The 69,564-nt window shown below is 37.6% G+C and overlaps 4 protein-coding genes across 4 annotated transcripts in view; 1 reads left to right on the forward strand and 3 right to left on the reverse strand.

Moving 5' to 3' along the window:
- The window catches only part of slc52a3 (solute carrier family 52 member 3), a 10,861-nt gene extending 2,210 nt beyond the window's left edge, over window positions 1-8,651 (reverse strand). Inside the window, exons 1-2 of the mRNA XM_038309283.1 lie at window positions 8,499-8,651; window positions 3,694-4,738 (exon numbers count right to left, since the gene is read on the reverse strand). Coding sequence (XP_038165211.1) covers window positions 3,694-4,685 — 992 coding nt within the window. The 5' untranslated portion in view covers window positions 4,686-4,738; window positions 8,499-8,651. The remainder of the gene's footprint in view (window positions 1-3,693; window positions 4,739-8,498) is intronic.
- A 6,818-nt stretch (window positions 8,652-15,469) lies between these two features.
- On the reverse strand, window positions 15,470-28,844 carry ube2v1 (ubiquitin-conjugating enzyme E2 variant 1). The gene is made up of 4 exons (XM_038309286.1): window positions 28,751-28,844; window positions 24,573-24,721; window positions 23,066-23,191; window positions 15,470-16,381 (listed from the first exon to the last, which is right to left on the reverse strand). The coding sequence occupies exons 1-4, from the start codon at window positions 28,770-28,772 to the stop codon at window positions 16,235-16,237; spliced, it is 444 nt and encodes a 147-aa protein (XP_038165214.1). The 5' UTR covers window positions 28,773-28,844; the 3' UTR covers window positions 15,470-16,234.
- A 3,750-nt stretch (window positions 28,845-32,594) lies between these two features.
- Window positions 32,595-41,212, reverse strand: peds1 (plasmanylethanolamine desaturase 1). The gene is made up of 6 exons (XM_038309285.1): window positions 40,993-41,212; window positions 37,585-37,704; window positions 37,393-37,484; window positions 37,155-37,299; window positions 36,832-37,044; window positions 32,595-35,368 (listed from the first exon to the last, which is right to left on the reverse strand). The coding sequence occupies exons 1-6, from the start codon at window positions 41,126-41,128 to the stop codon at window positions 35,247-35,249; spliced, it is 828 nt and encodes a 275-aa protein (XP_038165213.1). The 5' UTR covers window positions 41,129-41,212; the 3' UTR covers window positions 32,595-35,246.
- An 8,112-nt stretch (window positions 41,213-49,324) lies between these two features.
- On the forward strand, window positions 49,325-50,789 carry cebpb (CCAAT enhancer binding protein beta). The gene has a single exon (XM_038309284.1). The coding sequence runs from the start codon at window positions 49,501-49,503 to the stop codon at window positions 50,362-50,364; it is 864 nt and encodes a 287-aa protein (XP_038165212.1). The 5' UTR covers window positions 49,325-49,500; the 3' UTR covers window positions 50,365-50,789.
- Window positions 50,790-69,564: the final 18,775 nt, after the last annotated feature.

Genomic DNA, 69,564 nt, shown 5'->3' on the forward strand with positions numbered 1-69,564 from the left:
ATAAAATTCCCCAAAGAAATATTGACACTTTTGGATCTAATCTCCTGAAAGACACCTAAAGAAGACTCTCCAAGTTTAATCATGAACAAATGGAATATTCATGTACTCATAGCTAATTCCTAAATTATTATTATAATAATAGGAAGAAACACAAAGATTGATATTTTGGAGTGGGCCAGGCAAAGCTTCTTCTTAAATCTAGACAGGGGCGGATTTGGCAAATGTGGGGCCCTAGGCAAAGACAGGCAGGGGGCCCTCTGAATTGAGAAGACATAAAACAGCTCCATTCTACAGATAGAGAAATGTTAATAGAATAGACATCCATTATCTGTTCTAGGTTTTGTCCCTCTCTTCTTGTACCTTTTATTCTTGTTTTCCTCTCTATGTTTTGTACTCAGCTGACTTTTCATGCTGTCTCTAAAGGATTGAAAGATTTTTTCCAAGCACTAAGATCACTTAGCTGATTGCTCCTTCCTGTGTTTCCAAAAAGGCAAAAGTAAATAACCCAGTCCTTCTTTTCACTGTAGAAAAGCCATGATATGCTTATCTGTTCTCCATTTTTCATTTGGATGAAATAATAGCTGCATGAATCATGACAGCAGACAAGATAGAGGAGAGCAGGAGGCGGGGTTACCAATCTACTTGCTCTGGAGAGCAGAGTTCGCTGCTTTTAGATGTTGTCTCCGAAGTCTCCAGTAGCAGAAAAAAAGTCGCTAGATTTGGGCGCTAGGCGCTTTTAGGAAATCAAAGTGCTAGAGGGGTCTGAAAAGTGGCTAAATATAGCAACTAAAGCGCTAAGTTAGCAACACTGCTCTTTGCATGGTTTGTTTTCAAATGGTTTGCTGCTGTCTGTTTGGACCTTTCTGAACATGTGCAGCAAATGGACTGATCCTATATGGTGGACACTGAAGGGGGGTGCTGAGACATACTTAATATTATCAGCGTGATTTTTTATCAAAAACATAATTAATGCGCACAAATAAGAAATAGTTGTATTAACCATACATAGAAACAGAGTTTTATGGGGCCCCCAGGAACTTGGGGCCCTAGGCAGCTGCCTAGTATTGCCTGATGGTAAATCCCCCCCTGAATCTAGAAGAGAAACTTTGTAGAGAGCTACAGATTAGGGTGATGGCAAGGAGGCTTTCCAACTTTAAAGAATTGAATCCTTATGCAGAAACTTTTCTGCAGTAATTAAGAATAGTTGGAATTCAGTAACGTCGAAACAAATATTTCCATAGATTGATCAGAAGGGTTTTTTTTTTTTTTTTTTATATAAAATTGATCCTGTTGTTATCTTTGTAGAGATGCCTCTCAGCTTTTCTATCAGGACATTACTGTTGGAGGAAAATAATTTACAATGTAAATCTGCCATGGGTGTGATTAATGTTTATTCTTGCTGTAAATACACTAAAGCATTTTTACTTTAATGAGACTTGTTGACAACAGAAAAAAAAATTGTGGGGACTTTTCTAAACTAAATGCTTATAATAAAATAGATTTATAAACCTCAGAGAGCTTCCCAGTTAGTAATGTGGAGGAGAAACATCTGTCTGAACCAAACCCATTCTACAGAGACCCAAACACACAACCCACAGAGCATGAGGAATGTATTACTAATGTCCTGGTGCAACATTCATGATTCAACATCATGAGAAAAAAATTAGATGCATCCTGTGAGTCAGTGGCTCATGACGCCACCATTAGCTGCACTGTGTTGAAATGTGTCTCACATTGTTTTGGAGAAATATTTGTTCTCTTTTTAGTTTAAGATTTTAAGGGTTTCTTTGTTTTGTTTTTAGGTGTATTTACCATTAATTTGAGTAGGAACATAAGATGATCTGCCATTGGAATTAGCGTTTTTACCCTTAAAATCAGAAAATTAGATATTATGCACTTGAAATAAGAGACTGCAGTTGTTTTGTCTTATTTCAAATGTAAATTGTCTTATCCCATTGGCAAAGTGTCTCACATACCTGCTCAATTCAAGAAAAATGCACTTATTTTAAGAAAAAAAAAAACGTCTTACTTAGATATACATTTTTTGCAGTGCACACCATTTTGATCTGGATGAAGTCTGGATTTTCAACAGGTAATTGCAACATGGTGATTCCTTTGAATTAATGTTTTCTTTCACTGGTTTGCTGATGTTCATGGACATGTTATTCTGTTAATAAACTAATATCATGAGAGGATATCTGATGGTCAGTGTCCTCAAATTTTGACTCGAAAATACTGATGTAAACAAAACTTGAAGCTCGACTTTTTACCCTCAATTTCATCTTTTCAATTATCGGTTTTGCTTCTGGTGATTAGCTGAAAGGTCTTCACAGAATGTGGTGATAAAGGCAAACCTTCAAAATGATTCCTCTAACGAAATTCTGGAGATCATCACAGACTTATGACAACCATTAGCTCTAATGGCTCAACTGGCCCTAGTCATACTCATATGAGTGAACAGCAGTGCAGTCAGTGGGTGTCAAAAGAGCAGAGTCACTTCATGATGGTCTGAGATATACGTTGGTCAGATGATCATGCATACAACAGCCCTGGTATTTGAAGAAGTGAACTAGTTTGAACAGCCTGTGAGATTGTGTGACTCTGAGCACTGCCTGATAGAAGGAACCCAACCGCCCCCAAAATATGACCTATAGGTTGAGAGTTAAAACTCAGGTATTCTCTGTATTATTGTCTAAGTTGGTCTCACCTCTCCAAATGACACTGAGCCAGACGTCTTGGCATTTCTTCAAGGGGCAATTGGCAAATTCCTGCATCCTTATTTGTTGTGGGGATACTTCTGCTAGCAACATTTCCAAGCCCCTGTTGATGTTATTTGTTTGTTGTTTCTTTTTTTGCTTTTTTTTTCACCAAATAAACTTTTATCATGTCAACTAGACATGATAAAATTTAAGTCCCTTCTTAAGACTCATCTTTTTTCCTTGGCTTTTGGCACAATTTGAGAGGTTTTACTTTGTTTTATTCTCTTTGCATACTCGTATGTATTTTACACTCGTTTTTTTCTATTTTATAATTTTATTGTATTTTATGATTGTGTACAGCACTTTAGTCCTGTCCGGTGCATAAAGTCCTTCATAAATAAAGTTGGTATGGTATGGTATGGTATGGTATGGTATGGTAACTAGGATCTTAGATGGAGTTTGTATGTCTTTTGTATTTCAAAGCATCCAACATGAGCCTAAGAATGAATGTTTTGGTACTTCCACTCTTGCAACATCTTTCATTCTGTAGAATGACAGAGCTCAGTTGTTTGAATGAGGCATTATAACATTAGAACATGTCCATGCTGGTTTCTTTCTGCCTTGGTATTGTGTTGCTACACATCTGTATGCCCCAGAACTGCTAACTGTCAAGATCATAATTTAATCAGCTGTATCTGGTCTATAATAACTCACGGCTTTGGCTCTAAAACCCAAAGTTAGCAACAAGGGTGAAGCAATGTTTTACAAATTTTGTTAACAGTTTTGTAACTCTATTCTTCCTACAGATGGATCTGATCTAATGGTCATCGGCTTGTAAATCCATGACTGCCATGACTGATATTATTAGTGAACGGAATGCACTAAATTAATCTGTTCAGAATTGAAAGCCTGTTTAAACGTTACTCTGGGAACCTGGTGTTTATTTCAAATAAGATGGAAACCTATTGCTGGCAGTATATTCACATGTTTTTACCTGTTTTGGAAGAACATTGCAATGGTGCAGGCCACTGGGTTGGCCACTGAGGCCAGGGCTGCAGAGAGGTGATAGGCGAGGTTCCCATACGGCATACAGGAATAAGTCTGGACTGAGGGCAGCAGTCCGTTGGTTGAAGCATTGACCCAAACCACAAGAAAGTAGATGTAGACCAGCTGGTACGTGGAGTGATGCCGTTCAGCCTTTTCTCCATCTTCCCTCTGAGGTTTCCTTTCCTCTCCATCAGTCTCTGCTACTGGGTTCTCCAAACCAGAGCTGACTGAACCAACTGTGTCGGGCACGAGGTTTTCTGTCGACAGGTCGAATGTCCGAGGAAGTCTGTTTAGTCCAAGAAAAGCCACCAAGCTGATGCACATCATTGCTGCCAGGAAGGAGAAAAACACCTCTGTGGAAAAGTTTGGAGGAAGATACTCTGTTTGCATGGACCACACTTCCTCATCTGTGTGGTTTCCTACTGTCTGAGAGGTGTTTACGCACTTTGCCATACCCACACCTTGGGCCAAAGCGATTACACCAGGTATAAAACCACTCAACCCTTCTCCAATAAAATAAGTAGTAATGTATTTAGGTGGAAGCTGCATCATAAAAGGGAGGAAGGTCACCGAGGATGTGCAGTCCACCAGAGAGAGGAAAAAGGTGATGATGAAGAAGGCGGTGCTGTGCGGCGCCCCTGCCACAACAGTTGTTTTGTCCCAAAAGAAGATGAGCAGGATGCAAGAGATGATTCCGATGGAGAGGATGGAGTAAATGACGGCACGCTCGTTAAGACGACCCGGGCACAGTTTGTGCATGATGGTGACCAGCAGAGGTCCCAGGTTGGCCAGCTGGATGATGACTGTGAGGAAGGAGGGGAGCTCCCAACCTTCAGGCAGAGCGTTGACGATGAGGGGAAGCTCCACCCACAGGCCGTTCACTGCCACCCAGGATCCCAGGCCAAAGGCACAGGCCAGAAGATGCAGGAAATTGGCCATAATGCCGGCAGATCAGTCTGAAGACGATGTACAACTGCTGCAATCCGTCATACCTACATGAACATAAAAACATTGCATAAGAAGATTTATTAAGCCGTTAGAGTTTAGGCTTTACTTTGTCAAAATGAGATGAACAATTGTTTAACATTCGAGCCACTCAGGTCTTCTAGTTCAAACCTTCTCTGTACACCCAGAACTAGAACCAAACATTGAGAAACATTATTTATGCTCCACTGATCAGTAACAAACTTTCTGAAGACTTTAAAAGTGCTGAAAGCCTAATTTCTTTTAAGTCAAAGTTAAAAGCCCATTTAATTAGAGTTGACTTTGACTGTTACTGAGCTATAATTAATTTAATTTGTTGGTCCAACAGTTTGATTTGTTTTACTCATGTTTTTATCTTTACTTTATTTTATTCTGCTTTTATTTTCCTTCTATTTTATAGTTTGATTTATGTAAAGCACTTTGAATTGTCTTTGTACTGAATTATGTTATACAAACAAACTTCCATTAACTTGAACAATATTAACTAAAACAAGGGTCTGAAACATGCGGCTGCAAGTGGCTATTTGGAGCCTCTACAGTGGCTCTTAATGGTTGCTAAACATGATAAAAGGACCAACCAATGATTTTTAATATAATGTATTGTTAAATACCATTCTTAGAAGCTTTTGTGTTTTTGTAAAGCTAAATTTGAGCAAAATTTTCTTAACAGAATGAATTTAATTGATTGTAATTAGATTGTAAACAGAGTGTTTATTGTTTAAATTATGTCCTATAAAAAATTTAAATGTTTCCTTTTAAAGACATGCTTATATTTTGTCTCTATTTTAACCATTCAAAATAAAAACCACCAATTTTGAATAATATAAATTAGTTATTATTTGTGTCATTTATGATACATTAAATATGGAAACTCAAATATGTTACTTTTAGTGTTAAAGGGTTCAAAACTAGGGGCTGCACGGTGTAGCAGTTTGCAGAACTGTTGCCTTGCAGCAAGAAGGTTCCATGTTCTCCCCGTGCATGCCAGGGTTCTCTCTGGGTACTCTGGCTTCTTCCCACAGTCTAAAAACATGACTCTTAGGTTAATTGGCTTCTCTACAACCTCCTTAGGTGTGATTGTGTGCATGAATGGTTGTTTGTCCTGTTTTTCTCTGTTTCGCCCTGCGATGGACTGGCGACCTGTACAGGTTGCAACCCACCTCTCACCCTTGGACTGCCGGAGATACCCACCGGCCCCACCACGACCCTGACAGGACTAACCAGGAAAAGATGGATGGATGGGTAAGAAACTTGAAAAAACACAAACTAATTGTTGCTAAATAAAATGGCAAAACATATTCTATAGCAGATATTCAACAAAAATAATTAGTTGTGTTTTATTTTATGATAATGTAATATTTTGGCTCGGTTTCATAACCCTGGTTCTCAGGGCGCATTATCAGCCATGCTTTAGATGTGTCTCTACTAATGCACACCTGAATCAAATGATTTCATTACCCCTTCAGCAGCCATCAAATGCTAAAATCTATTAATCACTTTTTCATTCAGGTCAGGAGTTTGGAGGCAGGGAAACACCTCAAACATGGAGGACAGTGGGTCCTGAGGTACAAGGTTAAGAAACCGTATTCTAAACCACTTTAATGTTGCTGGGATAAGGGTTAAAACACTCTATGGATTTAATAGGTTTCAGACCCCTGGACTTAACAGACAGACCTCTATGCTCTCATCAAAGCTTTAACTGATTTACACAAGTGCAAGGAAAAAAGAGCAAGGTACTTTTCAACAGTGAAGTTGAGTAAATGATGAACACAAGAAAAAAAAGTCTTCCTCCATCTGTAAATGGTGGTAATCTGAACAAAATGTAGCACCACAATTATTGTGTCCCACTTCTTCACAGGTTTTGATTTGGTTAAAACTGGTAAAACTGTACTGGCAGCAGTAGTAGAACTGGTAGACATATCAGAATCAGAAATACTTTAATAATCCCAGAGGGAAATTATATAACACTAAAGATAAAAATGTAACATTTAAAAATTTGTAAAAATTGTGCAAACTAAATGTGATCTGCAGCTCAAACACATGGTGCACTCAGCAGACGCCCTCTTTCTACAAGGGGACTGGATGCTGTAATTTGTTTTAATTTGCTCTTAGATTAGGTTGATGATATCAGGACCATAATAAATCTTTTAAACCCATACTTTGTGGGTTTGCAGGAGCCTACAGGATGTCCTTGTGTATTTTACTGCATCAATGCTTTTAATAAAGCTTATCAAACCTTCTAAGGCAACAAAAAATCTCATAAATATAAGGGCGTCCTAATGAGAAGTAACTGTGTCTAAGTTTTAATACTGGTTGCCAAAGAGCTCTGGGACTATTTACAATAATACAGCAAAATTCAAAGTAAGATAACTAATAACCAGCTAATAGTTAACTGATTTAGCAGTAGCCGTTAGCGGCACCATAATATGTGTGAGGACCAACTAGAGAGCGGGGCTCCTGGTGATCCACAGTCGGAACAACGTTATTCAGGATGGGGTTCCCTATCGTGCAAACTGTCATTAAATCCTTTAGCTTAATAAAAACATCATACAGTTACAAACTGAAAAAAAAAACAGGAGAGATTATTTCACATTGTCTTGTATAGTTTTATGCGAGTACCAGAAATGTTAAATCCTAATTTAATAAACAGGGACTCCTTTGTTTTGCAAATTGAAAGCAAATTCTGCTGTTTTGTTTTTGTCTCATGCTTTGGAAGCATCTGAACTTCCAACCACAGTCCGCTTGTGCTCTGAGAAGGTTGCAAGCACCCTCTTCGATCCCCACTGCCTCCACTCTGGGTCTCTGAGCAAGACCCTTAACCCCACACTGCTCCCCGAGCACCGCGCAATGGCAGCCCACTGCTCCCCAAGGGGATGGGTTAAATGCAGAGATACATTTTTCCAGTGTGAGATCAATAAAGTTCAATTATTATTATTATTATTATCAAGCAGCACCTCTAAAATAGATCTGTGTATACCTTTAAAAACCAAATAGATACGAGTTATTAAATACTCGTTATCTTTCTGAAAGAATGTGTTTAAACACTTTAGAAATTACACTTGTATAGGAAATCGGTTTGGGTTTATACATTATCAGAACTAAATATTTTCCAGGTGTATCTTTAACTACTGGCCCTGAAAGAACTGATAACATAGAATTAGATTGAATACTGTGAGTTAAAAATCCTCCTGCGTATATTGAGCAATACATCTCTCACTGTTTCTGAGATGCTGCTTTGGATAGTCGATCAATAAACCTGAAGGTTTTATGGGTGCAGCTATCTCTCATGGTCTAAATGATCATTTAAGTTTAATGTGGCATTACTAACTGTATGTAACAGATAATCGTTTCATCACATGCAATTTTTTGTTGCTTCGGTGAAGCTAGTCAAGGTCTGAGGAAAGAAGGCTTGAAAAACATTAAGCTTTTGTAATTTATCATATTTTATGATTTTTTTTGTATATTTTCTTGCAGATTTTTTGCTGAGTCCTACTGATAGAAAGAAATTCACACAATTTCAAAGATAATATTTGCAATAAACTTTTATAGGTCAGTACAATCAGATTAAAACATTAAAAAAAAGTTTAGTAATATAAGTACAGCAAATAATTAGGTTTCCAGAGACCATTAATAGTCAGTTACCCTTTATTCTAGAATACCAAATGCTTCAACAATAAACCTAAATGAGAAACTTTGTTTGCTATAAACTAAATTCTTAATTCAGAAAATATAAAACTACTGTACTGTTGGATGTTTAAATGTACTTACAAGTTTGTCCAGTTCCTCAAAGTGCTGCACTGGCCTCACTGTCATTGTATGTAGAGACTAGGGACAGACTGTCTCTGGCTGCTCTTTGCACAAACACCTTAGGACTTATAGCGCTGTTGCTGTGTGGGTCAGAGTCCACTGTAGCTTCAGCAATCAGCTCCAATACGTAACAGTGGGAAGTGTCTAATTCTGCACATCCGTTGTGCAGCACAAATTGGTCTGGGAAAATATTTGGTTGCATCTTGCTTATGGTGTAAATTTTATTTGTACAAAAGAAAAACGTACCTGATCTTATCTTTTGATAAATCTGGGATCTTCTTCTTTAGAAGAAAAAAAGCAAAGACAGAGGTCCAATATATATATGTCATTATTCCATTGACTTGGAGTGATTGCTTTTATCAGAGCTGTGTTTGTTGGGTTCTGTTTCCAGCTCTTAGTTCAGTCTTATTGGTCTCTCCCAACCCAACGCTTTGCTCCCCCTTAGCTGCCATTGATGCTGTGGATTGTTTCCCCCTGGTTTCCATGTCTCAGTACTTCCACAGTATTCAACCTCTCTGACTCATTGCTGGTTTCTACTGTTCCTCTCTCCTGTGTTTCTAACTGTAAGGTCTTTGTTTCATCATTAAAACTATTTATAATTATTAAGTTATCCATCATGCAACTTCCTCTGTCCTGTTACCATTTTGGTCCTCTATATTTTAAGCATTTTATCTTGACAAATAATATTTTTGTCAGTCACATCACAGAGACAGTTATTTTGCAAAAATAACCCAAAACTTGTTTGGTCCCTTTAGCAAACACAGCAGCTAAATGGTTATATATAACCTTAAACCGGTGACTAACATTTAGCCTTTTGATGCAACAACTTTGTTATTTTTAAAGGGCAGATGCTTAGGTGGTTTAACTATTATATTGATGGTTATACATTAAGCCTTTAACCTACACCACCCCCTACTGGCAGCAGAGTGAATCTACAACTTTTTCTTTGCTTCTGTAAGAATTTCAGCCGCATAGTTTTGTCCACAAAGGTCATTTTAGCTAAATAATTAAACAACCTTGACCCAAAATAACACCAGCTGGGCTTTTCCTATTACTGCCTCACAACATTGTTGTTTATGGTTCTTTTTCTCTGGGACAAAATTAAAGTTTCAAGTAAACAAAGTTTCAAGGACACAGGAAAGGCATAGACGTCACCAAATTAAAAAAAATAAATAGATTTTCATCTCCTGAATATAATTTTATTCACACCTGCACTGTTACTAATTAGTAGTGTTGCACTGATGCCATTTTTTGGCCCCAGTACCGATACCTGGCTGTGCAATATCGGGCCGATATCATACCGATACCATCTGTTTGAAATTGATGTGTGTGTATACTATATATATATATATATATATATATATATATATATATATATATATATATATATATATATATATATATATATATATATATATATATATATATATATATATATATATATATATATATATATATAACTGTATAACTGCATACTACTTGGATTTAATAATGAAATAATTGCCATCATGGATTTATCAAGCTGCTGCCTACCTTTATGAAGCAGGAAAAAGACTACCGGTAATACAAAGTGAATCCAGTAGAACTTTTTATTGCCTACCTGGAATGGGTGACAATAATTGAATAACCTTTTGGTTCTCAATATTTGTTGGTACTCACCGATACCGATACCACAATTTTAGTGCAGTAATTAGATTGTCATTGGGTCAAGAAAACGATGTATTTAGATCAGCGGATGGAATCCTGAAAAGGTCAGATTTTCTTTTGCTTTGTCCATTTGATTTCTCCAGAGTAAAACAATCCAATTATGCCCTGCGATGGACTGGCGACCTGTCCAGGGTGGACCCCGCCTCTCGCCCGTAGACAGCTGGAGATAGGCACCAGCACCCCTCGCAACCCCACTTGGGATTAAGCGTGTCAGAAGATGGATGGATGGATGGATGGATGGATGGATGGATGGATGGATGGATGGATGGATGGATGGATGGATGGATGGATGGATGGATGGATGGATGGATGGATGGATGGATGGATGGATGGATGGATGGATGGATGGATGGATGGATGGAAAACTGTCCAATTAGTTCAGTCATTTTAAAAATATATATATATATTTTAATAATTTTATTTATTATTTTATTAATTTTATCTAATTAAAATGTATTTAGTTATTTTATTAATTTTATTTATAAAAAAAATAATAATATATATATATATATTTTTTTTTTTTTTATGATGCACCTTTGAAAAATATGCTTCCTTGCATATGATAATCCTTCTTGTTCCCTTGGATTTAAAGCCAATACCTTTTTCTAGGCAACTTAAAGCATATTGTTAGTGTTTTTCACATGAAACTATTTAACTAGAACAAAGTTCAGACCAATATGTACCTAGTGTATTCCTTACAAAAACAATCAGGATCAATAATTTAGAGCTTAAAGAAAACCAGATATGGGAGCATTCACAAAAGGTTAAATCAGTGCATCTCAGGCCATAATGCCAGTCAGACTTTACCTAGCCATATGGATGGCAAAGACTACAGAATAAATTAAACATACAGCCCCAGATATATTTTTGAACAAACTACCAAACTTTCTTAGTGGATTGTTGGAAAAACCATAAAACTTTAGGGCCCTTAAAACTTGTATGGCAGGTATATTCTACCTCTGCTGAAGGTTGTTCCAAAATATGCACAAGGCTATAAAACTATTCTTTTTAAACCTACCTGATGTGAATTAAAGATTACAAGCAGCAAAATAGATTAAACATTTAAATAAAAATTGTAAGATTTGTGTGTCTATTTTTTAAAGCAAGTTAAAGCCTGGTGTTAATGCTTTAACCAGGCTGACATTCTTATTGATTTACGGGTTAAGATCAATGGGAAAAAAAACAACTTTGCTCAGTCTTAAGCGTCTGAAACAGGCTCCAAGGTCAGAAAAAGCCTATTGATTGTGAGCAATCAATAACTTCTTGAAGTCAGAACCACTGAGAAATGAGCTGACTCGAAGCAGAGTGGAGAGAGAGGCCTCTCTGCTCAGAATAGTCTGGAGACAAATCCTCATTGAAAACCCTTTTATCCAAAGTAGCCTACAGATAGGACCCCACCATTGTTCAAGCAATTCTTGGTGCTTTTTGGATATGATCTCACACAACTCAAGAAGCTCACTGGAAAAAATGGATATCTAGATAAGTAATAAGTGCATTTGTTCTTGAATTGAGGAGGTAAAATAGACATTTTGCCAATGGAACAAGATAATTTACATTTAAAATAAGAAAACACAATTGCATTATCTTATTTCAAGTGCATTTTATCTAATTATCTTATTTTAAGAGTAAAAATACTCATTCCATTGGCAAACTACCTCATTTACCTACGGTACTTAAAATAAGGATAAATGCACTTAATTTAAGAAACATTTACTTATTTCTAGATCGTTTTTGCAGCACTCAACAGAAAACAAAAGGCAAAATAATCAACTTCCCACTAAAAGCGCTGAATTGTTTGGATCACAACCAGAGGAGGGTAGGGTGTTCAAAAATGAACTTAACCCTTGCTAACACACCTGAAAAGTAAAAACGCACATCATTTTTTATTTATTTTATTGATGCAAATAATCCAGAAACAAGCAATGAGTCTGAATGCTGTATGTTAGATGGATATGCTCACAGTAGCCTGAAATCTATGGTTAAAAATACTTATGTATTTATGTAATTGTCTAATAGTGTAAATAAACCTGAATTCTGAGTTTTAAATGACTGTAAGCCAAAATAAAAACAAAAAATATAAATATAGTAAAGGAATCCATTGAATGAGTTTCACCTTTAAAGCTAACTTGCTGATTTAATTTCTGATTATATAATAACTAACCAAGATGCATCTGTAGATTCGAAGTATTAGGTTTAAAATGAGCAAATTACTCTTTAAGACCTTAGACAGCGACACTATATATGCTTAGACAAGCAGCATGGGATTTAATATATTGTTTGAAAGGTAAAGCCTTATTTTTCTATCAGGAAAAGGTGGTTTTAGTGGTGACCAGTGAGTGCAAACACTACCGGTAAAGAAAGGGAAAAAAATTTTTTTTCTTTTACATATTAATAGTCTATCATATACAGGCTCACCTAAAGAATCAGCATATCTGGTCAAAAAAACACACAAGCTCATGTTTCCCTCGTCCTCTTTATATATATTCTCTGCTGTACAAAATTATCTTAAATATATTAGTTTTCTTTTTAATCTCTTTTTCTTATAACTAAAGTCCAAAACTTCTCTATATTTCCTTTTTAATGTTTTTTTTTTATTCTATTGCTGTCTTGGGGAAGAAGAAGTTGGAAAACAAAGATAATGTTGGGTATTTTTACCTTTTTTTTTAATAATAAAATTTAGTTAAGTAAGTGGGACTTATACCCTTAATGTTGGTGTAAGAGCATACAAAGAAAAAGAAGAAAAAGAAAAAAAACGCTAAATTAAACCTCAACCAATCAGACGTTTTCAATTATCTTATCAGTGTCATTTGTTCTAATATACCAGCATGAGTTCAGCATATCTCATATTTGCAAACTGGCACATTTCACTTTTAGCACCTATATTTTGCCAACATCTGTAGATAAATATGATGGGTAAAATATTATTAGCTTATACACTGGGTGCTCTTCACCTCCATTTAATAAATGTCATAGACTAGAAGTACACTGTTCAATCAGCCTGCATTTCTTATTTTGATCTTTTTTCTCATTGGAGGGTATAAAAAAAAAGAATAAACTGATTTAGCTCTTTAAAACTCATAAGCTCAACTCATTAGGAAAATATAAGTGAAATCCTTTAAACATTTAACCACTGTTGATTTCTGTAATTTGAAGCTTAGGATCGATTTCTTTATATTATCTTTTCAGTATTTTTTTGCTGCTTGTTTTTAAATAATTACTTCCTACCTACTTTACTTAAATCAGTTAACAAGCCTTAAGGTGAGGATTAACATCTATGTTATGATGGACAAATAGATAATAAAGTGACACAGAACAAATGTCCTTTACACATTTCATCAGTTTTTGATATTTTTGCCAAAGATTTAAGATCGTCCATCTTCTCCAGCTTATGCCGTCAGGGTCGCGTTGGGGCCGATGCCTGAGGACAATTTAAAGAACCCAATAAAGGGAGTACCTGGAGAGAACCCGTGCATTCACAGAGAGAACGTGCATGTGCAAAAAACTTCCTAGGCCAGGAATCAGACGAAAACCTTCTTGCAACAGTGCTACAAACTGCAACACCATGCAGCTGATTTAAGATCAATAAAGAAATATTTTAAGTCAAACAAAGATCATAAATGCTGGGTTTGGGTGAGCCATATGAGATCTGTAATGTAACCTCCTTGATGATGCTTTGCTAAATTCTGCTATGTTGTCCACTCCTGAGAAGGTTCTCCATTTGTACACAGTTCCTTAATAGGACTTTGAAGAGTACATGCATATAAAGATGTAAAACACTGGGTTTCTTTCTGGGTTAATGACCAGAAATGTAAATGAGAGCAAATGTGGCCTTCAGCTGCTAACACGAGAAGTTTCAGCTTAGACACAATAGCAACCAAATGATAGACACTGCAATGGTCATGCTATACATCTGTGCCGTCTCCGCCCATCTTCGTTGTGTGCTGCATATAAAAGACGTTTTTTTTAATATTTAATACAGAATGTGCACATAATCAGCAGCAAAATGTATGTTTTCTTCAGTGACTTATTCTGTAAACTTAAATTTTATTAAATTAGGCTGTTTTTATTATTCCATTAGAGTATCAAACCATTTCCAACTGCAGTTATCTTTGCAATATCAATGTGTACAATGTTGTAATCTCAATGGACAGCTTGAATGCAGCGTTAGGGAGGTCATACTTAAGCTCCTCATGCAAAAGTGATATATATTTAACTTATTAGATCAATGCTGATTTTCCCAAATTTATGTGCATTTTCAGTGGCTTAGACACTAAGGTACGGTTGGGGCATTGTAACGTAAGAAGAGTTAAGAAAATGCAGGAACCTCATTTTTATTATTGGAAACTAAATATTCATCGCAGTTACATGTTCCTGCATTATGCAACCCTATTGTTTTAATTCGGAAATCATTCAGTTAGCTTTAATCTTTGCAAGAAAGTACATTTCTTTAAGATTTTTCAAATTTGTTCAAGTCAAGACTGACTTAAAATAGTACAATAGCTGTAACCTATTTGCAGAATATGATTTTACAGTCCAACACTTGTGAATTTCACCAAAACTCTCAAATGGCCTCTTTAAATTCTCATTATCATTGCTGCATGAACATTTTGTTTCTTTTAAACTTTTTCCATCCACTTAATTTTCCATTGACAAACAGCCGTCTGAACAGCTTGTTTACAGATCTACCCTGCGGGTAAGAGGGTTTCAGGGATTTTTGCTTGCAAGCTGAAAAGTCAGCAGTTTTTTTCCATCACAACATAAAATGTCTGCATTTAAATCTTCTTTATAAGTTGTGTAATGTTTTTTGTTTTGAAAAAAAATATAAAACATTGTCATAACCATGATTAGCAACACGTTAAATTGATACATTTTTAAGCCAAATATTTTAATTATGGCACTTTCAGATTTTTACTTATCGAGATTGATCTAGTCTAGCCTCTCTTCTATTTTTCAAGTTGTGCCTTTTTACGCTTCCATTTCTTTAAGTTTTGACTCGTTTCATGTGATGGTGGCAGTCCGTTTCAGAAGCCTACCAAAACATTTAGCATTTTAGGAGGTAAGAAATGGGAATTTAAATGCATTTCAATTTTTCATTAATTTTAAATCACTGAAATTATTACAAAAACCTGCATAATTTATGACATTTTCAGTTCCTGTTTAAACGATTGATTGTTGGAACATGTCTGGCATGCAGTTTAAAAGCAGAAAACAAAGATTCAACAGAAATGCATGAATAGATATTTATGCAAGAAATGGAGAAAGGAACACAGTATGCAAGGACGTGACATTGATTTGGGCCAAAAGAGGTAGCTGATGTCACTTTTCTTTTCAAGCACGATAGCAATGCAGGTCTATTTGCATACAATGCATCCCGAGGATATATTCTTATGTAAAAACACAATGTTTACAAACAGAAACATTGTGCATTTACAAAATCACCTGTACAAATACATGTTTGCAAACCCACAGCAAAACATCTAGAAGATTTATCTGAACACATAGACATTCTTATTGCCATGTGAAACGTTAAAAAAACAAAAAGAAAAAAACAAGAACTGGGGGTTCTTCTGTACATCAGAGGGTCGTCTCTGAGCCACATTTAGCCAAGAATGTTAATGCATGTCAAGTGGCTGTTTCCTATGATAAAAAAGGCAGCACACAAAGAGAAACACTTAATAAGTTTGTTATTATACAATCAGCATTTCAACATAACTGAAAAAATGAGTAGGGTGTACATTAATAAATGATCTCTGGGCTTTAATGATGGAACAGCGAAGGTCTAAAATAAATGAGGATTTAGGTGCTTTAATATTGGATTAAGTCTTAATGTGTCTGCTCTGGTGTTTATAATTCTGCAGCTGCATTTGTATGTTTGTAGGTGGAGGGTGGAATGTCTCATGGCAGAGGGAAGGATTAAAGGATTAAAAACTAAACTGACAGTGAAAGTCAGGGAAGAAGGAGAGAAATATGATGAAATAAGCAGCAGAAGCTCAGTTGGTGTAGATCTGGCCCTCGGGGGGCTGAGGAAGCTTCATGTTTTCTTTGCACATCATGAGCCGTCGCAGCTCCAGTAGCACCATGCGGATACTGTAGGAGTTCTGCCACTTTGCCAGCGGCGTCACGGCGTGCATGTCAACCTGCAGGAAAACAACATTTGTCTGTGAGGCTCAAGATCATTTCTCCTGACCACGGCTTGCTGCGAGCCTCTTCACAATAAAACCACAAAGAATGTCTTTTATTGGGATTTTATGCCATAGACCAACACAGAAAAGTACATGATTGTGAAGGAGGGACATGACACATTATGACCTCTGCAACGATGTTGTGTTTGTCTGTCTATGTACAGGATAACTTGACAAGTCAAGTCCAGATTGTAATGTTCTTTTTTTTTTTTTTTTTACCAAAGGTGCACCTCAGTCCAAGAAACACTCCATTACATTTTGTTGTCGATCCACATCATAGTCAAGTTTGGCGGAACAAGCAGTTCCCTCCTAAGCCAGAGGGTGGCAGCAGTGACTATTGACAGCTTCGGCATTGGACTCAAAAAAGTGAACTTTTGCTGCTGGACGCTGGATCCTAAACCAATCAGACAAGCTGATACAGGAGGTTTTTTGGGGGAGACAGACACTACCTGCAAGCTGTAATTGCTTCTGCAGACATTCTGCATATGAGAAATTTATAAATATAAAGGGTTTAAACTCCAAAGGTTAAAAAAAAATGTATATAAAAGAGAGCAAGCTCTGATCACTAAAACATTTTTTATGAACAATGGTGAAACAGTTTATAAATATCCAAATTAACTAGTAATGTTAAAACCTGCCAATGAAAAATGTTCAATGATATATTCTGGCAATTGCATGTTTTTAACACAAAACTTAAAAACCCTTTATATTCACTTCCAGCTGCTACTAACAGCAGCGGGAAATGCTCGACAGGCTGGCCTGCAGCATAGAGCTTTTAGCTGGGTTTGTCACTACCTGATCCGTCCCGGAAGCATGGACATATAGCATTTGCGCATGCACATCCAGGTATACATCCGGGTCGTCCTCGGTTTTATTTTGTTAAAAAGACCTAAATGACGTTTTTCCTGTCAAAAAATAGTAAACGTACTAAAATATAACGTGTTTAAGGTTAATAATATATTTCCTGAGAAAATAAATGTCTTAAAATTTGTTCTGCCCAATCTGGACCGGAAATGGAATCCTATGCTACTTCCGGTGGCTAACTTTTTCAGCTTTGGATTTAAACATAAATCTAGTCTATTTGAATTTAACGTTTCCTTTCGTGTTAACCTTATGTGATATAGTGCGTAATCTAAAGAAAGAAACAACTAAAATGCAGATAAACATGGTTCAATCAGATTTTGCCGGACTGCTCTGAGCATGCCTGATGATGACGTCAGAGAAGCAGTTTAACGAAGAAAATGTAAAAGGCATCAAATTTGTTTCACAAAAGTCATAAAACATTTTTTAAATATGTGTATTAGCATTGTTTAGTGAGTTAAGGATAGAAATAAGTAGTAGTAGTAGCAGCTTTAGGACCATAATTACATTACTTATGGACACCCAGATGTATATCTGTTTGCGCATGCGCAGGACGGATTGTGCTTCCAGGACAGATCGGGCAGTAACAGGGATTTCCAGCCCTGCTTCCTGGGGGTATGCTGGAGGTCTGGGTCTTAACAAGAACTTCATATTTTTGTGGCATAAAATCCTGATGTACCGACTGAACTGATTATGGTTGGAGGGGGACTTTCTCGCTTAAAAATGTGTTGAAACTACTTCTCCAACTCATTAAAACAGATAAAGCCAAGTTGCTCTCTAGCTTGTAGCTACAAAACAGAGCAAATAAAGAACGAGAACGCCAAGCATCTAGAGCAGGGGTCTGCAACCTTTCGTATTCAAAGAGCCGTTTTGACCAGAGTTCGACCAAGTAAAAGTTGTTTAGAGCCGCAAAATATAACATGACTTTTACTAGAAAACCTTTTTTTCTTTTAATCTTATATAGGAAATTAGTTGTTGCCATCTCAAACAATCAAAAATTCATTTATTTTTAATGTTAAAAAATATAATTTACAAGCTAATTAGGGATGCACGATATTGGGATTTTGGCCGATATCCGATATGCCGATATTTTAAAACTCATGTAGCCGATAACCGATATCGATACCGATGTTAAAGCTGGACAAAAATAAGTAGTCATTGAAAATAGCAGTTTTGTTATCCATTTCTGACACTTTGAAAAATAATAAACTCAAATATATTTTCATATGCTGATATCAAATTAATTTTTATTTATTTATTTATTTTATTTTATTTTTATTTCTTTTATTTATTATAAAAAAAATAATTAAATAAAAAAATTTAAAAAATAAAAATAAATAAAAAATATATATATAAAAAAATAAATAAATAAATAAAAATAAATAAATAAATAAAATTAATTTTTAAAAACGCGGTATCAATCTATTTTACTTCTAATTTATTTTACTCTCATGAAATTTCATCGTTCTGTTACAAACTCTCGTGATATTTTGCAAATTCTTGTGAGATTTTGTTAGTAAAATAGATCGATACCGCGTCAATATATCAACATATAAAAATATGGCAACATTTGGTGAATTTTCGGGGGATTTCGTAGCATAACGATGACATATAGCAATATTTCATTAGTAAAAGAGATTGATATGGTGTTTTTAAATGGCAATATATCAGCATATGAAGATATTGGGATATTTTAATGGATCAATATTTTTCCCTCGTCTTTACACTGGAAAAATGATCTCGAAATAAGTCAAACTTTCTTAAATTAAGTGTATTTACCCTTGATTTGAGTAGGTAAATGAGATAGTTTGCCAATGGAATGATTATTTTTACTCTTAAAATAAGGTAATTAGATAGTATTCACTTGAAATAAGAGAATGCAAATGTGTTTTCTTATTTTAAATCTAAATTGTCTTGTTCCATTGGCAAGATGTCTCTTTTATCTCCTCAATTCAAGAACAAATGCACTTATTTTAAGAAAAAAATGACTTATCAAGATTTAGTTTTTTGCAGTGTAGGAGTTATTAAGTCTGTAAAAAAGAAGTTTTTGAGGAAGAAGAAGAAGTAGCATTTTATTTTTTATTTTTTTAGACTTTAGAAACTCAGAAGCTGATCAAATATCGGGTTAAATATCGGTGGGGTGGCCGATGTCCGATATTCAGTTTTAAGGCCGATACCGATAGGGGGCCCATTATATCGTGCATCCCTACTTAAAACATACACTATATTGCCAAAAGTATTTGCTCACCCATCCAAATTATTGGAATCAGGTGTTCCAATCACTTCCATGGCCACAGGTGTATAAATTCAAGCACCTAGGCATGCAGACTGTTTTTACAAACATTTGTGAAAGAATGGGTCGCTCTCAGGAGCTCAGTGAATTCCAGCGTGGAACTGTGATAGGATGCCACCTGTGCAACAAATCCAGTCGTGAAATTTCCTCGCTCCTAAATATTCCACAGTCAACTGTCAGCTGTATTATAAGAAAATGGAAGTGTTTGGGAACGACAGCAACTCAGCCACGAAGTGGTAGGCCACGTAAACTGACGGAGCGGGGTCAGCGGATGCTGACGCGCATAGTGCGAAGAGGTCGCCAACTTTCTGCAGAGTCAATCACTACAGACCTCCAAACTTCATGTGGCCTTCAGATTAGCTCAAGAACAGTGCGCAGAGAGCTTCATGGAATGGGTTTCCATGGTCGAGCAGCTGCATCCAAGCCATACATCACCAAGTGCAATGCAAAGCGTCGGATGCGGTGGTGTAAAGCACGCCGCCACTGGACTCTAGAGCAGTGGAGACGCGTTCTCTGGAGTGACGAATCGCGCTTCTCCATCTGGCAATCTGATGGACGGGTCTGGGTTTGGCGGTTGCCAGGAGAACGGTACTTGTCTGACTGCATTGTGCCAAGTGTAAAGTTTGTTGGAGGGGGGATTATGGTGTGGGGTTGTTTTTCAGGAGCTGGGCTTGGCCCCTTAGTTCCAGTGAAAGGAACTCTGAATGCTTCAGCATCCCAAGACATTTTGGACAATTCCATGCTCCCAACTTTGTGGGAACAGTTTGGAGCTGGCCCCTTCCTCTTCCAACATGACTGTGCACCAGTGCACAAAGCAAGGTCCATAAAGACATGGATGACAGAGTCTGGTGTGGATGAACTTGACTGGCCTGCACAGAGTCCTGACCTCAACCCGATAGAACACCTTTGGGATGAATTAGAGCGGAGACTGAGAGCCAGGCCTTCTCGTCCAACATCAGTGTGCAACCTCACAAATGCGCTTCTGGAAGAATGGTCAAAAATTCCCATAAACACACTCCTAAACCTTGTGGACAGCCTTCCCAGAAGAGTTGAAGCTGTTCTAGCTGCAAAGGGTGGACCGACGTCATATTGAACCCTATGGATTAGGAACGGGATGTCACTTAAGCTCATATGTGAGTCAAGGCAGGTGAGCAAATACTTTTGGCAATATAGTGTATTTCTGGTTCTTTTAATCTCATTCTTTTCCATCTTATAAAAAACACTAAAGCTATTGATACCGGTATATATTAAAGTAAAATATTTAGCTCTTTATATACATTTTAGCCATTATAAGAGCCGCTGGAGAGGGTCCAAAGAGCCATATGTGGCTCTGGAGCCGCAGGTTGCAGACCCCTGATCTAGAGTGTCAAAGCATCTTTACCAGCGTAAGACCCAGTATCTGATCCAGTGATCAAATTTCTGCATTTAATAGTTTTTTAAGCCCAGAATGCGTTCAGTGCGAATGTACCTGAAGTCACAACATGGGACAAAACGTGCTGCCTGGCGAAGGTCTCGCTCTCCGAGGGCTTTTCTAGTTTTCCAAATTATTTGCTGAGTGATTGAATGCAGGGCCACTCTGAACATTAAATTGAACTGAATAATGCACGGTAGTGGCAGAATCATGATGTTACAGTTAGATATAAGGTGACATTTGGTATTAAAAAAAAATCACCCAGCAAGAAAACTTCTGGTTAGTAAACACCATAAATAAAAACAGTTACCAGGTTTGGACTGTTATTTCTTATTGAATCACTGCACAGGATGGATTCAGATATTTTTGTTTTCTCTAAATGCATAAGAAAACGAAGCCCATTAGCTTATGCTAAAGGTTAGGAAACTTATAGACAATTCTTGCAATGTTTGGGATAATATATTCATTAAAAAATCATGGTTTATTTCCATTAACACTAGTTGTGGCTGATATCATCAATATTTAAACATATTGCTATTGGACCCATAAGTATAGCTGAGCCAATATTAAATAGAACTTATTTCAATTTTGTTGCTGTTTGCTCACAACATCAACATGGAGGGGCACCACTACAGAAGGACAGCGACTTTTAATACTATATTCGTATGAATGGTTATCTGCTTTATAATTATATACTACCTTGTGCTGCTCTATTACATAAAATGCCAGTGGAGCAGGCTTCAGTTTTTTCTATTAAAGGAGAATTCCGGTTTTTAACACTTTTAGCCCATTTTCTGTAGTGTCCAGGATGAAATCGAATGATCGACACCAAAATTTTGACGATTGGTCCTGTCTCTGCTATTTGGCTCGTGCAGAATCCCCCCCTGGCTGCTTCAGAATGGCTTCCATAGTGCATGTCCGATAATGTCCTTAAAACAACCTTAAACATTCTTTTTTTTAAATATGCTACTCACCGGGTCGTCAGCGCTGTTCAATGACGTTCCAAAAAAAGTTTCGTAAAGAAAAAAGGTTCCTGTAGTGTTTTATTTAGCATTTTGTAAATCCCATTGAGTTCTGTTGGAATAGTCAATATCCCTCCGCCACCGGAAACGGAAATGGGGCCTGTTTACGCTTAGTTGTAGTCTTTTCGCAAGGCCCAAGTGTTTCTGCTTCACTCTGTGTACTCCGACGTCGAGGTGCTAACGTCTCTGTTAAACACTTTAAAAAACTCTGAAAATGGAATACGAAAGGTGGATTCTTGAGGAGGACATATTGGACTTTGAGTTTGACGGTAGAGGATACCGTCGCCAACTAGTGGTCTGGAGTGTGCAACGCTTCAGATTCGAACGGGAAGCGGAAGTTTATAAGCGGTCGTGATGTATCGGAAAAAATAGTTCTGGGATTTACAAAATGCTAAATAAAACAAGACAGGAACGGTTTTTCTTCAGGAAACTTTTTTTGGAACGTCATTGAACAGCGCTGACGACCCGGTGAATAGCATATTTTAAAAAAAGAACGTTTAAGGTTGTTTTAAGGACATTATCGGACATGCACTATGGAAGCCATTCTGAAGCAGCCAGGGGGGGATTCTGCATGAGCCAAAAAGCAGAGACAGGACCAATTGTCAGAATTTTGGTGTCGATCATTCGATTTCATCCCGGACACTACAGAAAATGGGCTAAAAGTGTTAAAAACCGGAATTATCCTTTAACACGGCAAAATGTCAAAAAGTTCAGAGGGTATAAATACTTTGACAAGAGTATGTATCAACTTCAAAAATGTTCATAAAAAACAGTTTGTTTTTTTGATTAGTTTAAAAATGCAACAAAAAAAGTGCTTAGAAATCAAAATATTTCCATCCAATTTTTAATACCAATATACCATAATAATAATAAAAGGAACCTGGTACCTAATCTGGCCAGACAACATGGAAAGAAAACCCTTTAAATGTACCATCATTTTGAAGCCATGAGTTATACTTCTGAAGCAAATATTATGCAAATAATATAAATACGGTTGATGATAACATTCATGAGGCTGTATTATAAGTAAGTAGCTTTGAGGATTTACATACCACGCCGTTGGAAGTGTGCACACCATTCAGGTTTATCTTGGTCACGAATCTGACGAACGGTGGTGACTCTGGGTAACCTGGCCCACATTCAACCTTCAGGTTATACATCCTGTTTTCATAACTCGTCTGTGGACGGAGAAGAGAGAGACATGGGACACTGAGCTTGAAAAAATGGAGATTATACAAACATTTCCAGACTCAGATTTTCAGATACCTTGTCAGTTTCAACCCATATTTATTTTGTAATTTGAATCATATTTATAACAGAATTAAAACCATGCTAACATGGAGACAAAACACACTAAGTTAATAAGTTAGTTACTGAAGGTAGCAAAGATTATCTAACATTGTTTGCAATTTGTGAAATACTGTATGTATTCAATGCCTGAAAGTAGAAAGGTAAATAAATTAATTCAGATAATGCATTTAATATAATCTAGGGTAGCTTTAATAAACCCAGAAACTGAAATTATTTTTCTATATATTTTGAAAAGTAAATTGTCTTTCCAAGGATTTCTGTCCAGTAGAGAATAATCCAGCACAGTCTCACCCAAGTCGGTGTCATTTTACTGGACTAAAGAAATCTACATTATATATTTTATTTTTGTTACAATATGTTCAATTAACTGTCTTCTATCCAAGGATCCTAGGAATGTGAGAATGCAGGCATGTTTTGCCTCAAGTTTGAAAAATAAATTCATAAAAAAACAGTACCTATACATTCTAACATTTTGTAAATCACTTTACTCAGCTGAAGATTTCTTTGAATCCTGACTAAGTTTTAATATCTTTATTATATGTTATTTGCTTCAATAAGCACCTACTGTACAGTCTCTTGTTCTAATATCATTTTCAATTTTAAAATAATACTATATTAACCAATAACCACACCGTCTTCTTTTACTAAGCTTTCAAATTTACTGGATAACTTTCAATATTCCTCTCTATGATTATGTACACTTTAACTAAACACTGCTTAGTTTACAAAAATAACATTTAAACGGTCTTTTCTAATAATCAAATTTCTGAATCAATGACTCTAATCCTTAAAATTAGTAGAAACAAATACCTACAGTGTCTCTTTATGTATAATAAAAATATAAATTTTACTTTTGACTGATATACTTAAACTTTTTGATTATGCTTTAACTTGAAATAAAAATAGCAAAACTTCTTTTTCTTCTTACTTGCAGAGGATTTAACTTCTGTTTCAAACTATCTTTTTAGTTTGGATGAGAAGTCAAATCTTTTAAAGATATAAGAGATTAAGTATAGTTACTCTCTGTGAATGTACACAATAAATAAACAATAATGTACAACAATAAATTTTGATTAAACCATAAAAAAAGACAGTCGTTTTAAAAACAAATACAGTGACAAGTGTCCTCCTGCCGTAAAGCCTGATTTGCTCACTGAGCCTGTCAAGTCATATAACAGTGCATTAACCTCTTGACTCGGCTGCTTAAAGGCTTACTAGGCTGTGAGGTGTTTAAATGGCAGCACTAACCCGCGGAGGCCCGAGGATCACTCCTCTCCACCGTGTTAAGGTCATGTCCTCATCATCCTCCAGACCCCAGCTCACAGTACCGTCTCCCACACCTTTCTGACCCTCTTCCAGCTCCTCCAAAAGTCGAAAATTGCGAGGAACTTTAATGCCTGTGCACAAAGAAAAACATTTCCAACATGACAGATGTAATCAAGTCCCTTTAAGCTGTTCGCTGGGGTGACATCACCTTCCTGAAATTAAACGTTTAGACAGGTCAGCTTTTAGACATTCCTTTAACGGTCCTTGTGATGAGACATTTAAAGGAATAGTACACCCAAAACATGATTAGCCTTCATTTTCTACTCACCCCCATGCTGAACAACACTCTGGAGTAGGGCTGGGCGATATAGAAAAAAAGCTTATCGATAAAAAAAAAATACATATTGATCGATATCGATAATTATTGAAAAGATTTGAAACCATATTTTATGTGCAGCTCTGCCTGGACTTTTTAGAATATTGCTAAATGATTTAATTTTAATAAAAAACACAAACACAGACTTCGAATTAAATCTTTATTTAACCAACTTTTTTAACCATAACAGAATTGTTTTAAAGAAAAATATCTTAAGAGACCTGAGTTATGATATTAAATACTGACAAAGAATAAACTAAAGTGACCAGAAAAGTGACCAAAATAAATATAACAAATAAATAAATGCCCTCCTTTGCGCACTTTCATCTGGTTTGGTCTGCCGGCTTCCGTAGCGTCGTGATCGCGCATGTGCGCGCTTTCAGGAAATCCTTTACACTACTGTTTATGCTCTAAAAACATTCTAAATGACTTCGTTTCGAGTAAATTATGGACGCTACCCACTCAGGACACTTGGAATACATTGGACGAGCAGTATGGAGGAATATTGACACGTTTTTTGTGGACTTTTATGGACCTTTCTGTCTCGGGCACAATAGACCTCCATTATTTGAATGTCAGCAGACAGCAAGAAGCCTCCCAGAACTCCAGATGCATTTGAGATATCAAAAAAGTACTCCAGAGTGTTGTTCAGCATGGGGGTGAGTAGAAAATGAAGGCTAATCATGTTTTGGGTGTACTATTCCTTTAAAAATGTTGCAAGCCAGGGAAACAAGGAATAATATATTCAAATGGTGCAATAAAAGTAAAAAATAAAAAAATCACACTCATAAATATTATGATCAACAAGAGTTCATTGCCATCATCAAGCTACAGAGAGCTTCTTCTACATCGATTCGGCAACAATGAAAACAATATCAGATAAGGGTCTGGCAAAAGTATTAATTTATCAATTTTCTTAAAGCCTTATTGTGTATTAGGTCAACAAAAAACTTTTTGCCATTATTGATCAAATAATAGAAAAAGAAGCAACAGATTAATCAAATTTCAAAATAGACATTAGTTACAGCCCTAAATTAAAGTTGGTGTGGCTTTTAGATGCATCTCTCCTAAAACACACCTGAATTGTTTGTTACCAGATCTCAGCAGAGCCAAATGACCTGCTGGTGAGGGACTTAGGGCACTTAAGGCATTCAATTCAGGTGTGTTTGAAAAGGGACGCATCTAAAAGCTGCATAATATTAGCTCCTAAAGACTAAACTTGGGAAACCCTGATCTAAACTTTTCCAGTTTAGCTGTGGATGTAAGCTTACAGCCATTGTCCTAAAGAGGGTTTAAATTTAAGGCATTTTACAGCTTCTAACATGTTTATATTCAATCTATGTTCTCTTAAGTTATGATCAGCTTTTCTGTTCTCATACATAAAAAGTATCCCCATAGCATGATGCTGCCACCACTACCGTACTTCACAATAAGGATGTTTTCTTTTATCATGTCAAGTTGGTTACTTGCACACATGTTGTTGTTACTAAGTAGGATTTTTATCTCATCTGACCAGAGCAATTTTAGCAATTACCAAGGGGTTACCATGACCTTTTTGGCCGCTTCAGCTAATACGTTTAGGTGGAGAGCCAAGTCTTTCTAAGTCTGTTGAGTGAATTGAATTGAACATTGCTTCAGGATTTTTCCACATGTTTGCATTAAACATGCCTCAAACATCGCATTCATTCATATCTGACCCATCTGCTGTGTTCCTTTATATTTAGGATGGAATCTGTTCTTTTATTTTCTCATTTTTAGATGATTGAGAGCATAAGTAAGCAGCCCCGTAACCAGCATTGAGAACGCCGAGGTCATGTTCCTCTGTATTTTCCCTTTTTTTTTTTTTTTTTTTTTTATTCAGAGAAATGTCAAACTATATGATGAAAATTGTTCTAACTTTGATTGGTTTAAAGATCAGCATGCATTCTCATTTGTTAAAAAAACAATATAATATTGCAAGTCATTTGATTCATTTAGTGGGACATGCACACACACAGTGATGATGGTGACAATAATAATAGTAGCAATAATAATTCAGTATTAAAGGGGAACACCGTTTTTTTAACATTGGGCCCTTGATTTTACGTCATGTTCTGTGTCGTTTGTGTCATTTTGTGTCATTTGGAGCTGTTCCGGTTAAGTTGTATCCAAGTAACGTCTTCCTAGTCTTTCTATGGGTAAGAACTTGAAGGCACAAACTAAACTGTTCATAATTTGTTCTTTATGGTACGCCAGCATTCATAACATGTAGGCGAATCACTGTCCCCCAGACATCCGCCGTTATATTTTTAATATTTCTATTTTTTTTAAATAAAGTGGAGTGTGTATGATGTCATCCGCCCGCCGGACAGCCAGTCCGGGCCACAGGCGGCTACGCTCTACCCATTCTATTCATTCTAGCTAATCTGAATCGTTCAATTCCATTTGGAGAGCGAGATCATCTGTGGTATTAGCACTAGACATCTTCCAGGCATGGGAGTAAAACTAGCAGCAGTTCAGCGGACAGGATGAATGAATGGTAACCGGCGCGCATGGATGACATCATACACGCACAGCTTTGTTTTTAAAAGATATAAATATAAAAAATATAACCGCGGATTCTGGGGGACAGTGATTCGCCTACATGTTATGGATGCTGGCGTACCATAAAGAACAAATTATGAACAGTTTAGTTTGTGCCTTCAACTCGTTGCCCATAGGAAGACATTACTTGGATATAACCTAATGGAATATCTTCAGAACAGCTCCAAATGACACAAAACTCATATAGGTGAGTAGAACATGATGAAATAAAGTAAAATCAAGGGCCCAATTTAAAAAAAAAAAAAAAAAAAAAACTGGCGTTCCCCTTTAATAACAACAACAACAGTAATATAGTATAATAAAGATGATGATAATAATATCACTCACTCACTGAAATACTCAGCTTTGGAATTGTTATAATAAACATGTTCATCTTCACCACCTTGATGGGCTTGTTATTTAACTCTCTTTATTCAGGTTTCCAAAATATATTTCAAAAAGTCACCAAATTAGGATTTTTCTTTGTAAAGTAAAATTTATTGCAATATTTGACCTCGGTATTTCAAAAATCCTGGTTACGGCCCTGTAGGTGAGGATGTAGATGTTCACAGCTGCTGGTATTTTAAACCGACATAACTGCAATGCATATATATGAACATAATGTTTAACACTAGGCTTATTGTTTTGGATTTATCGCCGCCGTGATGCTGCATCATCTGGCCTCTGCAGTGAGGAGGCAGAACTGCGCCCTTTCACAGACCAAACAAACACAGACACGCTTCCAGATGCTGCAGTATCTGATTCCCAGTTCAGGGGGTTCAAAGCAATCCCAGCTGATGTCTACCCAACCCAGGGCTCATGCACCACCAATCCGCTGATAACGCCGTGAAAACATCCGTTCAGTCTCAGTAAATAACGTTGCAAAAAGTAGGAAGAAATGTGGGTTAGCGGCAACGTTTGGTTTCGGAACCTTTCATGACGAAGCGTAATTACATTAACAGTTAAATAACTATTAACGGGACATGAATACTTTCAGCGTAAGTGCTACATCCGTTATTTAAACTTTAAATTTAGGCTAGCTTAGCTGCTGACATCGCTTCCTATTCATTTTCTGTGGCTTTTATTTTGTGTTTATCTTTTCAAAAACTATTTTCCAAACTGTGCTATAAAGCCAGCCTCGATAGAAAATCATCAAATGTACAATTTGGTGAATTGAAATGCGCCTCCTCTGTGTGATAAAATATATTTTTATGTCATTTACCTGATCCGGTGGCGACCGCCATCTTGTCGCTACGTAGCGGGAGCGCGCACGTGCTCAATGGTGCGCGTGCGTTGGAAGCATCTTCTTTTCTGTCTGTCCCTCTGCTAAAAGCAGATACTGCTTTTGTGCTGTTTTTAGGACTTAAAAGACAAGCACGAAAATAACCCTGTTATCTGCAAACTTCTAAAGCGAATAAATATTTCGAGATAAAACGAATGTTTTATTTTTAAATCAAAAGTTTTATATAAATAATCATCTTGAGAACTGGAACAGCAGCATAAGAACAGAGACAGATATGTGGTTACTATGGTAGTAAAGCTAGAAAAAGAGGAGAAAGAAAGAAAAGGCCTGGCTTTTCAACAGGTGCTACCTACCAGCTGCTTTTTAATTATTAAATAGGCCTATTATTCAACCTCTTGGATGTGAAGAGACAGCATTACAATCCCTGCTTTGTTTTTTATTTAAACCCACAATCTTGAATATAGCTCTTTATGGTTGATCCCAATTAGACAGACAGACAAACAACCAGCAAACCAAATTAACTGTACTTCAAGTTAATAAGTGAAACTCATACATTCACTACACCGTGATACAGTTCAAGCATTTCTTTAGTTATATTGATTTGATTGACTTTATTGATCTCACAGTGAAGAAATTTACTCGTTACATCGGCTCAAACAGTGAAAAAGAAGAAGGTGCCAAAGGAAGAATATATATATATATATGTATGACCCAGAGTGGCAGTCTGTGGCAGTGGGTTTCAAACCCAAAACCTCAGGATACCAAGCTCTATGTCCTAACCACTAGGCCACCACCCCCCCAAACATGGACAAAGTGTTAAAGGTAAAGGCTTTGAGACCAATGGCTCGATGTTCCTGTGACCACGGTTGCACATATTATTCAGAAATGTAAAAATCCATGGGACTAAAGCCGAACTTCCCTGTGGCAGCAGAAGGAAAATGGATGACACATCGTAACAAAAGAGCCCCGGAAAATTTCTATAGAGATTAAAGGTGAATGGCTGCTCAGTTGCGCAGTGGGTAGCACTGCTGCCTTGCAGCAAGAAGGTTTTGGGTTTGATTCCCGGCCCAGGGTCTTTCTGCATGGGGTTTGCATGTTCTCCCTGAGCATGTGTGGGTTCTCCCCGGGTACTCCGGCTTCCTCCAACAGTCCAAAAACATGACTGTTAGATTAATTGGCTTCTCTACACAACCCTTAGGTGTGTGTATGTGAATAGTTGTTTGTCATGTTTGTCTCTGTGTTGCCCTGGCGACCTGTCCAGTGTGTACCCTGCCTCTTGCCCATTGACTGCTGGAGATAGGCACCAGCACCCCTTGTGACCCCACTTGGGATACAGTAAGCGTGCTAGAAAAGGGATGGATGGATGGATTAAAGGTGAACTTCAAGCTCAAGGAACATCAGTGTCGGATTGCACCATCAGTTGTTCTTGTGCCAAAGTGAAATTCATTTGAAACGACCAAGGAGGAAAATACTGTTGAAAACAAATCAGAAAAAGCCAGACTGGAATTTGCCAAACTACATGTTGACAAGCCACAGAGCTTCTAGGAGAATGTCCTATGGACAGAGGAGACAAAAATTTAACTTTTTACTAAGTCACCTCAGCTATAAGTTCACAGACGAAAACAAGAAAAAAAGCTTATCAACAATAGAGCACTACTGTGAAACAAGGAGGAAGCTCAGTCATGCACTGGGGCTGTTTAGCTTCATGTGGCACTGGGTGTCTTGAATCTCTGAAGAGAATAATGAAATCTCAAGAATATCAAGGGAATCTAGAGAGACATGTATTGCCCAGTGTTAAGTCTCAGTCACAAGTTGGTCTACAACATGATATTGACCCAAGACACACAACTACAAACAGCCAAGAATAGCTAAGAGGAAATTATTAGATTATTCTGAAGTGGCTTTCTAGGAGCCCTGGTGTAAAACTATTGAGCATAATTTGAAGGAGCTGAAACACGCTGTTTGGAAAAGGTTGCCTTCAAACCTGAGGGAAATGGAGCAGTTTGTTCATGAGGAGTAGGCCAAAATACCTGCAGAGAGGAGCAGAAATCTAACAGACAGTTAAAGGTATTGTTTGATTGCAGTTAAAATGCTGTGCAACCAAATATTAGGTTAAGGGTACTATAAGTTTTGTTTAGGCCTGTATCATGAGTTTATTTTGAAAATTGTTCTGTTGAAGAGTGGTTGAAAAGCAATGTGTGATTTTCTTTGTACATTTTCCATATGTTTTTGTTTTATTTTGTCAGCATCAAGTTATTTAAGTCACTCCGGTTATTTTTTCTATATTTAAACAGGGGTATCAACAAATTTTGTCCGTATGTGTAATTCAGGACCTTAAAACAAGTCCGATCTGTGAGAATCAGAAGGCGTGCGCTGCCGCTACACTCATTGCTTTAATGGGCCCCACACACACAGAACTATCCAGGAAATCCTCTCAAGGCTGCGGTTACACCCGTGTTTGTGTGTATTGTCTCTTTAACTCAAATATTCACTATTATGCTTGGATTAAGCAAACTGAAAATAGGCAGCTTTTTCAGCTGTGATCTTTTTTTAATGTCTGGTGAAGGTTTTCGGCTGGAAAGTAAAGTCAGTGTTTTTTATGATTGTGTCAGATCATAATATTTCAATAATAAGAATCTTGTTTTTTAAATTAGTCTTAGAAATTACAAAAAAAATTTATTTAGACTGATTTTGGGGGTTTTCCAAAATCATTGAAATGAACAGAAATGTATGCTTATATAAATAAATCCAAGTTAATTCTTGTACTAAATTTACCAAAATAAACTTTTGATCTTTAAATACTTTTAAATCCACCAAAATATATAAAAGTACTTCTACTTCTTTAAAGGTAAATAACACACACACACACACAAAAAAAAGGTATTTGTTAGTTTTATTTATAAATACAGATTAATGTACACATTGTAGACCTCCCATATGGAAGACAACAAAAAAGGCATCAAGGCATTATTCTGATATCTAGAACCTCATGTTCAAGGGCATCCCTAACCAACATTGACATCCATGTGGGTCCGAACTCAAAGACAAACTGAGTCATTAGCTCAGGCTGTTTTCCCAACAAATGCTGGCAACATTTACTGTAAATCTTTAGGGGAATCATAAGGCAGTTAAATTTAAAATCTTCCTCCATAACAAAAAAAAGGCAAAGATGGTTTATTTATTTATTCATGGCCACAAAACAACCAGGAATGCCTCAGTCAACTGCCCACTTTGCCCAACAAGAACAAAAAAAAAAAAATCCATCCCAACTGAACAATTAATTTCAACATTTCAAATGATATCTTTAGCTCTGCAAATTTAGTGACAACCCCTCCCATAAAAAAAAAAAAATCCCAATGGAGCACTCAAATGGTTCTAACTACAATCCTGAGAGCATTTGGAGCGTAAATTTATGTGCAATAAATCTAATAATACCCACAACAACAGCACTTAAAACAAGCCTACAGCCAAGAGAAAGTAGTTTTGGTTTCCCGTTGAGCTCACTACAAATCTTTAAATTGTGAGACTCTTCATAGCCAATCAAAGTCTCTTCTAGCATTTCTTGAGCAGTAATTGTTACCCTACATCTTACAGGATTTACAAAAGCACAAAACATCCTTATAATTATCCTTATAAACCCAGAAAGTAATTCACGAAAGCTTCAACACAATCAGCAAAGCATATGCTGGAATCCCTATATTTAGAAAGTCCTGTCATAATTTAAATTTGCCTACTCATCATCCTAATACTGACCAAGAAGAGCTACATACACAACTAGAACCTCTGCAGGGCTCAAACATGAAGCCTTCCATTTAACCAGCTTAAAAACACTCTACACTTCTACAGTGTGTTCCTCCTGATGACCTTCGATGAATAATTGCACATAATCCAGTATGAAGGAATAAAAATCTGTAATATTATGTAGCTGAAAGCCTAACTTTGGGTGTAATGTTAACCGTTTATGTCAGGAAATGTCCAGATACACATCCAGCTAAGAAGGTTAGCTTCCACCATTTTAAACGGTTGCAATGACTTATCTGTGTGATTTGTGAAAGAATATAAATTTACCCCTATGTGATTTTGTACCACTGCAGTTTAGGTCATTTAAAGCTCTACTGTTTCCAGGTAGACGAAAGGATTAGTCAACCGTAGGACCTCAGATGTGAGCCGAGTATTAATTCCTACCAGCAGAAAGAGGAAAATATGCACCCGCTAGATAACCAAGGTGTAAGATTAACATCTATGTTGTACTTGAACTACTAGAAGGTTATATGGTTTCATGGCAAAATCCTTAACTGCAATGAAATAGAACATGAAACCCATGGCTGAGTCCATGAGTATGAAATGGATCGTTTACAGGAACCAAAGGATTGAATTAAAAGACTTTTAATTCCATCTAATTATATTTTGTATTGAAAGATAATCTATTTTTAGCCATATATTGCATGTTTTTTGGTAGTTCTCTTAAATTGTATATTTGATTTATTATGAAAATGATTAAACATAAAATGCTCAAATCATCTTGTTTAATTTATTTAAGTAGTTAGTTTCTAAACACATAAAACTATATTTATTTATTTGTTATGGTTCTGATTTGTGGTAATTATATTAGGTTTTACATATTGAGATAGAAATATAGTGTCTTTACCCAGAAACTATAACATTTCTACTCGAGGTATCATACCATTAGAATATTCTAAAGGAATTAGTACATAAAATCAGTTTTCAAAGCGGGTACAAATCCCTCCCGACGGTGTGTATGAATCATTGCATCGTCTACGTAAGGCTTTCTGTGATGGACACAAAGAAAAAGGTTGGAAAAAATAAAAAGCAAAACTGGATCAAATCGAGAAAAGAGCTCCTGAGTCGACATCGGCTTCGCACAAACGAGCTCTGATGGAGTGAGCATCTTACAAGCCGCCGTGCAGAGAGCATCCTTTAGCCTGCTGCGATTTACATCTTTAAAATGTGAAATTTACTTCAACATGCAGGCCGCTGCTTTTAACTCCAGGTTAACTCCTTCAAACTTAACAAACATGTAAACTATTAGAAAAAAGAAATATGTCAAACCTAAAGAGTTGATTTAAGACATTTACAGGCTTCCTATTACACTGCATAGATACTAGCTGTACCAAAAAAAAAAAAAAAGAAGAACAGAGCATCCGCAGAAGCACTACAACAACAGTAATTAAAGAATCCTTTCTGAGAGAGAAAGGTCATCCGATTTATCGCAAGCCCTTAAAATATGAATGAGAATGTTTGTAACAGTAACCAAAAGAGCACACAGCGGCAACATTTCCGAACAGGAATGTAATCCCTGGAAAGCGAGAAGCTGAAAACAAAAGACTAACAAGGACTGAAAACAACACACACACACACAGCTGGCACAATAACTTTGAGGCATTTGTGTTGGATTAATCGGACACAAAGCCCGCAGTGACACTCTTGCCACTAACGCCCCCGAAGTGCTGCAGAAGCAACGACACAAAGTACTGCATCTCTGACATGTAAGGCAGCTTGACCAATCAGCATGCGCCTCTTTTCCAGCAAATAATACAGATTTAAAAAATGAAGCCCTCCCACTTTAAAGAAAAGCACAGAATTGTCTCAAAAGCACAAGCAACGAAAAGAAACTTGCTTTAATCATCCAAGACTTTCTGACTTTGCGTATCATCGCTTGATTCCTTATAATTTAGATTATTTAGTAGATTTATGGTCACGCTGGTTCTCAAGCTAGAGCTGATCTATCCGTTACGGCTGTGTTTTAGAAAACACTTTGGGAATTTAAAACTCTTAAGGACCAAGAGAAAAAAAAACATTTTTAATACATTTTCTTTTAGTTTATCCTAACAAATGTCAAAAAAAATGTGCAGAGCTGAACCCAAATGTGCAAAAAGACAATAAAACTAAAAACCTCCTAATTTGATCACAAGCCATTATCATTTGGTAACCGTACAGATCCTATATAAACCCCGCCATACTGCTTCTATGACTCCCGCATCAGACTGTTTCCTTAGAGCTTAGAGGTCCAACTGAGAGTAAAGCAGTGAGGAGTAAAATGCAAACATAAGCTCTCCTACTTAAGTGAATGTTGGTTCTCCAAAGCGCTGGTTATTATGGGTCATTTTTTTTTAGGTGAGCAATAATCTGACCTCCTTTGTAGGTCAGATTATTGCTACTAGCAGAAACCCTACTACCAGAAACCCCCAAACAGTGTTGTTTGTGTAAATATTTGAAAAAGCATATATATTGCAGTTTGAAAAATGTGAAGAGCTGTGAAAGAAAATCCCAGAGACAGAGCCCTCGCATTGCGAAAAATGAAAATCAAAAAATGTGCAAGACTTAAAGCTATGGCATCAGAACTGTTTAGATGTTCATCCTGTGAACTGCAGTTTGTAAATCAGGCAAGAAAACGGGACGCGAAGCCTGGGCAGAGCCAGGGGTTTCTGAGGTAGGATGCAGTTAGCCTTCAGTGTTAATTGACTTTCTTAGCCCATTTTAAGTCGTCTGCCCTGGGTTTCTCTCCTGTCACACTCTGAATGAGGTCCTCCAAGGTTCTCCAGAAACCCAGCTTCTCCAGAGGGTAGTTCAGCCAACCTGCACAGCAGAGAGATAAACGCCATCAGCTCTAGTTTCATCAAACATTCAAATATACACGACTTTTCCAAAGGTTTAACTTCTTACAGGCCAGCTGGCGTGAAGCGCTTTAAATTAAGAAAAAGGATTCTAAATATTTCTGGGTATTTTTGTCTCATATTATAGGCATACTATGCAACATTTTTCAGTTAATTAATGTGTTCCATAACGTTTTGGATGATTAAATGAGTCATTTCAGGTTGAACAAAGGTTTTCTCGGCCGCCCTGGTGGTCTGTAGGGGAAATACCGTACTTGCAATTGCAGGAGCCCTCGGCCCGCACCCACAGGCTCAGAAGTCTCGTGCATCGCGAGAGTCGGTCTTGCTTTACGGCGAGAACTGCTACACACCCCCAGTTAAAGGCATGCTCGTTGCTAGCGCAGTGGCGATATTTGTGCAGTTATCATGGCGGAACCAGCGAGAAAACAGCGCCTGGCTTGACGGAGAAACCAGGAGAACAGCTGAGCATATTTACGGACAGTGCACTTTTACTTTCGCCCTCTGGGGGGAGCCTCGCTGGAAAATCAACACCGGTTGCATAGTATACCTTTAATGAGATATTACTCTAGACCGGAGGTCTTCAACAGGGGGTCCGTGACCCCTAGGGGGTCCATGTAGGTACTGCATGGGGGTCGCAAAACTTTTAGTTGATAAGACTTTTTTTCAATTTTTTCCACTAATTAAAATGTCTTTAAATCCACATTAACATGAATTCAACAGACTGTAGTAAACAGATAAATGGAGACAGAAGATGTCTTTTAGTCATCATTGCACACATGCAGCGACACACAGGAGCTCTTTCAAGCTGGGCACCGTTTCATTCACAACACCTGTCCCATCAATGAGGAATCAGAATCAGAAATACTTTAATAATCCCAGGATGAAATTACTTTAGTTACATTACTCCAGCTGTAATAGAGTGACTATAGGACCAGTTTGATAGAACACTATTTTATACAATATATATAAATAGGGGGTCCCCGCTCCATCTCGCCATCAGTTTGGGGGTCCTTGGCCTGGAAAACATTGAAGATCCCTGATCTAGGCTATTCATCATACCATTCATCATATCATTTTTGCATGCAAAATATTTAGTTTTTCTCATCCAGAAAATTCCAATTTATTAGCTAGGAGTTCATTTAAAATAATTTGCATATTGTGGAAAAATATATTAAACAGATTTATTACCTACTAGGGAATTAGATAAATTGAAATAAAAAATATAGGTCAATAGTACAAAGCAATGCAAAAGGGACAGAAATTAATTCATTTAGGTTTAAAAAAAATTGATAAGACTTTAGAGTAAAACAAAATTTATCCGAAAATATCCAGCTATGCCAAATTATATGGCCTTTAAATTAGACAAGGTTTCGCAAAAAGTAATAAAAACATCATCTTAGGACTTATGAGGGAGCAGGTACAAACCTGTGGTAATGCAGAAGTAGGTCTCATGGGGGGAGACGTGATGAACGCGGTGATGCTTGCGAGGAAGGATGATGTGACAGTCCTGCAGGAACACCACCCAGCGAGGAAGGCCGAAGTACGTGTGTGACCACTTGTGAATCTGGTTGGTGAGCGTCACGAAGATAGCCAGTGCATACAGGTAGCAATACCAGGGGTAGAAACGGTAGATCTCCGCTGCAGTTACAGAGGCAACGGGAGAATTCATGTTTATTATTGTTCCTTGCATTTTGTCTTCACTAAAACAAATTCAGACAAATGTCATCTTTGTTTGTAGAAACACTCACCGGGGGACAGAGTGAGGAAGTTGAAGGCCATGTTTGCGAGAGGGAATATGGTCAGCATGCAGTTGTCACCGTTGGTCTCGATGAAGTCGTGGCGGGTGATGGCTGTGGGGTCGATGTGGTGCTCTCTGAACGGCCGAATAAAAGCCTTTAGGAGGGAAAATATCTGGTTAGTAGGTGGAAACCTTCTGCACAGAATTAGGGCATGTTTTCATACTTTTAAAAGGTTTGGTGATCATACCTTTCCAAAGATGGGCAGGTCCACAGATCCCCACGTGTCAGCCCCCCAGTGCACCAGCCCTGACGCAAAGTCAGCGGTGAGGATTCCTGCCACTGAGGAAGAGGTCATGAAGTGGAACAAAAAACGGATCAAAACATCTATTGATAAATAAAAAAAATCTAAACCATGTGTCATTTTGGAGTCAGTGCTTACCAATCCCCAACTGTATATACCACACATGTCCCAGGTGGAAATTGGCAAGAAGGTGAATAAAGTTGAAGGCCATGAGAGAGAAGCAGAGGAGGACACTAATCCATTCTTGACATCTTTTGCCTGGCAGGAAATTTCATAAAAACAAAAAGAAAAGCCCCAAAATTAGAAATTATATGAAAAGGTAATGATGATGGCATTTAAAATAAGTTCCCAGTCTATGTTTAATCATCCAAATCGATGAGAGCAAACAAATACAATATTCAAATGCAATCAAACTTATTAGGTTCACCTTTAAAAAGCGAACTCTTTTTTTAGTGGGACAGATCTGAACAGATTCAAACATTTTACTCAGTTTTTCATTGCATAACAAGTCAAACTAAGGTAGATTAAACAATAAGCATCAGATTTATACAAAAAGTTTAAAGAAGCCATTATGATTGAACTAGTTTCTCCACTCTGGCCTTCAGACTCTTATTATCCTGCATGTTTTAGATCTCTCCAATTTTACCACAGATTGGAACGAAATTAATGTTTAACAGGCTTGTAAAGCATTGCATGCAGAGAGGGCATAACGCAATCATATTAACCAGGTGTGCAGGAGAAGAGACATCTAAAACAAAGGGCAAGAAATGGCAATCTAAACCTTTTCAGCATACAAAGCTCTGATTGTATGTTTAAGGTTGTCGCTGTGCTTGAAGTAGAACCTCAGGTTTCCTCAATCATTCAGGCATAAAGCTGAATCCATCTCCCTTATCTCTGCTAAAGAGAACAACCCCACTGCATTAGCTGCCTTCTTTCACCTGTTTGGCTTATGTTGCTCATGGTGAACTAAAAACAGGACTGTTTGGCTTTAGTCATCCTGCCCTGAGTAGCTCCTTCAAAGTCACTGTCTGCTCCTCCTATAATTACTCTCCTTGCCCAGCCTGTCAGTTTAGACGGTCTTGGCTGGTTTCCATTATAAGCGAGATGTTTTGGGTTTTTTTTAATCCGTCTTAACTATGTTTTAAATTGAAATAAAAGGCTGACTCTGGTTTAACCTCTCAAAACCAACCGGGTCGCCGTTTTAAAGCAAAAAATGGTAAATGGCATGTACTTATATAGCACCTTTATTCAAGTTAGGAGACTAATAATAACAAATAAAACAAATAATAACTCAGAATGCATGAAAATTACACTGGTTGGAAAGCTTAGATTCTCCACCAAAGCACAATTAACATACTGTAGATATAGCAGCATTTCAAAATGTACCATGACAACGCGGCCACAACAAGCAAGCATGTATTTATAACTGCTGTTCAAAAAATACCTATTATTTTCGAGAGTAAAAAAATAACTACTTTGAGTCTTGGTTGAACTGATGCAGCTTGGGTGTTTCACTCACCCGGTTTTCATGTATATATATTCAGAAATTAGGAGGTGTTAGCTTTCAAATAACGTATCACACATGTAATCTGGGCTTACAGTTAATTTCTTTTCCATTTGGATGTGCAAAATAGGTGAGAATTTCCCAAAATGAGGTGGATATTAAAGGAATAGTACACCCAAAACATGATTAGCCTTCATTTTCTACTCACCCCCATGCTGAACAACACTCTGGAGTACTTTTTTGATATCTCAAATGCATCTGGAGATCTGGGAGGCTTCTTGCTGTCTGCTGACATTCAAATAATGGAGGTCTATGGTGACCGAGACAGAAAGGTCCATAAAAGTCCACAAAAAAACGTGTCAATATTCCTCCATACTGCTCGTCCAATGTATTCCAAGTGTCCTGAGTGGGTAGCATCCAAAATTTACTCGAAACAAAGTCATTTAGAATGTTTTTAGAGCATAAACAGTAGTGTATAGGATTTCCTGAAAGCGCGCACATGCGCGTTCACGACGCTACGGAAGCCGGCAGACCAAACCAGCGCATTCAGCTCGGCAAAGAACTCATGCTCTTCCTCAACACTGAAGTCCTCAGACATTTTTCTTTCGTTGTTTCTTTCTTTGCACAGGTAAACAGCACATTTCTTCTTCTACGCTTGCATTATCGGCAGAGCATACGCTGAATGCGCCCTTTCATCTGGTTTGGTCTGCCGGCTTCCGTAGCGTCGTGATCGCGCATGTGCGCGCTTTCAGGAAATTCTTTACACTACTGTTTATGCTCTAAAAACATACTAAATGACTTAGTTTCGAGTAAATTCTGGATGCTACCCACTCAGGACACTTGGAATACATTGGACGAGCAGTATGGAGGAATATTGACACGTTTTTTGTGGACTTTTATGGACCTTTCTGCCTCGGGCACCATAGACCTCCATTATTTGAATGACAGCAGACAGCAAGAAGCCTCCCAGATCTCCAGATGCATTTGAGATATCAAAAAAGTACTCCAGAGTGTTGTTCAGCATGGGGGTGGGTAGAAAATGAAGGCTAATCATGTTTTGGGTGTACTATTCCTTTAAGAGTTTAATTTATGGGATTCAGAGTAAAGAGGCTGAAAACAAATAAAAGCTACATTATTAATTTCATTTATCACCTGATAACCTGAAAATAATTCTTTTAAAGTTGCTGGTATGAAGACAAAATTAACAAAAGATGCAAGGCAGAGAGTTGCGGCCTAGTGGTTAGGGCATAGAGGTTGTGGGTTTGAAACCCACTCCCACAGACTGCCATTCTGGGTCCCTGAGCAAGACCCTTAACCCCACACTGCTCCTGGGGCACCCACTGCCCCCCAAAAGGAAAGGGTTAAATGCAGAGAGTTCATTTCTTTGCATCACACTTGTGACAGCGTAATGACATTAAAATCTGGAGAAAAAAAAAATCTATTTATACTTTTGCAAGTCACCTTATCTGCTTGCAGCTGGAAGGAATCAAAATACCTTTGAAAAGCACACAGGAAGGAAGAAGGTCTGTTTACATCACAGCCAAATTAGTCATATGCTGCAGGCTGATAATGAGCAGCTTATTAAAAATCATAAAGTAGGTGTGGATGGTTTCCCTTTTGATCTAGTTCAGCCTGTATGAATATTACTGACATAGTTTAGAGGATTTTAGGTCGGGTCATAGTCTGCATCTCCACCGTGTTAGTTTAGTGAAAGGTCACAGTTAACTCCTATTAATGAGGGTTTTCATAACATCTGCCCAGTGCTGGAAAAGTCAACGCTGCACAAAAACTAATAAAAGACGAAGAAAAAAAATCAACCAGCCTCACATGATTTCTATTGTGTAACTAAAGCATTGTGGCTTTTAGCCGCTGACTGGTTATGTCACCGCTTCATTAGTCATTTCTAATATTTAGACCAAGGCGTTGTTTTTTTTTTTGTGATCATCTAAAGCAAAGCGTTATATCACACCCGTCTTCTTGAACATTTCAACCGGGAAGACCCAAACCCAGGAAGGACGCTGCTTCACAGAAGATCGGCTCACCTGGAGAGTACAGGCTGGCCAGCTCTCGGGCACCCGCGTGCTGTGGACCCCACCTGACCGCGCCCCGACCCGGTCCCTTCGGCTGTGCGGTCTCCTCTGCCCCTCCACACCCGTTGTCGGTGACCATACTCGCCATTTCTGTCCACTAAGGGCCCGTCCCCTTCGGTCCTTCTACTCGCAAGCACCGGGAACCAGCAGATTCGTCAACACCTCAGCCGACCTACATCGCAATGTTTTTGACCAATCAGAAACAAAACGGTGAGTGCAGCATCCAATGGCAGTGCGAGGAAATGTTTCCATATTTAGAAAGAGCCAATAGGGAGAAAGATTGCTAGTATTTCATTTCCTGACCCACCCGTGTTCCTTTCAGCTGTAGATGTTAGCGTCACCAGAAGATGGCGCCAGAGGAATGTGACAAGCTTCAGGTTTTGATATGTAGGCCTGTGTGTAAAAATATATATTGAATTATACACTACCGTTCAAAAGTTTGGGGTCACATTAAAATGTCCTTTTTTTTGAAGGAAAAGCACTGTACTTTTCAATGAAGATTACTTTAAACTAGTCTTTACTTTAAAGAAATACACTCTATATATTGCTAATGTGGTAAATTACTATTCTAGCTGCAAATGTCTGGTTTTTGGTGCAATATCTACATAGGTGTATAGAGGCCCATTTCCAGCAACTATCACTCCAGTGTTCTAATGGTCAGAGATGGCAAAAGTACTCACTTTCCGTACTTGAGTAAAAGTACAGATACTTGTGTTAAAAAATACTCTGTTAAAAGTGGAAGTACTGATTAAACTTCTTTACTCAAGTAAAAGTAACAAAGTACAGGCTTGTAAATTTACTTAAAGTATAAAAGTAAAAGTAGAAACCACTTTTTTCATGCCGTTTCCTACATTTTAAATGGATGTCTGCCAATAGGACTAGATCTCTGTTGTGTTCATTTTCAATCATCTCGTCGTCCATGCTACTATGCTAACGCCACCGCCACCAAGCTGCAATGATTTGCCGCGAATGAATACCGCTGAATCTGTCGATTCATCTTGTAGTGGTGCGTCAAATGCAACGTAGATTTCCATCCAATTAGATTGAATTTGGTATTGATGACGTGAAAAATAATAACGGTAACTCCATTGAAATGATTCAAAACTAAAGTAACGAGCCAATTTTTTAAAATGTAAGGAGTAGAAAGTACAGATATTTGTGTAAAAATGTAAGGAGTAGAAGTAAAAAGTCGCCATAAAAATAAGTAGTAAAGTAAAAATATCAGAAAAATCTACTTTAGTACGGTAACGAAGTATTTTTACTTCGTTACTTCCCATCTCTGCTAATGGTACAATGTGTTTGCTCATTGGCTCAGAAGGCTAATTGATCATTAGAAAACCCTGTGCAATCATGTTCACACATCTGAAAACAGTTTAGCTCGTTACAGAAGCTACAAAAACTGACCTTCCTTTGAGCAGAGTGAGTTTCTGGAGCATCACATTTGTGGGGTCAATGAAACGCTCAAAGTGGCCAGAAAAAGAGAACTTGCATCTGAAACTCGACAGTCTATTCTTGTTCTTAGAAATGAAGGCTATTCCATGCGAGAAATTGCTAAGAAATTGAAGATTTCCTACAACGGTGTGTACTACTCCCTTCAGAGGACAGCACAAACAGGCTCTAACCAGAGTAGAAAAAGAAGTGGGAGGCCGCGTTGCACAACTGAGCAGGAAGATACCTTTATTAGAGTCTCTAGATTGAGAAACAGACGCCTCACAGTTCCCCAACTGGCATCTTCATTAAATAGTACCCACAGTAGCCCTTTTGCATGGAGATTACATTTGTAAAGTACATGGCCACCAGTCAAGCTATCAACAGATAATTCCCCATGAACTGTATATCTCTGTCCAGAGTTAATATCCTTACTTGGTCATTGAGTTTAGGTGGGTAGCTGTAATTTGATTGTTTCAGATTTGTAATTTAAATGTTTTCACAAGCTTACCCCCATTTTTTTTAATAATTAAAATATAATAAATATGATAAAATACAATAAAATAACCCATTTTACATGTTGATTAACCTTCTCCAAGGATCATCTGAGGCGTTCACTGAACAGCTGGAATTATATTATAATTAAATTATACACCAGTGTACTCTTTTACTAATCAGATGGTTTCTTAGACACTTAGTTACATTAAAGGGGAAACTTACAAAAAAAAAATATGAAGATTATGTTACACTTTGTGTCGATTACTTAAAATCTCCATCAAAAACATTTAAGTTGTTGCTTTGAGTGTAACAATTTGAACTACATAAAGAAATTTAAAAAGTGTGAAGACTTTCTCAAGACATCTGCAGAACTATTAAAAGTTGCATGTACAGAAAGCCCTGTTGCACAGTGAATGTTAATCTGGACCTGTTTGAGCATGCAGATTCAACAATACAGCAACCATTCAAATATACCATAATATAATATGTAATGGTACGAGGCAGTACATTTAAACAAATAACAATTTAGATGCCCTGAATGTTTATTAATTCAATCTGAAGGCATCATTGACAGGTTTATAGTGTCAGGTTGGTAGGGGTTAATGCCCTTGCAGTGCTGTACAGTCACTGGATGCAATTACAGGATTAATTATAGACTTAAGAGGTAATTTATCAGCTCTCTTTGCAAACTCACACCCTTCTTATGCAGACACTTTCATAAGAACTATATAAGCAGAACCCTTTAACATAGACACAGGCTTAGTAACATGGTTTAAATGTTGCACCAGACCATTTATCTGGATTTTATAAGGATAACTTGTTGCTGTTTTACGACAGTTAGAAGCTGGGCTGTTACTCATATTTGCCTGCGTTTCCAGAAAAACCTCTAAGCAGAATCTTTCTAGGGGACGTCCCACAAAGAGCTTGGGTTTCATCTGCAGGAAGTTGACTTTTTTAAAAATATAGTTATTAATATTACCCAGGTTCAGCAAAAATAAATACAAATCACACTTTGTGTTCTAAAGGTTTGAGGACTGTGTGAATTAATGCACATGTTTGTTTGTTGTTTTGTTTTTTTAAATGAGGCATAACTGTAGTTCCGAACAGAAAGGAGATCTTGAAAAACAAATTTTTTAAATTAAGCACAAGGGGGCAGTAGTACCTAAAAATATAGTCATAAGACTCTGAATTCTGCATTTCTTTGTACTTTCACATATATTCTTTTAATGTATTTGTCACTAGAAATCAATGATCTGATAGAATAACTTTTTCAAACAAACACTTTCTGACACTGTTGTCAAAAATTGCAAATATGTATGAAATTAGACCCTGGTTCCAGATCTGAACCTGATTGTTTTCCTTATCTAAATAAGACCAATTAACAGCATGTAGCTCCTTTAAAAAAGTATTCATATTTTAACCACTGTCCATGCTACAGCTGTGGTCTAATATATTGAGGTTTAATGAGGACTAACACAAAATAGAAAATAATTGTAAAGTGAAATATAAATTAGTCATTGTTTTGTACTTCATTTTGCTAAATAAATCAGTTCTGCTCTAATTATACACATATTTATAGTCCATCCATGTGTAGTTTACCTGTAGTTCTAAATGTAGAGAAGTTTGAGTCATAAAACACTCTCTAAAGCTTTAAACATAGAGCTTGGTCAAATCCGTCAACTATGAAGGAAAAGAGGGCAGCAGAGCTATGAGATGTGGCCGTCCCCTCGCTATAGGCCAGGCAAAGATAGCCAGCATAACCACGGTGACTCTGAAGTAGCTGCAGACACCACAGGTGGAAGAATCTATTAACTCCACATTCTGGCCTTTCTGGAAAGGTGACAAAAAGGAATTTTTCCAAGAAGCCATAAAAAGTTCTATTTGAAGTAGGACTGAAACAACTCATCGGATCAATTGTGATTAATCAATAATAGAAATAATCGTCAACTATTTTAATAATCGATTAATCGTTCAATGTAGTATAGACTGTAAAATGTGCCTTTAGCTGACAGAGTGACCCACTTAACATTTTGCATTTGGGTATGCAAATCCAACATATTCGTCTTACAATAGTTCAACCAAAATCTCTGACCTGTCCAGTTGTCACCCCACTAAAATTGTAAGATAAGCTGCTGTAGATGATAGAAGTTTTGGAGACACATAAACATATGTAAGACAATGAAAAGTTTTGACTTTGTGTAAAAGATTATGTTTTTTAAAACTAGAGCTGCACATCTCTTTAGAACAATAATCCTTGCTTGGAAACATGACGGTGGAAAAGTGATGCTGGGAAGATTCTTTTTCTCTTTAGAGAAAGTAAATCTAGTCAGAATGCATGGCTGTCCACCCGCTATAGTTGGAAGAAAATCTGTTAGAGGTTAAAAAAAGACTTCAGATTGGAGGAGAGTTTTATCTTCAGGTAGGACAACAGATGTGAACGAAGTCAGAGCTGCAATGGAATCACTAAGGGATAAAAAGCACAATCAAAAATCAGTTCAGGAATCTATGGATCGATTATAATTGTAGATTTACAGACCCTCCTAACCCAGTCTGATTGAGCTTTAAACTATTTCCCAATTTCATAATTTGAGTCTCAAGATGTGCAAAAGTGTTTGAGACTCACCACAAAAGACTTCAGCTGTAATTACAACAATAAGTAGCTCTATAGCATATAAATTTAGGAAAGCTGACACATGCCGCACTTTTCAGATTTATGTTGGTAAAAGAAAGAAAAAAAAAATAAGAGCAAACAAAACAAAAATAACAATACATATCAACTGATTAGGTTACTTTTTTTTGGTGTATTCTGTTCTCGTCCTTTTAATTAATAGCTGTAGCATATATATATATATATATATATATATATATATATATATATATATATATATATATATATATATATATGTATATATTTATTTATTTATTTATTTATTTTTTTGGTAGTTTTTATTAGGGGCCCAATATTTAATACACATTTTATGGCAGTATATTCCTCCACATCCATTAGACAATTACAGAGACCTTATCTATGCACTGAGTTGTGACAGACATAAACCAGACAGGCTGAGTTGCTCCTCACGCCCACTCTGACCTTTATACAGATTTAGAGATTTATCCTCCAATGCAAGGTACCCCTGCTCAACACTATTTTTTTCCGTCCGCTACTGATGAAATAAAGAGGGTGGAAGTTGCGGTAAAGAAGCTGCCTTATGATGCTGTCACTGTTATGATCTCATTACGTGTGAACTTCATAGTGAAAAACATGTTTTCACTATGAGGTTTATTTTTTTTTTTCCATTATGGTAGACCTTTGAGGAGAGATTGAGCAGCAGGGGGCGTCGGTGGACAGAGGAGATGTTTATGGCCAGACTGAATGGGGTAGTTGCTGTTGCTTTTGTATTTTCGCTTTTATTTATTGCAGTTTCATTTTAGAATAAATTATTAAAATATTTTAATTCGTTTCTCTATTTCCTTGGATGTTGCAACTTTGACACTGAACCAAAATGAGGTTCAGTATCACAGCACATGCAGAAAGCCGACGGTTCTAGACCCTGTTCTTCAGATTTATTTTTTTTTTAAAACTCCATTACCAGTTTGGCATGAACCCTTTTCTTTGTGTTCCGTCTGGAACACAAAGAAACAACGGCAACCAGGGACCCTGTCAAGGGGGTCCAAGGTAGGCGATAGCCACCCAATCGATGTGATGGGGTAAACTGCATGCCCTCTGATCAGTTAGTCATAAATAACATTTATATAATCATGCATTTAGAAGAAAATAACAATATGCAATGATTGCAATATCTCTTTATTTGTTTATTTAAGTAAAAAATACATCCATCCATCCATTTCCCTTCACACTTATCATGGGGTCACGGTGTTGATCGTGCCTATCTCCAGCTGTCAATGGGCGAGAGGCGGGGTCCACCCTAAACAGGTCACCAGTCTAACGCAGCTCAACACAGAACAGCACAGGACAAACAACCTTTTACACAAACACACGCCTAAGGGGAATTTACCTAAGCCAATTAATCTAACAGCCACGTTTTTGTACTGTGGTAGGAAGCTGGAGTACCCAGAGAGAACCCACGCATGCACAGGGAGAAGATGCAAACTCCATGCAGAAAGACCCCGGGCCTGGTTAGGGTTAGGGTTAGCCCCATCATAATATAATTTTTCAAATATTTAAATAAACAATTAGGACAGTTACATTATTATTAAATTAAGGGAAAAAAACACTTATTTTCTAAAAAAAAAAAAAAATTAAGTTAAATATACAACCAATAACAACACATTTTAGCTTAGATCTGTGGAACTCTGGCCCACAACATCACAAGCAAGAGGACTGTTTGCAGAGTGCTATATATTATGGAAAGTTTAGTGGAGGAAAACAATGTGGAAGGAACACAAGTGATTGAAACATCCTTTGGGAAACTCTAAACCAAATGTAATTCAAGAGTTCAATAAAATGAGAGACACCAGACCAACAGATGAGCTGAAGTCATCAGGTGATCATATGCATGTCATGTGTTTATTGCTGAGGTATTCATACACATGGAACAGCAACCAAGATTTGTGCACATACTTTGTACATCGTTTTCATTATAATCTTCGGTTTCTGCAGTCAAAATCACGGCCTTGAGTAAACACCATTAAATAACGTCAACAGAAGACGCGGTTTTCTGAATCATCACTGCCTGAAGAGCCTTTATACTCCTTTAGTCTCTGGAATATCAATTTCAAAATGCTAATCTGCAGTCTAGTTTTATTTTGTTTGTTTTGTTTTTCTCAGCCCAGGAAAGATTAATGTGTTGCTTAACCGAAAGGATGCAACAGTTGTGGCCCATGTCCTGGATATTTCTGTGTATGCTGGCCTCTTAAGCACTCAGTTTAGCTGTCTGGACCTTGTAAATATCCACTAAACTCTTAAAAACGTTTTGTTTCATAATTCTCTTGGGGCTGCGATTGCAGCCATTTCTTGTAGACATTCTTCCAGCACAAACTGCTTCTTCCATTTTTTTATAGTGTGTTTAACGTGGCTGACTCCTTATCGGATGTTAATAAGTCTGCTGCTCATGTGCTCATAACTAAAGCGTATTTTTTTAAACTAACTTTTTTATTGATCTCCTGTAATTACAGATTATTTTTTTATACATTAGCTGTATACAAGGGTGTAGGTTTGATTTAAACTTATAGGGACACTATTGGTCTGATTTCATTGGTCCTGTGCAAAAAAGATGTATGCTCGTTTTTTTATGGTTGACGGGAAAATTAGGGTATATTTTGTTCAAAGAGAAAAGCAGTATTTCTTGCTACATTTATACAAATTTTAAAAGCACTACACACACTAGAAGCTTTTTATCAATGACTGAAGCTTAACTGGCTCTGATGAATGAGGAATTAGGACTTTTTTCCACTTTGAAAAAATTACCAGCAACTACGGTAAGACAGAAAGTAAATCTGTGCCTATTTAACAGAATATAGTCTAAATATGTCTGTTATATGTGGATTTATACTTTTTTTATATTTTGAAGATATAGAATTGTGCAGAGGTAAATAGAGGTAAAACCCACTCTTTTAAATGTTCTCTTTGTATCATGAAACAAAGCGAAATAATAGGTTCAAAGGACGCCAAATAAATGTTTTGTATTTACATGAACTCTGCAACTAGAAGAGGAACTGACACTTAGCATTTAATATATTAACCTCACTCTACAAGTTGTACATCTAGGATGTAAATACTCTGTTTACCCATTTCATGTATTTTATTTAGGTTTGAAACAATTCACTGGATTAATCAATTATTTAAATAATGTCAACAAATTTAGAAATCGATTAATCGTTAACTGGAGTATAGAGACTCTAAAACAGGTCTTTATCTCACAGAGAGAACCACTTAGAGCAGGAATTATACCAAAATTGTAAGATAAATAATTCACATTTTAGATCAAACATGTTTTCTTCTGTGAATATTATCCATCTAGAACCCCTCTACTGCTGCAACAAATCTGTATTATAAATTATAAACATGTTATTCACATTTAATTGTTGGTGGGGACAAGTAGGCTGTATAGTTCAAATGAATAGATATAAAGGCTTGGGAGGTTTGAATGTGTGCAATGCTTCTACTTGAGTTTCACTTTCTGAAGTAAAGAAATACTGAAACAAACTGACATTTCAATGATATTTTTATAAAGATCCAGATGAAAATGTTTGTTTTGAACGTCTTCCGGTGCAAAATCGACACATTTATAGCGGGAAATAACCTGTACAAGTAGTACAGGTTGTTCAGTTGATTCTTGCGTCACACACCTGCCCAATTTGGCCCCGCCCTCCCGCTCTGAATAAAACCCCCCCAAGAGACAGGAAGATCTGTCAAAGTGAAGCCTCCGCAAACTTATTACTGCGTGTTACCACAGGCAAGGGAGACAGAGGAGGATTTAAAACGCAGCGCATTCCCGACGCGTTTCACAACTGCTGTCAGGGCGCCTGAACTCAGCCCTGCGCGCGCCTGCAACCCGGCGGCTCTTTAGATCCATGGAAGTGGCCGGCTTGTACGAGGAGGGCGGCTTCGCGATCCACGGCAGAGACGGGGTCATCGCTCCCATCGGCGGCGGCTCGTACTGGAGGATCGGCGACTCAATGACGGAGCTGGGTGTGGAGGAGCGGGAGAGAGCCATAGACTTCAGCGCGTATCTGGACTCAGCCCTGCACTGCCCGCAGCAGCAGCCGCAGCAGCAGCAGGGCGCACAGCTCTCCGACTACCTCGGGGATAGTAAGATCAAAAGAGTCACGGCTCTCCACAACTATAAAAACTACTCTCTGCTGAACGAGCTGGAGGCGAGTCAGTGCGATAAGTTGCGGGAGCCCTACGGACTGGCTTATACGGAGCTGCAGGAGACCCGGGTGGACGGCGTGCTGAGCGCGGAGCTGGTGGGGAGCCGCTACCGACCCACCGCTCCAGCAGACAGGGAAGACAGCCAGGAAGACCCCAAAATGGAAAACGGCTCGTCTGGTTTCGACATGAGGTCCTACCTTCATTACCAATCCACCAGTGGGAGTCTTGGGAACATTTCCACCGCGTCCTCGACCTGTTCCAGCCCGCCCGGCACACCTGCGCCGTCAGGTAGCAGCAGGTCGCCGTCGCACGGCGGCAAATCGTCCGGAGGCAAATCAAAGAAACGCCTGGATAAGGACAGCGAGGAGTACCGGCTGAGGCGGGAGAGGAACAACCTCGCCGTGAGGAAGAGCAGGGACAAAGCCAAGATGCGCAACATGGAGACGCAACAGAAAGTGCTGGAGCTGGCTGTGGAGAACGACCGTTTACAGAAGCGCGTGGAGCAGCTGTCCAGAGAACTGGCCACCTTGCGCAACCTGCTCTCTGCAACCGGACAGTGTTAGACACCCTGCTGGACTTTACACATGTTGAAAACATGGGGTACTACTCACCCACCGGTTTACAAGGACACAGAAAGAGACTGAACAAAGTGGGTGCATGGGGTTGCGCAACAATCAACGACTCTTCCTTCACATGTCAGCTTAGCTTTATTCTCAGATGTCAAATTTTATATATGTGTGTGTGTGTGTGTGCAGTATTTCTGTGCAGGTTTCACATCCATTCCTTGTGAATTTCTTCATTTTGTGTACACTGTGTCTGCAGCAATGGCTGTCAGGGGAAGAGTTGTGCTGCAGTGAAATGATGCAACTCTTTGAAATAGTATTGCCAATGAATGAAATAAGTATAATTATTTAATATTGAAAGGTGAAATGCTTTAATTGTACTTGATATTTTATTGAATTAAACAGATTTATACTTTGGTTAAAGATTTTCGCTTGTTTTTTTCTTATTTTCTTTGTTTACGCCATGCTTTATAGGCTTGCCTAATATCCATGCTCATCATGGTCTGTGTAACAGCACGTTTAAAGTTACAACATATTGCAGTGACACAAGAAGCTTAGCTGCAGGAAAAATGTGCAATTTCCAACTTCAGTTAGATTTATTCAACATAGAGACAATTCACATCAACTGTATCGGATGAAACAAATCCAGCTATGTAGATTCACACTAATAAAAGGTTGTCTAATTCATATTATAACATAAACACCAAAAAACTGAACTTAATTTGCACCAATCTCCCATCCTGAGAAAACACACTACAAATGCATTTATTTTGGCAAGTAACTTCTTCAAATTCATACATTTACAAGAAAAAGTAAATGCATTCAACATGCCTTATGCAGTATGCGCAACTTATTTGCTTGAACCTCCTAAACCAGACTCCTTAGGCGCCTTAACTGGCAAGTTTCTGTTTGACTTAATGATTTGACACAAAGTGCACTGATCCTGAAATAAATCCAGCCAATTTATACTGAAATGATACTGCTGAGAGCAGCAAAAAGCAAACGAAAAAAGACTTGGTCACTTTTGCACACAGCACAGAAACGCTCGCTTTATCTTTAGCGCGAGGCTCTGTCAATAGCCTGCTGGGTCCACTGGCCCAGAGAGGGGTTCAAGGTCGCATGGAAATTAATCAGCAACTAACCTCACCGCACTACCTGCTGAGGTCACACCTGATCAGCCGACAGGACTGGCTGGTTGGTGGCAAAGGCGATATGTTAGAGAATTTAAGACAGGATAGGAGTCAGCAGGCACAGCTGATAAGCTGACCAATGGCTTCATGGTGGAATTTACCACCATGAAGCGCTCCGACTGCGTTTTACTGTGTGCGCTATGAATCGTATCTACATGCAAGCAAAAGCCCAGAGGAGAGCAGATAAAGACAAGGAGTGTGACGTGATTTAAGCAAGTCAGGGTGGGAAGTAAAACCTACTACACTTGCGGGGGGAAAATTGTGTTGCAGTTTAACATAGAAATGGAGCACAGAAAGGAGTGTTGCACTGTTTGTGCAGTGGGAGATCATACTTTGGATGTTTCAACACAGTCATTGATGATTTGGTTAGCTTTTATGGGTTGTGCAACATCCTCCCTTTTCCAACACATAGAAGAATGTTACACCCACATAAAAAAAAAACAAAAAAGCACATTGTTATCCTGCTTAACAATAGCTGTAAGGAGTTGTGGTTTTGGCTTCCGGCCCTCTGGTATGAAAAGAAGTGGAGCTAATGACATCTATCATATAAAAGCTCCCTTAGGAATCAGATTTCATTCCTCCAAATTCTCCCTGAAACAGTTTGAGGATTCTTTGAAACATCTTTTTCTTCGATGAACCCACCCCCCTACGGTCGATTTCCCAACGCCGCCACAAGCTATCCCACTTCAGCTTCTGGCCCCCCTCAAGCTAGAGGGGGAAATTCCCACACAGGATGACCTCCTCTCTACAGAGTTCAGTCCAGCCCTCTTTCCTCGTTTTACCGTCAATGGGCAGTGCCTGTCTGTAAAAAAAACTCCTTGTTGCATCACAACCCCTCCAAACTGGTCTGCTAAAAGCTCCTCTAATAAACCAATACAAACACACACACAAAAGCACACACCTGTCATCCCAGTGTCTTTGCCAGTGTTGCAATGAAGGACATTTTTTCTTCTATGAGTCATAAAGTAATGTAATAAATTGTTCCTCAAACCACTTTGCTTATATTGTTGTACTGATTTAGGAACATAGCGTCACAAAGATGATATATAACCCCAGTTATATTAATTATTGTTATCATTTAGTTAAAAACATCACATTTTTTACATCTTCAAGTCATAATTTTGGATAGCTGATATGTTCTCTTTTCCTCTTTTAAAACTGATTTGTAAAATACAAAAATAATAAAATATAAATCATCAAAGTAGACCGATATGTGAACTTTAACAGTCACATTACAGGGTGCCTTAACTTTTTTGGCCCTAAATCCCTTTAAAAGTTAGACATCGTGCTTAGATCCAAAGTAATTCAGCAGCAAAAGAGTAAAAAAAAAAAAAAAACAGATCTGTCTAGAAAGCCATTTCTATAGCTTCCAGCGAACCACAAGATACCCGTTATCTACAAATGACAAGAGAATGGAGCCGTGATCAACCTTTTCAGGAGTGGACGGCCAACCAATATTATTCCAACATAGCAATGACTCATGTAAGAGTTCAGAAAATACCTCACAATAACATCCAAGGAGGTGCAGGCAGGCTTCACTTACCTAAGCTAAAGTTAGCATTTATCCCTCAACCATAAAAAAGAGACAAAGATGGCTAAATGGCAGTACTCCAAGATCAAACCCACTGCTGAACAAAAAAAAAACAAAACATTAAGGCTTGTTTTATTTACTGTCTGGAAAGGATCTTGATGATCCACAAGACTTTTTAGGCAAACAATCTTTGGACAGACAACACAAATGTTGGATTTTTCAGAATGTGGGTGTCCCATTAATACCAACAGTAAAGTAGTGGTGAGGCTGTTTTTCTTGCTTTAATTAGACTTGCTTTAATTAATGGTAGGAAGTAGGGATGCACAATATAATCGGCCCCCTATCGGTATCGGCCTGTATCGGCCTTAAAACTGAATATCGGACATCGGCCACCCCACCGATATTTAACCCGATATTTGATCAGCTTCTGAGTTTCTAAAGTCTAAAAAAAAAAAATACTACTTCTTCTTCTTCCTCAAAAACTTCTTTTTTACAGACTTAAAAACTTCTAAAGACGAGGGAAAAATATTGATACATTAAAATATCACAATATGTTCATATGCTGATATATTGCCATTTAAAAACACCATATCAATCTCTTTTACTAATGAAATATTGCTATATGTCATCGTTATGCTACGAAATCCCCCGAAAATTCACGAAATTTTGCCATATTTTTATATGTTGATGTATTGATGCGGTATCGATCTATTTTACTAACAAAATCTCACAAGAATTTGCAAAATATCACAAAAGTTTGTAACGGAATGATGAAATTTCACGAGATTTTGAAAGTAAAATAGATCGATTACGCGTTTGATATCAGCATATGAAAATGTATTTTAGCATATTATTTTTCAAAGTGTCAGAAATGGATAACAAAACTGATATTTTTTAAATGACTACTTATTTTTGTCCAGCTTTAACATCAGTATCGATATCGGTTATCGGCTACATGAGTTTTAAAATATCGGCATATCGGATATCGGCCAAAATCCCAATATCGTGCATCCCTAGTAGGAAGTTCTGATCTGAATCCGGTTGAGATGCTGAGGCTCAACCTTAAAAGTTTGTTCATGTAGAAAACTCCTCTAATGGGGCTGAATTACATCAATTCTGCAAAGACGAGGGGACAAAAATATCCCTCCAAGTGATGAAAAAAAATCTAACTTTTTCACAACCCCTTGATTGCTGCTATGGGGCCAAACCAGTTCATAGGTGTAGGATCACTGATTCACACAGAGTCATGGAGTTTTGTTTTTTCTCTTCCTTCCTTGATAACAAAACTTCTTAACTAAAAGAATATAGTTTGTACTTAATAGTGTTGTATTTTACTAATGCATCTGATAGATATTCTTAAACACAAGCCAAAAACAAAAACATACTATGAGGCGACATTTTTACCACACCCCTGTGTTTATCAATGAAAGCTCTTATCCCTAACTTTTATCAGATTTTCACAAAATTTCAGAAGAATTTCCTATCAGTGTTCCTATCTGTTTTGAAGGATTTTTTCACACGAGAAAGTCTGCTGATGACCTGTCGCGTCATTTTAATGGACATTGGGTGGATTTTTATCTGTGCTGCAGTACAAATACTTTGTTACTGTACTCAAGTAGATTTTTCTGATATTTTTACTTTACTTTACTACTTATTTTTATGGCGACTTTTTACTTCTACTCCTTACATGATTGAAAATGAACACAACGGAGAACTAGTCCTATTGGCAGACATCCATTTAAAATGTAGGCAACGGCATGAAAAAAGTGGTTTCTACTTTTACTTTTATACTTTAAGTAAATTTACAAGCCTGTACTTTGTTACTTTTACTTGAGTAAAGAAGTTTAATCAGTACTTACACTTTTACCAGCGTATTTTTATTAACACAAGTATCTGTACTTTTACTGAAGTACGAAAGTGAGTACTTTTGCCATCTCTGGCTGCAGGCCAATGAAATGGCAAAGATCATACTTTAAAATCACTGCCGCTAAAATGCTTGTGAACATCATTATTTAGAAATAAAAGAAAATCATAAGAGATGTTTTACACATTTTCCTCCCTTTGTTCAATTTTATCACTGATTTTCAGTAACAGTCATTCTTTAAAACACTTGCCTTTCCATGCTGTCAACATGCAGGAAAAATGGGCATTTGCTTCATATAAAGTTGAAGGACATAAACCAAAAAATAAACGCGAGGCTGATGAAAAAAGTTAGACATCATGATCTCCTTGCTTTGAAAGATCAGCAAAACACATATTGAATTAAGCCTTTATTGTCATTATACACAATAAAATGAGATTTGGAGAGCAGCTCCGTAAAAGTGCATACATAAATAACACATACATACATACATACATATACAATACATTAGTGCAAGTCCGAACGTAGGTTGAGTATGGTAACAGCTTTAGGAAAGAAGCTATCCCTGAGTCTGTTTGTTCTGGTCCGTATTGACCTGAAGCTCCTGCCTGAGGGCAACAGGTTGAAGAGATGGAAGCCGGTCCTCAGGATGTTTCTGGCCCTACTGAGACAACGAGAGTGGTAGATGGCAGTCAAAGAGGGCAGAGGGCAGCCGATGATTTTTTGTGCAGTGTTTGTCACCCTCTGCAGTCGCCTCCTGTCGGCCTCCGTGCAGCTGGAGTGCCACACTGTTACAGCGTAGGTCAACAGGCTCTCAATGGTGGAGCGGTAGAAGGTCACCAGCAGCTGAGTTTTTAGTTGTTCCTTCCTGAGCACCCTCATTAAATGTAGCCGCTGCTGGGCCTTCTTGACCAGAGCTGTGGTGTTGGCCGACCAGGAGAGGTCTGCAGAGATGTGGATGCCGAGGAATTTGAAGGACTCCACTCGCTCCACACATCCACCATTGATGTGCAGGGGGGCAAAGGCGGCTTTCTTCCGTCTGAAGTCCAGGATGAGTTCCTTAGTCTTGTTGATGTTTAGTGCCAGATTGTTTGATGCACACCACTCACCAAGTTTCAGGACCTCATCCGTGTAGGCGGCCTCGTTTTCCCCCTGTAATCAGCCCCACCATCGTTGTGTCATCAGCGAACTTGATGATGATGTTATCTTTCACTATTTTACAGCCTCACCTCAGTCATTTCAAAATCTGCATACATATGAAAACAGTAGGGATGTACGATATAATCTGCCCCCTATCGGTATCGGCCTGTATCGCCCTTAAAACTGAATATCGGACATCGGCCACCCCACCGATATTTAACCCGATATTTGATCAGCTTCTGAGTTTCTAAAGTCTAAAAAAATAAATAAATAAAAAAATACTACTTCTTCTTCTTCCTCAAAAACTTCTTTTTTACAGACTTAAAAACTTCTAAGGACGAGGGGAAAATATTGATACATTAAAATATCACAATATCTTCATATGCTGATATATTGCCATAAAAAACACCATATCAAATCTCTTTTATTAATGAAATATTGCTATATGTCATCGTTATGCTACAAAATCCCCCGAAAATTCACGAAATGTTGCCATATTTTTACATGTTGATATATTGACGCAGTATCGATCTATTTTACTAACAAAATCTCACAAGAATTTGCAAAATATCACGACAGTTTGTAACAGAACGATGAAATTTCACGAGATTTTGAAAGTAAAATAGATCAATACCATGTTTTTAAAAATCAATTTGATATCAGCATATGAAAATATATTTGAGTATATTATTTTTTAAAGTGTCAGAAATGGATAACAAAACTGCTATTTTCAATGACTACTTATTTTTGTCCAGCTTTAATATTGGTATCGGTATCGGTTATCGGCTACATGAGTTTTAAAATATTGGCATATCGGATATCGGCCAAAATCCCAATATCGTGCATCCCTAGAAAACATTAACAATTAACACACTTTTATCCACCAAAAATAGCCAACTTTAAAAGAAAATGTTCCATTTAGTTGTTTAAAAGTAAAAAAGTTATTAAAAAAATGTTGTCACATTTTGGTCTATCATCTTTAAAACCTGTGCTTTTATTTAATCATTCATCCTTTTTGGGGGTTTTGGCATTTAAGAAAACAAGAACTGAACCTTTAATTTCTCATTTTGTTTTTATTCATCTGTTTTATAGGAAGTGAAAGCAATAATCTTCATATTGATCCCCTCAGAAAAAGTCAGTAGGTTACCCAGACTAAATAACCATCAAGAAATTCTTGTTGCACTTGCGTTAGAGATACACATAAGGAAAGATTATCAAAATGGTACAAAGAAAAAAAGAGCAACAACAGACCCATCATAATTTCTATCCATAGTTGATTTATAAAGCACTTATCTTTCTTCTGTCCTCCACTTTTCTCTTTGTCTCACCCCTTCCCTTTTATAGTTACAATGGAGTATTAGGGCCAAATAATGGGGGGGGAAAAATGAGGGGAAGTATTTTTTCCCCCTCTTCCTCACCAAGTTAAAAAAGTTTAACTGTCAAGAATAAAGTTGAAATATAGTATTCAGAATAAAGTCGAACGGTTAATAAACAAATTTAAAAGCGATTTTGAAAACAAAGTTGAAAACAAAATCAGTGGTCTTGAATAACGGCAGACATTGACGGCGTTCTGTTTGACGACATTTGGCTTACAATCTTATTATCAACATTTCAGCTTTACTGACTTGGTGAAGAACAGGGTAGAACAATCCCCCCTCCCAAACTGTGGCCCTGATACTCCATCACACATTGAACATAGAATAGAATAGGATAGTATAGAATAGAATTTTATTCACAGTACAAAGCAACAAAATGTGGTTTGCATCTATCCAGAAGTGCTATACAGGATATAAATATTATTACAAGTGTAATAGTTAGGGACTGTAAACAGTTGTGTATAAATATAAATATGAGTATGGGAACATGCTGTATCTTTCAGTCAAACAATATGTCATTTGAATGGTATTTCTTTCTTTAGAGAATTAGAAAAAAGAGCCAACACTGGAAAAAAAACATTACCGTAATTGAAAATTTATGGAAAGTATTTTTACCTAAATGTAAATCTCTAAGGAGTTCAAAAATATTGCTCTAGAAAAACTTTTGAGGTGTAAAATTATGAACCCACTGAAAAATATTTTCTTTTGGGTGAAGCGACTCATGCTCTATTTTTTTTTAGAAAAAAACGGTTGATAAAGACGTTGAGTTCAACATCACAGCTGAATGCAACACAGCATAAGCTTACTGTTTAAAATGCTGCTGCTCAAATATTACCTGTTACACAAACTGCTCGATTGCCACATTAGAGTTGTTGACATCCAGAGAAACAGAATAACACCCAAAGCTGCTCTGTTAAGTAATAAAGGCCTTCAATTGAGACGTCCTCTGCATTTTGCAATTCATTGCCTCACGTTGAGGAAAAACCTTAAACCAGGCTTCTTTTTCTGAACTGTTTTACAGCTTAGAGGCAGCTAACTTTGATTATGACCATAATTCCTTCATAGAGAGAAAACACCCAAACGGGTCTAATCATAGCACCCTTTTTAGAGAACTTAAATTGTGTTTAAGAGTGTTGATTTTGTCATCATATATTACTGTTATCTAATAATAATAATAATTAATCTTATTTGTAACGCACTTTACATTTGACTTCAAATCTCAAAGTGCAACATTTTTAAAAAAGGGAAAATTAAAACAAGGTTAAAAGACCATAACATTAAAAACAAAGTAAAAAGGCATTTTTTACTTTGACATATTTTGACATATTTTGCTTTAGACATTTCAGAAATAATCTTAATAGTTTTATTCACAAAAACAGACATCATTTTAATTCAAGTTAAGGTTCAATTCACCTGGAAAATTAAATGTGAAATAAACGGAGATGTACAAAATGAAAATTTGGGCTAATATTTCTGTCTGATATTAATATTACTATACGGAGTCAATATTTGCAAATATTATATGTATAAAAATTTACTGTTCATCACCATAAAAAAAAAACAACTACGCTATTGATATTGTGTCAGTGTTTCAGTTAAAAACCCCACAATCCCATGCAGCATCACTAGCAATGTGACACCCCAACAAATAGGAAGTGTTGTTTCCTCTGTAAACAAATAGAGAAATAGCAAATATATTGCATTAGGTATTAATATTGGCTATTTATCTGTGCGATGCAGATATGTATGTAAATAACTGCTGTAATTGTCTAATTTAAACCCTGATATCAAGTATCCCTAAAAAAAGGTCTGATGTTGAAAGTGACACAAGTAGCTTATTTTTTTTTTTAACTGCTGATTTGGGGAAGTAAGTTTTAAAGGCTACTTTTTTGTCTCATCAGTTTTTTTTTCACTTTTGACATACTTTAGAATTGAGGTAATATTATTCTGTATGGTTTGGATGGTTGCAGCACTGTTGCTTCCAAACCTGTGATAATCCATTGATTCAAAAAGATGATCAATGATAAACTAAATAGTTCCTTTGGTCTTTGGAGGAGGTAATGTTTGAAAACTCCCAAAGAAAACCTTCAATTTCATTAGTTTGTCTTTTTTTCCTCAAAATTCTATTCCTCTTTAATCAGAAAAATAATTAAAAATGGCTACCAGCTGAATAAACGTAATATTTTGTCATGTAAGTCGTTTACATAGCTAATGACTGATTAGTTAACCCTGATTTGGATTTTAAGACAGATAAACCTTTGAACTAAAGAATAGTTCAATGAGCATCTAGCAACCATTACAACTGAAAGGCTTATTAACCTGAAACAATAAGCGATGTTTTTAAAAGGAAAGAAAATGTTTGGGTTTACATGTTGGTGCAGTTGGTGGCTATGTTGCCCTGCAATAAGAAGGTCCCCGGTTTGAAACCTGGCCTTGGGTATTTCTGTGTGGAGTTTGCTTTTTGTTCTCTTGCATGTGAGAGTTTTCTCAGGGTACTCTCCCATAGCACAAAAACATGGCCATAATGTTAACTGGTTACATATAACTGGATCTCCTTTGTATTGTTCTTTGTACTCTGGCTGTCACCCAGTGGATAAAGAAAACAGGCCCCTCCCACCTCATTTTCCTTCTGATCCTGCAATAATATAGCCTCGTGAGACCATCTTGATATCGCGAGCTTTCAAGGTTTCACTCGGTAATCAGTCTGGAGACTCTCCATTAAAGAAAATTTGGAGCCGTTCACCAAACGAACGTCCAATCAGCATTGGCTGAGGTGGGTTGAGGTGTGACGCAACGAGAAGCGCGACAGTTCAGTCTAAAGAACATGGCGGCTTCAGCCGATGAAACTAGCGTTAGCGTGGCTATCGAGCAAGTTTTATCGGAATTACAGAGTATTTCTTCACTGAAAAAAGAGCAAAACACTGCTCTGGAGGCTTTTCTCAGAGGAAAAGATGTTTTTGCTCTTCTCCCGACTGGTTTCGGCAAGAGTTTGATCTATCAATTGGCTCCTCTTCGTCGTCGCTCTGTTAGTACGTCATATGCTTCGTTGATCTGATTGGTTTATTTGGCCCGTCTATCACCAACATAGGCCAATCAGCTAACCAGTTTCTTCGCCCTTTCCCAAAATTACTTCAACGGAAGGTTTCCAGATGGATATGCGGAGCAAATCCATCTGGCAGAGTCAGGTTAGCAATGATAAGCATATATTTCAATTAAGTTTTGTCTCCTTTATATGATTGGGACTTCAAACAGAGCATCGTCTTAATACCCAAGCAGTGGGACGACTTCACTAAGAAGTCACTGTAACGTCTGCCAGCAATTCTTCCAGTTCATCAGTGTTTGTAGTATCCAGTTTTTACATTAGTCCACACTAAATGTATGAGTGCTGTAAGCTTCAACCCAAATATGTACAACCACATGAGGATGTCATACAAGACACCCAGTGGTTTGTTGTTATGATGGAAATACCTCCCTCTAATGCATCCAGCTGGAGATGTTGTTATGGAAATCATTCAAAATAAAAACAAGGCAGTCTCATACTTGTGGGTGTTCATAAAACGTGTTTGCTCCAAGCTGTAAATAATCCATTCTATTATTTGATGGAGAAAGTAATGTCTCTAGGAGCTCAAATGTAACCCTGGCTTGGTTAACCGCTGGAAAACCCATCTTCCAACTCCAAGAACACCGTATTCCTTAAGAGGCAGAAATGATCACGGGGTTGGTGACTCTATGAATCTTCATTTAAGCTGTTAATCCAGCAGTATCTAAATATTTGATTATTTATGTTTTTTAGGATCTCCTTCTGATTAAAAGCAGCAGTGGGCTTATTATAAACCAAGAGCCTGATCATAAAAGACATTGAGACACTTTTTGGTTAGTTTATAAAACAGAAAGTAATTTAGAAAGTAAAACCACTGTTAGAATTTTTCTCATTGATTCCTGTTGTGGAGTGTTTGCACTTGTATCAACTGCATTCATCTGTCACTAAGCAATTTTACATCTTTTCAGGTCGTTCCCTTATCCTCGAGATCAAGAAAAGTGATTACAAAGTGCACTATTTTCACAAGTTTATAAGGATAATTCTAATAAAATGACTTGTCAAGTCTAAAATAAAAATATTATTATGTCTTATAGATGGATATGGCGGTATCTTAATAATTAAAAGATAAAGACTTGATGTATTTAAAGCTACAGTGTGTAATAATTACAGGGATATACAGTCAGAAATGTAATATATTATACATAACTATGTTATTTATCATCATCTACGAGCTCAGCCTCTTAACCTTAATATTTGCGTTGCCTTAGAATTCGTTATTTATAATTACATAGGAGCGGGTCTCGCAGCCATGGAGGCAGACATCTTTGCGCTACGGCAGCGCAGAGCCAACAAACTAGCGATTGCGAGATCGCCCATTACGCTCGAAAGTAACTACGGCAAGTTGAGAGAGAAGAACTGAGACGGTACTGAACAATAGATGGCAGTATTATGCCTGAGATACTATCTGTAAAATTATCTATGTAAACAAACCTCATCACTTGAGAAGGTAGGTGATGCGGACGTCGTGGAAGACATTTTGTCCCGTAACGCTCGCCGTACTCTTGGGGGGGAGAAGTTAAAAAAAAATTACACACTGTAGCTTTAACAGAATGCCTCCATATATTACTGAAAAACTCCATCTATATGATGACGACGATTGTCTTTATATAACCAAATTTTATACATATTTTATGACATGTTTTTATTTGCTATTTAAGGATATGTTTACAAAGATAAACCATTTTGTGAGGTATTGTTGGTGCTTGATGAGGTCTCAAGACAGCCAAATTCATCGTTCTGATTTAAGCCCTCCAGGTCAGTTGGTGCCATTTTACCCCACATTTCTATCCATATTATTAAAGGAAAATGGCCCTCCGGATATCCGGACCACTGGCTCTGACGGGAAGCAAGGCCGGCTGAGATACCGTAAGAAAACCAGAAGATGATCTGTCTTGAAGTGAACAAGATTTCAACATCTTGGCTCACTTCTGCAATTTCATCGTAGATGACTGTGAAAACACAACGCTGACGTGCGGAAGCAAGCTGTGGTCACTACGCAGCAAGTATCACTGCCCAGATGTTGTGTAACAGCAAACCATCTCTTTGCACAACGAACGCTGTCTTAATTATTGGAGGAATATCCAAACTTTTGAACGATTAACGCCTGGTAGAACTTCAGTAAACGTTCTGAATAATCTCAATCTGAAACACGGTGGTACTGTACCTAAGTGAAACAATAAAATGTTTCACTTTGGTCTGAAAAGGTTTGATGAAATAACAGCTTCATGATAACCAGAAACTATTTCGAAGTATAAATGAAAGTCTTTAAATGAGTTTTTGTGATCAAAATGTTCCTTATTAATAATAACAGGCAGATATGGATTATTTTTGCTCTTTTCTCTCACAATTTGAATGCTTTCAGGATATTTTAAATTTATTTCTAGGTTTCTTTGGTATACTGTACAATGATTTAGAATATGGCCTGAAATAATTTGTTTCCAAATACTTTGAATGTGTGTAAAGAAGCAGTTATTATAGTGGTTTAATATTCTTAACTTCTGCATTTCTCTTTGAAATGCAAACGGTCAGACGGTGACCCATTTTTGTCGAGTAATTTGAGGCTGTTATTAATCTACTTCCTTGGAACAACTTGACTGAAGTTTTTAATGTAGTGAAGATCTGCAAAATCTCTGTGACATAGGTTGGAATTTACAGCGTTCTGGTCTTTGAGCAATTTTGTTATTATCTTTTCCTTCTGCCACTGGGTTCCATCCAGCTGCAAAATACACAGATGGTCCCCAAATTGTGCCTGAACTGTTTCTTTATTCATGGTTGTGTTATTTTCCGCAGAATTGTGAGAAAATACACTCCCCTCTGGATAAGACGCAAGCCAAGACATGGATTATATCAGAATGCTTTACTTTTTGCGCAACGCGGGATTTCTGGTAGCTTTTACCGGTTATTCTCCTGACAACTGTTTTTTTCATGTGTCCTAAATAATTAAAAGAATTATTCATCAGAAGAATTTCCTTTGGAGTCGTATTTCTGTGTCTGTCATCCCTTTACTCTCTGGAGGCTTTCAGTCCGGCCTTGATGCAGATCTTGTGTCAAGATGACTGTCCAAGACACGTTGACACAACTACCTGCTATTGAGGATGAGGCTCTACAACAATAGCGATGAGATAATGTGGCACATTTCTTAATAGTTGACAGGGTTGGTCATAGGCGAATGTTTTGAGATGCAAAAAAAACTGCTGACCTGCAACTTTGTTTCTCATTTTGGCCTTTAAATGATAGGCTATTTAAAAACGATTGTTATAAGGTGTAAGCAGCCTTCATACATGTGAGGCTGTTTTCATGCAAAGCATTTATAGCTGGGAATTTTATTTGAGGACACAATTAGTGAATAAGAAGGATAACTTTCATTTAGACGCTTCACATTTGCTGATGATGTGTTAAACACATTCAGATGTGAATCTGAAGTGATGTTTTAACCTAATTAAGCTCTTTTCACTGGATTATTGTGAAACTGGTTACTCAACCTTAATTACTAAAACATTCTGAGCAGGCACCACATGAAGCCAGAGCCACAACTCATACAACTAGAACTGCATCTTGGACTTTCTGAAACAGAACAGGCTGCGTGCTCAATAACAGCACGACATCAGATGCCTCTCATGGCTGTATGCTAGGCATACTGTTGATCATCATGTAGCCGTGAAAACTGTTATCTTCATCATTGACATCAACAAATGTGTCCACTGAGGGTGAGCTGGCAGTGGTGTCAAGTAACAAAGCACAAATACGTTACGTTGAAAGGTTACCTTACTTAATTGGAAATTTTGGATATATATAATTTTTTTCTAGACAACTTTTCACTTCTTTTTTTTTTTATTTAAAATACTTTTATTAATACATTTAAAACAGGGATTAGAGAGAGTCCAGCCCTTCATGCAGAAGCTCTTGAGTTATACCTCCTTTGTACAAGTGTTACAGCAGCATCAATCTCCTGCGAAGTGACGATTCTTGGTCTGTTCCTCTTTGACAGCCGAAACGCCTCTGAGCTCACCAGTCTAAGCAGTAGTGGTCTGGGGAAACGAAGCTGCCGACTGGCCAGGAAATCTAGATGCTTTGCCCCTGCAGGATGAGTCTCTTTATGCATTTTGTAGATGAAATTCCTCTTTTTTTCTGCAGGAATCCTGCGAGCTGTTCTAACAGGTGCCTTCATTTTACTCTCTTCAGTAAAAAAAAAAAAACAAAAAAAAAAAAAACTTTTCACTTCTACCTCTTTACAATTTTGCCTTGCAGCAGGAGGGTTCCAGGTTCAGTTACCATCCCGGGGTCTTTCCACATGGAGTTTGCATGTTCTTCCTGTCCTTTCGTGGGTTCTCTCTGGGTACTCCGGCTTCAATCCAAAAACATGACTCTTAGGTTAATTGGTTTCTCTACATCCTCCATAGGAGTGATTGTGTGCGTGAATGGTTGTTTGTCCTGTTTTCCTCTGTTTCACCATGAAATGGACTGGCGACCTGTCCAGGGTGTACCCCGCCTCTCTCCCATTGACGGCTAGAGATAGGCACCAGCACCACCATGACCCCAGCTGGGATAAGCGTAAAGAAAAATGGATGGATGGATGGATGGATGTACTTTCTTCTCCTTACATCTTAAAAATAGACTCGTTAGCTTTGTTTCATTTAAGCTCATTTTGCTTATGGCCACCTGGTATAAAATAATAAAAAACAAAAAAATTATTTGTTTCACCCAGACAATTAATTTCTTTGTAGCTGGACTCAGCACCTTTTCAAGATGATACAAAGTTAAAATTTACTCTGTTACCATTAGTTATAAAACTAAGAAAATTAAGTATAAGGAAGTTATCCTTCAGAATTGTAGGAAAATGTTCCTGTATTCGGGTACTGCTGTAACCAGTGATGCATCTGTCCTTAACATTTTTCGCATTTCTTTTACTTTTATACTTTATCTAGTTTTAAAAATTGTACTTTTACACTTTTACTTGAGTAAAAAGCTTAAGTTGATACTCTACAAATGTGTTTTTAAACAGTAGAATTTATACTTCTACTTGGCTAAAAATTAATATTTAATACTTTTGATACATCTGTGAGCTGGTGCTATAAAAACCCTACTTTTAATATGAGATATATATATAGTTTTTGACCAGCGCCAACAAGATCTTGACTATTAAGACGATGCACGAATGTGTCCCCTTCGTATGAAGACAGAAAAGGTCTGAATACCCTCCATAGAGGCCCTATAGCGATCGTTTTCACTTGCTGCGTTACCGCATTTACCACAGAGTGTCAGAAACACAGCTAAAAATGTAATGGCCCCCTTCCCTCCATCCAGGAGCTTTTTGTTACCCATTGTGTACATATAGCCTCTGCCCTCACTCTGGTAACTTTCTACCCCCCACCCCCCTCTTGGACTCTTTGACCTGCTGTCATGAGACAGCAGGTTGAGCAGCATCAAAAACAGGTACCACAGCATTCTTCAAAAGCACCCACCCACACACATATACACACAGACAGAAAATAAAAATGCCCTCCTTACTCACACTTGCAGTTCTTTGGAGAATACATAGACAATTAGCACTAAAATGACAAAACAGCAAAAACAGAAAAGTATTGACCCATATTCACACACACTGTGCAGACAATAATAAAAAAATCTAACTGACATTAAAAAAATAAATAAATGTAAATCCCTTTATTTTCCAACAATGGGGAAATCCACTCTCTGCATTTTAACCCATACTGTTGGGGAGCAGTGGGCTGCCATTGTGTGGCACCCGGGTAGCAGTGTGGGGTTAAGGGTCTTTATCAGGAACCCCGAGTGGAGGCTGTGGGAATCGAACTGGGTACGTGCAACCTTCTCAGAGCTAAAGTGTTTTACATATAATTTTATAGGATTACTATGTTTTTAATGTGGCTTTAGATCATCATGTCTTGTCTTTTTAGTGTTCTCCTAAAATATTCTAAGCCTGGGATTTTAGTGAACAACACGCCTGTGGATGGATTTTATCCAGTTTCCAAGCAGGTAGCAAAAAATCCAGTCGCTACATGGCAAGAAAAAGCCAGTAATAGAAACAGTGGCTAGTTGGTCTGAGAGGAGAGGAGGACTCCAAAGAAAAAGTAATGGAAAAGAGGTTTTCCCTCAGTTTTGTTTTGTAGCCCCTTTTTCAAAGTTGTAATGCGGTATTGTTCAAACTTGTTCTGCAGGACCAGGCATTCGGCTTTATAGCACATTTTTCCAGTACACATACATTCCTAACAGACAGCGCTGTATTCAATATTATTGGTACAATCTACATACCAGCCATGACACTGCTCAGGATGGACATGAATTATCATATTGATGGTGAAATGTGTCAATCACCTGCAGAACAAAAGCCAAAGACCTTTAGCCGGGCACACAGTGCGCAATTTTTTTGTCCTTTTGGGGCCGACTTTCCAGTCTTGCGAGAATTTTTGTGATCTGGCCGACTTTCAGCCTGATCGTGCTTTGTGTAGTGTACAGGGGGTAACGAAGGGCGATCAGCCTCTCACGACCACCTCCCGATCAGGAATCGTAAGATCGGGAGAAAAATCAGACATGTTTTATTTTCAGTCGGCCGGCGTAAGGTGGTGGTGGGCAAATTGCTCATTGGGCATTCCCAAACAAGGATTATTCTTCTTCCTCTTAAATGAAAACCCAGAAGCATGGGGGTCCCGCCGAGAGGTGGAGCACCCCTGGGGCCTCTGTTCCCAGGGGCCCATGGCCAGATCCACTTCGGGGTGGCTGCTGCCGACGGAGCCCAAGGACCCGTCCCTGCGGCTCCCAATGGCTCCGCCTTTGCGGCGGCTGGGAGTTTTCCTCTGGACTGTCTCTCCTCCTCCCCTGGTGGGGGTCGGATTTCCTGGGGTAGCCCCTTCTTGGCGCCTTTGCTCTTGGGGTCCCTTTGGGCGTCTGGGGCTTTGGGTCCCCCGGCGCTTGCCTCTGTAATCTGGGGGGCAACTCTTCGGCTCTTCACAACCACAAGTGAGCATTTTTCCTTTGGATAAACTTCACATGCACAAGTGCACTTTCACAAACAACTACAGGTGCTTGGTTTCAGGTACTCAGAGATTCACTTCCATACAGAAAGCCCATATTCTTACCTTCACCTACAACAGTATACATGTCAGATTAAATAATACTACTTATACTTCAGCGATAGTATCTAGGTGTTACTTTATTGTATGTCTTGTACGATGTCCATTGGTTTTGCTGTTCTTTTTACATCTCTTTGCAGGTGATAAAGCAGACTGAAGATATTTTATCGTTATCCCCCTTATATCTCCTCTTTCTTTCATCTTTTCTCCTTTTTTCATTTTTTGCTTTTCTGTTCTAGTTACATTGCAGTGTCCATATAATCTGTGAAACTCCCTGCATAATTATAATAAAGCTATTTATATGCATAAATCAAGCGGAACACTACGGCAATAGCTGTACTGCCGCACTTGTGAAAGTAAAATCTGTTGGGCAGTTTTTGGCATCAAGACAATTATTTTTATTGTTATTTCCACATTGTCAGACTGTTAAAAAAAAAAAAAAACACAGAAGCATGGCAGGGGTGCAAGTGAAATGGAGTTCTTTCTGTAAAATTAACAGACCGTAGTAGTAGCATTTGCTAATTGTCCAAATACGTCCTCGTCTTTTATTTTTAGGGCTTTCAGCACAAAATTGCACAAATTGCCAAGGCAGCGCGTTTTACTCGGCAGGTCACACAGTGTGAAAACATACATCGTGAGCTGTGAACTCACACTCAAAACTCACAGCTGTAGCTGCATGCAACGATTAAAAAAAATCGCACAGTGTGTGCCCGGCTAGAAGACTCCAACCTAAAGGGGCCCTTTCACATAGGCCTATAAAAATACACACTTAAAAAAAAAACTATGTTAATTTTGCACTAAACTGAATCAACAGACATAAATACTGTTGTTCGCAATCAGCATCTTGCTGGCAATACTCATGCATCCTTCAACTTTACAACTTCTTCAGCTTAAGCTCTCGCTTGCTGTTACATTCTTGTTTACTCATTGCCTGCATGTACAATATCTAACCTCCAGTTTGGCGGTAGTTTTATGGTAAATACATGAAAAAGTTTTAACTACAAGCAAGACTAGTGTACTGAAATCAAAACTTACGTGGCAACCGATTAGCTTAAAATTTGGAGTCAACTAAATGAGCTTTTTTATGTAAGGAAGTACTAATGATTGTTTATTTTGTCAAAATAAATGTTTGTTATTCATTTTAATTTCAAATAAGTCAACTTAGCTTAAAGATTAAACATTTCCATTTAATATGTGGAGGTTCTTTTTGTTTCCTTAAAAGCAATTAGGAAAGAACTTTTAGGATTGAGTCACATTTTAATTTATTTTCATTAAAATAAAATTTGGTTGGAAGATAGAGGGAGCTTGTATGCTGATGAAGATTCTCAGTCATCTAGGTCATACTCATTCCGTAAAAATTCAAAAAAAAAATATATCCACTGGACTTGGTGGATATTTTTTTTTTATTTTTACGGAATAGAGGGAGCTTGTTTAACCCAGCTAGCTTAAAAGGTCTGCATATTTAGTTCACAAATGTTGTGCGAAAATGTAGTGCAACTTTTATCATAGAATGTATTAAATTGGGTGTGTTATGCACCATTTCACCAGCAGATCTTACTGTAGAAATTGTTCAACACTGAACAGTTCCCTACTGACAAATAGTCAGCCAATAAGGTCAAAATCTGAAGTTGATCCTAGAAAAGTCCCATCGTTTTTAAATGAAGCAGGACTCCTTTGCTGCTGTCTACCCCTGCATAGCGCCGCTCATCGATCAGCGAGCTTCTGTGGCTAAGAACAGGAACAGGCAATGACCTTGTGCAATGCGCTGGTCATCCCAGTGGCCACACAGCCAGCGACGTAATAATCACACAATAAACCAAGATATGAGTGGGTGTTTACTTTATGATTTCTACAGGCAGATTTACCACAATGGTAGATTCAAACCCTGAAATCATTGCTTTTAGTTTCAGTGTG

The sequence above is a fragment of the Cyprinodon tularosa genome, unplaced genomic scaffold, assembly GCF_016077235.1.
Source record: "Cyprinodon tularosa strain WSP-4 unplaced genomic scaffold, ASM1607723v1 ctg66, whole genome shotgun sequence".
Lineage (NCBI taxonomy): Eukaryota > Metazoa > Chordata > Actinopteri > Cyprinodontiformes > Cyprinodontidae > Cyprinodon > Cyprinodon tularosa.

Coding starts and splice junctions, on each gene's coding strand:
- cebpb (XM_038309284.1), top strand. CDS start 49,501: ATGGAAGTGGCCGGCTTGTACGAGGAGGGCGGCTTCGCGATCCACGGC.
- peds1 (XM_038309285.1), bottom strand. CDS start 41,128: ATGGCGAGTATGGTCACCGACAACGGGTGTGGAGGGGCAGAGGAGACC. Junction 37,485..37,584: donor GTATATACAGTTGGGGATTG/GTAAGCACTGAC, acceptor CCTCTTCCTCAG/TGGCAGGAATCCTCACCGCT. Junction 37,300..37,392: donor ACCTGCCCATCTTTGGAAAG/GTATGATCACCA, acceptor TCCCTCCTAAAG/GCTTTTATTCGGCCGTTCAG.
- ube2v1 (XM_038309286.1), bottom strand. CDS start 28,772: ATGGCGGTCGCCACCGGATCAG. Junction 23,192..24,572: donor TGATCCTCGGGCCTCCGCGG/GTTAGTGCTGCC, acceptor CTCCGTCCACAG/ACGAGTTATGAAAACAGGAT. Junction 16,382..23,065: donor TGCACACTTCCAACGGCGTG/GTATGTAAATCC, acceptor GTTTTCCTGCAG/GTTGACATGCACGCCGTGAC.